This window comes from Hordeum vulgare, chromosome 7H, assembly GCF_904849725.1.
Source record: "Hordeum vulgare subsp. vulgare chromosome 7H, MorexV3_pseudomolecules_assembly, whole genome shotgun sequence".
Lineage (NCBI taxonomy): Eukaryota > Viridiplantae > Streptophyta > Magnoliopsida > Poales > Poaceae > Hordeum > Hordeum vulgare.
The window spans coordinates 419,128,370-419,200,458 of NC_058524.1; positions in this window are offsets into that span (position 1 = coordinate 419,128,370).

A 72,089-nucleotide genomic window follows, 5' to 3' on the forward strand; every position below is an offset into this window, starting at 1 on the left:
TTAACTTACTGAATTGTTGGATTTCTTGAGGGGACCCCTATCAGCTGGGTTAACATTGGCCACGAGGAACTTTAATTTTTCGGTGATGCAGGCCGACTCTACATAAACCGCGCCTCCTTCCTCACACTCCAGGGCTATCTTCCTGCTGCCTCCCACTATTATTTTGCCTTTGGGATCCGCCATCTTGAGTTTGAGGTAGATGTAGCAAGGGCGAGCCATGAAACGAGCATAACCGACCTCCCAAAGAGAGCATGATAAGGGTTTTTTATCTTTACCACCTCAAACAATAAGGGTTCACATATGCAATTATGCCCGTCCCTAAAAGAAACATTGAGCTTAATCCTTCCTACTCGGTATGCTCACTTTCCATGAATAATGCCATGAAAACCGTGGTAGAAGTTTTCAAACTGTTATCGTGAAGGTTCATCCGCCGAAAAGTGTCATAATATAAGATGTTGATGCTGCTTCCTCCATGCGTGAGGACCTTTGGGAGGGTGTTTCCACCAACCCGAGGTGCCACCACCAAGGCTAGATCTCCTGGGTTATCAACCCGGGGAGGGTGATACTCTGTACTACAAATGATTGGTTGCTCACACCAGTTGAGATATCTAGGGACTGTCGGATCGACCATATTGATTGCTCTCTGCTTGCGCTTCTTGTCTTGTTTGCAAGTATTGGTGGTGAATATGTGGTATTGACCATTGTTGAGCTGCTTAGGCTTGCTATGAAACCTTGGTTGATTGTTATGTTGCTGTTGCCCTGAGCGGAATGTTTCCCATTGCCAGTGTTACCTTGGTGTTGGAAACCTGATCGTGAGGTGCCTGGTTCATTGAAGCCTGATCCTGAGAATCCACCGGCCGGGCTACCCTGTGAGCCGGTTTGACCCTATTGACCCGTATGTCCTCCACCATTAGCCCCTGGTGACTTTGGAAGGTTGATTCCAGAACTCCTGCATAATATATCAATTCTCCCATGAGTGGGTAGATGGCTTTTCCGGGGTACTATGCTTTAGGCAACGCCCCTTGAGTGCTTCCCCTAATTGTGTGGCTTATTCCCATTGTAAGCTCATCCACAACGGTTATTTTGGCACCGGTTCTTGAACCCAGTATTGGTATTAGCCACAAATTTTGACCCGCCCTCAAGCTGCTTCCGTTTGTTATTTTGACCTCCAGGGTTTTCAGCTTCCCGAATGCCCTTGCCTCCTTCACCTCTTTTGTTCTTGCCATCTTTCTCCTTGTCCGAGCCGGGATCCATCGTGCCCCGTGACTCAGCATACCTTGTCAGAACATCCATTAAATCACCCATATCTCGAGTCTTCCGTTTTAGGCGACTAAGCTTCAGGACTAGCAGCTGGAGGTGGCATTTTTTCTCCAAAATCAGGATGGCTTGGGAGGCTGTAATAATGTTTGATGAGTGGACGATTTGTGCAACCTCGCGAGTCCAATGATGAGCTGAATCGCCCGTGTGCTGGACACAGTGTTGCAGATACACAATTTTCATCGGCCGTTTGCATGTTCCTTGAAAATTCTTAATGAACCGTTCCTTCAGCTCAGCCCAAGTGTTAATGGAGTTGGGTGGAAGGTCTTTCCGCCAGGTTCGAGCCGTCCCTTCCAACATCATCGTCAAATACTTTGCGCATGCCCCATCGTTGACGCCGAGCATATCCATGGCTAGCTCGTATCTTTCAATCCATGCTACCAGCTCGACATCTGCTGTATAATTTGGTTCCTCGTGAGGTCCTTTAAAGTCCCTAGGAATAGGCTCATGCAAAGATTCGGAGATAAACAAGGGATGACAATCATTGTGGTGCTGATTCTAGCCCATGTGTTGCTCACTAGGGTTCCACTACATGCGGTTTAGCCGCTCGCCTTGCCGTTGCTTCTGCCTCCGACTGTCGGGTGACTCTTGCTGCATCAACGAGGTATTGTGCATTTGGTACTCCCAACCGGGTTGGGGAAGCCTGGGGCTGATGTCGCTGCCCGCTACTGGAAACAGACATACACTCCTCATGTCGGTTGGCATACGGTGTAGAGTGCATCCGATCTTGACTGTACGAGTACTGCCTTTGTTGGACCACTGCTGTCTTCAACATCTCAATGGTGTTCCTAGCTTCGATCTCAACTTTGGAGTTCCCATGAATAGGGAGTGCCTCCAAATTAAGTGTTGCCGCGAGCATATTCTCAACGAGGTTGGAGAAGTGATCTTGCAGTGTACCAAAGCATCGTGGCGACAACAGAGCCAGCGGAGGCCGAGCCGGATCTTCCTGCCCGCGCGGTGGATTTTGCACAATGCCTGGTGTGTGTGGACTAGTAAAAAAATGAGTCAGCATGATGTTTGGGGTATCCAGGACTGGTGCCTCCTATGGTAGACCGCCTCAGAAGCGTCTTGCCAAAGTCCTAATCGCCAAGCATCAGCCTTCAAGCGCTCCAACTCATCACGAATACGAGCATGCAACTCCACCATCCGGGCGTTTTGGCGTTAATATCTTTCTCGACCTTGACCATCTCCACATGAAGCTTTACTAGTTCCTTGTTGCGCTCATCCTGGTTCTCCAGACTCACACGACCCTCCAAAGGCTTGGTCATCTCAGCCAATAAATCGTTCATGCCCTAAGCCGACGTTTTTTCTGACCGAACGATGTTGTCGGTGGATTTTTCTGCTGATGGACCCGGAGTCGCCATGGTTCTTGCCATGTAGACGGTGACCAATCGAGGTAGATCACAAGATTCCTTGGTGGCTTCTGTCTTCGAAAAGGCCCCAAGTCTCTCATCATAGAGGGGATAGGTTGATTCGGTGTCTTCCATTGACGACTCGCCATCAGAGTTGACGAGGGTGTCCTCGCCACCTGTCGACTCATTCGGGAGGCCGATTCCTTGAGTAAAACCGATGAAGACGTGGTGCCGGTCGGATTGACGCCACCCGAGCTGGGCGTACCGAGCCAACTCAACGATGTCGGTGCACATGTCCGACTCGGGTACTACTAGCCGATTTTGCCGATGAAGACATAGATCTTGCCGAAGGGGACCCGGTACCCAGACTCGATTGAGCCAGCCTTGAGGCCCCAGCTTGATTTGTCGATGTAGAGCTTGTCTCGGCAGCTCTGGGTCATTTGACCAACCACGTAGCTCTTGAACCCTGGAAGAGCTCCCTCCAAGAATTCAACCCCACATTGTGATAGCCCCATGATGGGACCAACTGTCGTGGTTTTGTCACGGGAGATGTTCTCATCGAAGAACTTAGGTGTGATGCCATCGTCGTTGTGTGGCGACTCGAAGGGGTTGATCGGGAATGAGAAACAGATTTACCCAGGTTCAGCCCTTCCAATGGAGGTAAAATCCTACGTCCTGCTTTGGTGTCTATATTGATGGTGATCTCGATTACAAGGGTGCCGAATAGCTAACCTAGCTTTCAAGAGTTTCTTGCCTGCCTTTTTTGGCTCGAGGGCTCCCCTTTATATATAGGTGGAGTCCTCGAGATTACAACAGAGTCCGGGTTAATTAAGTGCCCGTCATCAAATCTAACTCCTACTTCCCTTGCTCCTCAAGGAAAATAGAGACTCCCTTGTATCTTCATCCTTGAGCCGGCCATCCGTACGATGTCTTTAAGACGACCCGCATAACAAGCCAGCCTTCTCGGCCTTGTTCTTCTCATGATCCTCTTCTGTCTGGACCGTATTCATGGAGCCCGGGTTAAAACTTGGGCGGGTTATACCTGTGGGGTACATCCCGGACACCTACCTATCATGGCATTTCCGTAGCCATTCCAAGATATATTTCCATGTAAATTCCACTGTTACATCATATGACTAGTTCATTCATCATCATATTGCTTTCCGTGATCATATAGAGCTGACATAGCATTTGTGGCAAAGCCACCATTCATAATATTGTTGAATACATGTCACACTAGATCATTGCACATCCTCGTACACTTCTAGAGGCATTCATATTGAGTCACATCGAGCTTTCATGAGTTGTAAGTAAATAGAAGTGTGATGATAATCATTATTAGAGCATTGTCCAAGTGAGGAAAGGATGATGGAGGCTATGATTCCCCACAAGTCGGGAAGAGACTACAGACAAAAAATAAATATGGGGGAGGCCAAATGAGCCCACTAACAAAAATTTGAATGAGTTAAAAAGAGAGAAGGGACTTTGCTACTATCCTTTACCACACTTGTGCCTCAAAGTGGCACCATGTTCCTCATGTAGAATGTATCATGATATGTCACTTTCATATGCTAGTGTGATTCATATTATCATTGTTGTAAGCTTGGCATGCATATTTTGATGCAGGGCTAGCTCAAATGATTGAGGTCTTCATGAGCAAGCAAGTTGTCACACCCCACTTAGCTTCATTTGAGCTTTCATACACTTATAGATCTAGTGCATCATTTGCATGGCAATCCCTACTCCTTGCATTGACATTTACCGATGGGCATCTCCAAAGCCCGTCAGTATGCCTAGTTTATGTGAGACTATCTTCTCCACTTTCACCCCTTTTATATATACCACCATATTCTATTCCACCATATGTTATGCCCATGGCTCACACTCATGTATTGCGTGAAGAATAAAAAGTTGATTCACTTTGAAAAAGTATGATCAAATTGCCGCGCTTGAGCACCATGGTGCTTGCCATTTGTATTAATGTGGTGAAGACGGAGCCATGCCTTGCATTAAGATGAGATTGATGGGGGTAAACATTCTTTTAGAATCGTATATTTTGAAAGGTTAATGATTTTGCTGCGTGTGCTTATAATTATTACTATGTTATTCATCTTTTTAATGAGCGTACATGCAAAAGATTCCATATTGGATAGCATGCGCACATCAAAAATTCTATTTTTTATCATTTACCTACTCGAGGACAAGCATGAATTAAGCTTGGGGATTCTTGATATGTCTCCAACATATGTATAATTGTTTTCGTTCCATGCTCTTACATTATCATCTTAGGATACTTTTTGGGTCATAATGCACCAATTTATATTATTTTTGTGCTAGTTGTTCTTTTCTATGTGTTTTTGTTTTTCAGGTTTTCAGTACCAAACGAAGTGCAATTGCCACGAATTTTTTTTGGTGATTTTTTCTGGACCAAAAGAAGACCTGGAAGCTTCGGTGGGAGACCTCGAGCTGCACGAGACCCCACAAGGCAACAGGGCGCACCCAGGTGGTAGGCACGCCCTGATGCCTTATCGACTCCTTGTGCCCCCTCTTGCCCCAATTATCTAATATTCCAAAAACCCTAGGGGCATCCATGAAACACTTTTTTACGCAGCTGCAAGTCTCTGTTCCACGGTGATCCCATCCGGAGCTCCGTTCCAGCACTCGGCCGCAGGAGGGATCGATCACACAGGGCCTCTTCATCAACCTATGTGCCCTTGTGATGATGTGTGAGTAGTTTACCTCAGACCTACGGGTCCGTAGTCAGTACCTAGATGGAAATCTCTCTCTATCTCTTGATCTTCAATACAATGATCACCGCATCTTCGCTTTGATCTCTCCAATGTAATTCTTTTGTATGGTGTGTTTGTTGGGATCCGATGAATTGTGGGTTTATGTTCACATTATTCATGAAAAGTATTTGTGTCTTCTCTGATTTATTATTGGTATTATTTGCATCGTCATCATAGCTTCATAAATCTATCTGATCTATTGAATTGCTTTGGCCAAGTAGTTTGATCTTTCTTTAGTGGTAGATGTGCATTGAAGTGGGTTCAACCTGACGAAATTATATATCCTAGTGATAGAAGGGGACAAGTTGCGTCTTTGTGTTGCTTCCTTTAAGGATAAAATGATGGGGTTTATTCATATTGATTCAGTTTAATTTGTCTACATCATGCCATCGTTGCCCAAGCATTACGATGTTTTACTTAATACTCTAGATGCATGCTGGATAGCGGTCGATGGGTGGAGTACTAGTAGTAGGTGCAGTTAGGAGTCGGTCTATTTGCTTATGGATGTGATTCCTGTATACACATGATCATTGCGTGAAAATCGTATAACTATCTAATGTTCTATCTATGTCCCAACATCAAATTGTTTACCCATCATATGTTGCTTTCATGAGAGATGCCACTAGAGAACACTACGAACCCCGGGTCTATTCACTTATATATTCAGAAAACTTACATTTTCCTCGCTACCTTCTTTTATCTTTTATTTTAGTTATTATTCTCAACAATTATCTACACAACTCACTTTCTTGCAAATAACTAGAACAAGGGGATTGACAAACCTCTTTCCCGTGTTGGGTGGAAGTTGTTTGTTCTTTTGTGTGTAGCCGTTGAAGATGGTTGAGGATTGATATTCCTATTGGTTCAATAAACCTTGGTTTCTTAATCGAGGGAAATACTTATCCACGTTGTGCTGCGATAACCCGTTTCTCTTCATGGAAAACCCAACAGAGATCACAAGCATCAAACCACACCTGGAATATCACTCTCTAACAAAAGTTTAGGAGAACGGAAAAATAGTAACAAAAATAGTAATAGTAACAATAGTAGTTTTGTAGTGATTGTAACAACAACAACATCAATAGTAACTTAGCAAGATTTGGTATATATGAAAAGTGTAGGCATTTTGAAAGTTAATGGATATGCATATTGATTGGGTAACATTCATCATGTAACAGTTACATACTAGAGTGACACAAAGCTAGCTCCAATTCATCAATTTAATGTAGGCATGTATTCCGTATATAGTCATACGAGCTTATAATAAGAACTTGCATGACATATTTTCCCTACCCTCCCATGACAGCGGGTTCCATAAGGAAACTAAGGGATATTAAGGCCTCCTTTTAATAAAGAACCAAAACAAAGCATTAATACATAGTGAATACATGAACTCCTCAAACTACGACAATCACGAGAAATAAATCCCAATTATTTCCACCTTGTGGTATGCGTGTCATGACACGTAATAAGTGCATACAATTTCTAAGATAGGATCCAAAACACTCTCATATTCATGAAAACACAATAGGTTCATATCTAAAATCATGACACTCGGGCTCTAATGACAAGCATTAAGCATAGCAGTCATAACAACATCAATCTCAAAACATAGTGGATACTAGGGATCAAGCCCTATCAAAATAACTTGATTACATGATAAATATCATCCAATCACATCACCGTCTAGCAAGCCTACAAAGGAGTTACCCACTCCCGGTGGTGAGAATTATGATGTTCTTGATGGAGAAGGGTTGGTGACGAATCCGCCTCTCCGGAACCCCATACGTACTCCACATCAGCCCTCCCGAGGAAGAATGGGAGGTGGTGGTGGCTCCGTCTCGTAGAACACGATGAAAACTTTGGTATAATTTGTTTTCTCGAGAAATAGGAATTTATAGGACAAGAATAGGTTCCCCGAAGCCACGAGGTGGTCCCCAAGTCATCACGGCGCACCCACGGGGTGGGCATGCCCTGTTGGCTTGGCATCCACACATGGCCCCCTCCCATGGATCTTCGCTCCAATAGTTTTTATATATTCTAGAAAAATCTCCAAAAAGTTTTGACCAATTCTAAGACTTTTATTTCTGCATAAAAACAACATCATGGTATTTCTGCTGAAAACAACATCAGTCCGGATTAGATTCGTTCAAATCATGCAAATTAGAGTCCAAAACAAGAGCAGAAGTGTTTGGAAAGTAGAAACATTGGAGATGTATCAAATCCCCAAACTTAACTTATTCCTTGTCCTCAAGCAATTTAGTTGACAAACTGGAAGTGATAAAAAAAACTTTTACACACTCTTGTGTTCTCGTTGTTGTATATATACTTAGATAGTATGTGTTCAGGTTTTCAGCATAAATCATAAATAACCATATCAACGATAACACTTCAACGTCATATTCACTCATGGCAATACCATAACAAATTAGCGAGCAATAATAAAATATCTCACATGCCAACAATTTTTAAAACAATCATGATATGGTATATCGCTAGCCTTCTTTGAGACCGCAAAACATAAATGCAAATCACGTGTTAGGCAGAAGCAACGACTAAACATTGTAATTCAGTGTAGAAAATATCTAGTCATGCTCACATCCAGCATTAACTAGACTCAATGCATTAGAATGACAATAGTGCTCTCGGGTCTGGTGCTTTTTGTAAGAAGATGATGACTTGAATAAAATAAAATAACATGAACATAAATAACATAAGAGTAAACAGAAATGCCATTCGCACAGGGAAGCATTGACTTGTAGAGGTGTGAGAGCTCATGGTTTAAAACTAAGCAAATTGTAATTTTGGGTGGTGTGCTTTTTTTTGTCAACGTGACAACAGAGATTTTGTATCTTCCATGCTCAACACATTTTTGGCGGTTCCCAAGTGGAAATATAAAGTTTACTCCCATCCACCATACATACACAAGCCATGGTTGGCCGAATCCTCGGGCACCCTCCAACATCTCAACTATCCCGGAAGTTTGTATTATTATGCAAGAATGGGCATCCTTTTTACAAGCCTCTCTCGTGCAATGACATGTGAATAAATGCACATCTTAAGAATAACCCGCTTAGAATGGAAGATACTGACCGCCCCATCGATCCATGAGCGGTACTAGCACACAAATTTTTTTATTTGAATGTTTAGAGGTGGCACGTGCAAATTTACTTGGAAAAGCAGGGTAATACTTCATATAGGTAGGTATGGTAGACTCATTTGGCACAATTTGGGCCCGAGAACTTGGATGCAGAAGTAGTATTCCCGCTTAGTAGAGGTGAAGGCTAACAATAGAGTGAGAAGCGACCAGCTAGAGAGCGAAAACGGTCATAATCATGCATTGAGAATAATAATTAACATCAAACACTAGCATGAGTAGGATATGTGCACTCTCAATTTAAATATCATGAAGGCTGCATTGGGTTTGAATCAACTACATGTTTGCACATGGGCCAAGTCAAGACGATCGAATTACTCAGAGGAGGATATCATACTAACATACTACATCACAACTATTTTAATGCATGTTGACACATAAGATAAATCATTATCCACTCCTAGCTATTTATGCATGGCATGAGCAACTATAATCTCTAATTTTCATCACAAACATGTTTACTCATAATATGTCGATTCAAGATCGAACGAGCGAAACATATTTACAAAATTGGAAAACTAGAATAGTTCATATCAGCTTCCTTTACCACCATCACTTCATCAAATATCGTCATTATTGCCTTTCACTTACATGACGAATGATGTGAAAATAAGAATAGTGCAAGTGTGCCATAGACTAAGCTGGAATCTCCAAAACCGTTTATACAAAGGAGAAGACAAGATAATATTGGATCTTTGTTAGATCAACAATAATGCATATGAGAGCCACTCAACATTTTCATCGTGGTCTTCTCCTTTCAGTGAATCAACAAAAAGAAAAGAAATTCACAGAAACAAAGTGAAATATTTTTGGAGTTTTGGTCTTTTTGAAGAAAGCAAATAAACAAAAAAGAAAAACAAGAACTAGAAAAACTATTTACAAGGAAAGGTCCCAACAAGCAAAGAAATCTTTTTGGGTTTTATTTTAATAATACGAACTAATTAAACAAGAAAGAAAAAACAAAAAGTAGCACGCAATATTTTTGGATTTTCAAAGTTTTTCAAACACACAAGAAGATGGTTAAAACAAAACTAACATGGATATACAATGAAAGAGGATGAACACCGACAATTGAAATGAGATGTGTGAACATGAATGTAATGTCGTTGAGAAATACATACTCCTCGAGCTTAGTCTTTTGGCCTAGCTTTAGAATCACCATACGTAATAACCATGTGGTCCATGAGGGAAGTAGTTGGGTTGAGGCACTTGAGCGTCCCGAGCCTCGACCTCGGCCTCCGCCACAGCCAACTCGTTCGAGTAAGCGATTATATCCTATGGCATGACGACATATCCGTACCTGGCATGATGATCAAACAAAGATGGTGCGAGAACTCATTATCATCTTACATACACATCTAACATATCATCATCATATTAATCATATACCAAGTTAAAATCTCATAAAACGGAAAAACATCATAATAGTCATCATATGCATGCATCCTAATCGATCATGCCAAGTTAATATAAACCAGAAAAACTTGTCTCTCATAAGACCTAGTCTTCGCTCCTAGGTATAATGTCATAAAATAGAGTAACACCTATGTCTCCGTGATGAAGTACAGAGATCCAATGGTATCCAACTTGTGGCTTGTGATTCTTCTTTATTTCTCTCCATGCTTCAATGTGAAGCCTTTTTGATTTGTGGCCAGTCGAGTATGGAGCATCGAACTTAGTCCTCAGCGGGCTTTTAATTTGCATATGACCTTTGTCGTGCATCAATAGAGGAACTAAATCATTTGGTAGTTGCTGTTGAAGAACATAATAATAACCTAGTTAGCAATGTAATCAACACAATTTATGCAATAGTAGAGCATACTTAATTAGCAAACTCTTACCAAGATATTTTGGCAAATGTCATCCGCCCTCAATCTATGCACTAGTGGCATGTAAAATGTATAATTTGGGTCAGTTCCAAATTATACGGGAAGTTCTCCCTACCAACCAGGACACCAATAAAAAAGTAGAGAAGAACATCTTTCTCCTCCCATGTGAGATGTGATCCATACATGTAATGTGTCGTGTCAATTAATTTTCGCAATTCATTCGAAGAAAGAAATAAGCTGTAAATTCTGATTTAACATACTTAGTATATGGATGAACACCAACTATTTTTAAATATAGAATGCAAATTACTTGACAAATATGGTTTACAAACTTACACGAAGGTAAAACAGGAAGCATATCGACATCCACCCAAATGTCGATGTTACCTCGCATACTATCTTGAGGACGAAGATCGAAGATTATTTCCATATCCTCCTGAAATCCATATGCCTAGCAAAGATGTTCCCAATTTGGGCACCCTATTTCTGTGTTATAAACTGCATTCATTACTTTGATCGCAAATACGTGACTATGTATAGTCCTCAGGTTAGCTCTTCTCGTCTCCATACTCTCTTGGTCTTCGAAACCAAGCCTCTCCAACACATACCTTCTTGCATGGCAAGGGAGGAACTAGTCGAATTGTATAAAACCGAAATTACACGTTGAAGCAAAGAAATAGAAGTCATGCATGCTTAATTACGAAAAAACACTTGTCATCGTTGCGTACCATAGAAACTTCGAAGGTCTAGTCAAGCTTGATGCTGAAGAACATGTCATCTCACAGGTGAGGCCTGTCGCACAAACCCCGATACTCGCCGCAATATTCACACTCTTAATAATCATCATCACACATTTTCTGTTTTAATGTGGTAATTTAATTACAATCCATGGAACAAGTTTGTAAATGCGTAAACAACAACCGTGACACTATATCTAAAGAATTGAACATCTATATATAAACATAATTTCAAAACATCTATAACAGAGTACAAAATATATAACCATTTCTATAACCATCTATATATATTCGCATTCCATAGAAAATATGTAATCATATGTACTATATTCCATATAGAATCTAGAATCCACTCTAACCTCTTGGAAAAAATCCTTTGTTTTCCATGCCATGTAACCAACAAACTCAAAATCGTATGTTTTTCTATTCCTGATTTAGTTAAGAAGCAAGGTTCATATGGCGACAATATGGCAACAATTTCAAAACATATCTATGAACAATATTTCAAAACATCTATATGAACATCCAAGAACAATTTCAAAACATCTATATGAACATCTATGAACAATTTGAGAACATATATATATATGAACATCGATGAACAATTTCAAAACATCTAGACATATTAATTTCCTACGAGTATTTAAGTATAATAGTTTAATTATAGGGAGAATAACATAAATAATAAAAGGGGGACTATATTTGGTCGGAATGTTGATTCATTCCCCTTTCCGGCAATTTTAGGACACTCAATATGTCCTAGTTTTTAGCACAAGTTATGCCGAAATTCACGGAAATTTTCTGCATGACCTTTGCTAAGAATGGACAAATGGAGCGCCTGAAATTTGCCGGAACGGAAAAGAATCAACATTTCGGGAAAACATAGGTCACTCGGATATTCCGGAAAACAAAGGATATTCTTAATTCGCGTGACCATGGAAGAAACGACCAACATTAATGAATGGAGTACTTAACTAACACAAAACAATATGTGACAAATTAACACAAACTTAGCAAGCAAAATTAATACCAATAGCTATCAAAGACAAGAAATTAAAAAAACATATTTAACCTAGCACACTAGCTAACCTATTTCTTCTTCTCCTCCTCTCCTTCTTCCTTTTCTTCTATTCTTCTTCTTCTTCTTCTTCTTTTCTTCTCCGCTTCTTCTTCTCCTCTTTTTCTTCTACTTCTCCTCTTCTTCTACTTCTCCTCTTCTTCTATTTTTCCTCTTCTTCTCCTCTTCTCCTCTTCTTATTCTCCTTCTTATTATAATTTTCTTCTCCTCCTCTTCTTATTTTCCTTTTACATATTCTTATTTTCTTCTTCTCCTTTTTCTCTTCTTCTCCTCTTTCTCTTCTTCTCCTCCTCTTGTTCTTCCTTTTATTCTCTTCTTCTTCTTCTTCTTTTCTTCTCCGCTTCTTGTTCTCCTCTTTTTCTTCTACTTTCCTCTTCTTCTACTTCTCCCCTTCTTCTATTTTTCCTCTTCTTCTCCTCTCCTCCTTTTCTTATTCTCCTCCTTCTTCTTCTTTTCTTCTCCTCCTCTTCTTGTTTTCCTTTTTCCTATTCTTATTTTATTCTTTTTGTTCATCTTTCTTCTTCTTCTAACCCTAACCTAATTCTAAATATTACTAACCCTAATAATCTAGCACTAACCTAACAACAATAGCAATTAAATGACAAAAACAGAATTCTAAATATTTTTATTCTTCACCTCTTTCTCTTCTCCTCCTCTTCTTCTTCTTCCTTCTCCTCCTCCTCTTCTTCTACTTCTCCTCCTCTTCTTCTGCTTCTCCCCCCTATCTCTAGCTACACCACAACATGGGGAGGAGGGGGCGGGGGCGTCCGACGTGAGGGATAGAGGCATGGGGAGGTGGGGGCGTCCAACATGAGGCACAGAGGCATGGGGAGGAGGGGGCGGGGGGCTTACCGGAGCGGGAGGGGAGTGGGGTCGACTGGCGGTGCTTGGAGGGGGGGTCGAGGGCGCGCGCACTGACGGGCACGGAGGGCTCCGGCGGGCGGCGACGACAACACATGAGCGCGCGGGGGAGAGGGGGAGAGGAAAGGAGTGGAGGGACAGGGGGAGTTAGGGGATTTTGGAGCCGGTTAACTAAACGTAGCAGTAGCGTTGGATCCAATCGAGCACTATTGCTAACTTAGTAGTAGCGCTGGTTCTAACCGAGCGCTACTTCTAAATGACCTAGGACATATAGCAGTAGCGTTGGATTAGAACCCCCGCTACTGCTAAGTTAGCAGTAGCGCTGGAACCAATTCAGCGCTACTGCAAACTTTATTTTCTTTATTACTTTTCTTTACTTTCTTTTTATTATTTTACTTTATTATTATTATTCTTTTATTTTTATTCTTGTCCTTTCCTTTTCTGTTTACTTTTATTTTCTTTTGTATTGCTTTCTCCGTTTTGTTTTTTTGTTTTTCTCCCGACGGCTTGGCACGCATGCAGTCGACAAGGAGAACGTCTCCCTCCCATACAACGTGAATATTACCGGAACCATGTGTTGTTCTGGTAATCACTGTCCATGTCTTTGGCCTCCGTGTAGAACGTGTACTCGTTGATATCGTATGCCTCATAGGACACAAGTTTGGGCGCGGGGCCATGTGCTAAAACGTGTATGAGAAACCCGTCTGCACTGCCCACTTCCGGGGGATTAGCACGAAGCTGCTATTTGAGCCAACGCAAGAAAGTGGCGTTGTGCTCTACAGTAACTTTGTCGTTCGTCTTGCACATCCCCTCATCATGGTACTTATTTGTGATGATTTGTTTGTGAAGTGTCACATAATCATCTTCCACATCTAGGTGTTGTAGCACTACTAAGTTAGCCATGTCAAAGTCGTCCCGTCGATCCGAGTAGTCCACGTGCAATTCCCTCTGGCCGTTGTTGTGACCTTCTCCTCCGAGCCTCCCATGGTGCTTGTTGACGGGCAAACCAACAACATGGTCTTCTTTGCTTATATCATTCTTGCAAAAGGAGATCCACTCTTGGATCAGATACCCCTGGACGATGCCCCCCTCGGGATGGGACATGTTACGAACGAATCCTATGATGACCCCATTCATCCTCTCGACCGACATCATGTTGTGAAGGAATGTCGGCCCGAGGTCGATGATGTCGTCCATGATGTGGACACACAGATGCACCATGAGGTCAAAGAACGTGAGCGGGAAGTATATCTCAAGCTCACATAGTATGACAACGATCTCTTCTTGTAGCCTATGGGAAGAACTGTATTATGTAGATACTTCAAATGCTCATCGAGGCTTTTGTTTGTTCATTTGTTTTTGGCCTTCGTCTTTAGAAGTTCGAGCATGAAACTCAAGCGGGTAACCTCAGTATCACAACCGTCATATAATGGAGTCTTCGAGTTTACTTCAAGTTGCGCTAGCTTGGCCTCCTCTCTAGAAGCAACTCTGTCGCTAGTCATACTCTTGCGAAGGAGGTCTCGAACATGAGGGTCCTACACGACTGAACTTAGTAGCGCCGAAGTCTGCGGCGTGTCCGTCGCCTCTTCTCCGCCATGTCCGGACTCTGCTTCTTTGCCGTGTCCAGTATCTTCTCCATCACCATGTCCGGACTCTTCCCTGCTGCCGTGTCTGGACTATTCCCCGTCCCCTTGTTCGGACTCTTCACTGCCGCCGTTTCCGGTACCATCGTCTTTGTGTCGATTGGTCATCTCTTCGTCTTGTCCCATGTCATTATTCCCTGCCATGTGGACGTCATCATCATCATCTTCACTTATCCACCAAGTATAGCCATCCATGAAACCATTGATCGGCAAGTGGGCCTTCAAACTGCCACCATCAAAAGGGTCGTAAATTACTCCTTCTTTGCATTTTGTACACGAACATCTAATCCTAGTCCGTTTATTTGCATACATGTCCATCACCGCGGATTGCAAGTATTGCTCCACCTTCCTTCCACTCACCTTCATGACTGCACTGTATAACAAGCAAAAGGGTTATAAACAAAATGCATGCATGCATCAAAGTCATATAAAAATTTGACATGACCTTGCCTAAAAATAGGACATATCGAGTTTGCTCGAAATTCGCCGAAACGGAAACAAATCGACATTTCGGCAAAACATAAGCAACTCACGGGGCATGTCACTCACACAAATCCCTTCATATCGCAAAAACACATATTCCCATTATTGAAATGCACAACTTTTTACTCACCTATATCCCGAGAGAGATTGTGCACAGCTAAATAAATAGCTAGATCTAGTAGTGTTCCAAGGAGAGATGACTCTAGCTAACTAGTGGAGAGGGAGAGAGATGACCTAACTATCTAGTTCTATATGTATGGAAGGGGGAGAGGGGGTGTGTGTGGGTGAAAGGGGGAGAGGGGGTATGCATGGAGAGAGTTAGAAGAGGTCATTTATGGAGGAGAATTAGGGTGGAGGGGGCATTAATAGGGAGAGAAGAGAGGTAGAAGGAAGAGAGAAGCACGACAACAATGGTGGAGAAGTAACTTAGAGAGAGGAGAGAAGAAAGGAGGGGAGAGGGAGTGGGTGGGTGAAAGCTGCCCATAGCCACGCGTACGAGTAGCGCTTTTTCTGGAGCAACGCTACTGTTAAATGGGGCCCAATAGCAGTAGCGCTGATTCTCCAAGAGCGCTACTTCTATTCTACTTAGCAGTAGCGCTTTTCCCAAACGAACGCTGCTACTACTACTACCGTCGGTGGGCTCATCAGGCCACGTTTAGTAGTAGCGCTCTTTACATATCAAGCGCTACTCATAAGGCCATAACCAATAGCGCTTGACAGATCCAGCACTACTGCTAAGTAGAAGCAGCGCTTGCCATATTCCAGCGCTTCTACTAGGCTCCTACCTATAAGGTTTTGCCTACTAATGGTTGGTGATGAGTAGTATTTTGTACCAAGTGGGTGGACAGCGAGAATGATGGGCCTTCTTAAATATCATACGTGATATTCCCTAAGACCTTTTTTGGTTTGAAGGAATTTTGTACAAATTTCGTAGGATAGGATTTCTCCTTTACTACGTATTTTATAGAAAAATAAATGTTAGACTAAACCTAATAAAAAATAATCTCATGATGTGAATCAAAAAAGGCCTATTCCTATTCATAGAATTTGAGATGCATGACATTTCGTTTACTATGACTTTGCTATTTCTATGATTTTTCTACCCTATAAACTTAAGAAGGCCTAAATAGTTTGATAGTGTGTAATAAAAAAATCATATCTCATAAAAAATAATGAAGCACAATTAATTATGTTTTGACTTTGGAATTTCGAAGTGTACGACTATTCGTCCATGACTCCTCCTTTTTTATCATTTGACTTGCCTTTTAAATACATTGTTCCGATGTTCCTCAAATATTGGTTTTGGACACCAGTATGCATTGTCTATGTTGCTAGAACCAGAACTGACGTGTCAATAAATCAGCATACCATAGAACCAGATGTACGACGTGTTGGCACAGATTCACGTAGTTCCGTGAATCGTTGCAACACGTCGTGAGATTTCACAGGCTGGTGGTTTGGTTCAGAAAAATACATATTCGTACATTGGCTCCTCAAAGCTTAGTCAATCGATTGCAGCTCGTAGTGAGATTTCACATGCTGCTGACAGTGCAGAAAATACATGTTTTTTCTTTCGAAAAGGCAGAAAATACATGTTCGTATATGCAATTTGGCTCCTCGAATGCTCGAAGGTGGTTCGGCTCAGCCAACACGGGAATAGGTCGAAGTTTTACAAATCGCAGGAAAAACGTTCATTTTCCATTTGGCAGCACTTCATCAAAATTATGGGAGTAGCACTTCAAATTCGTATATTTTTTTCAAAAATAAACTTCTGACTTATTAATAATCAATCATGAAAGTACGAAGAACATCAAAGATAATGAAAATTGCAATCAGGTACATGAATAACCTAGATGAAAGCACGAGACCGTGTTAATGGCTTTGTGCGTCATCGTCTATCCTTCGCCAAAGCCGGTCTAACCTTATTATACTAGATAGTCAAAATATCATCATACTAATGACCCACATGACTAATGTATCAGAACGGCAACCATCGTTGATAAAGAGAGTTGGTAACTAGAAGGTCAAACATGTGAATACATGCACATGATTCAAACTAATTCATTGAAGACTAACACCGACAAAATCGTGCGAGATCGATGTATATAAACCATCACACGTCCCACCAACGGTGCTAGATGCACTATCAAGACTGACATCAACATGCACGAGACATTATTTCAACTAAGAGACACCGTGATCATCACACAAACCCAAGCAAGATGTCAAACTAAAAGAACAAGAAGAGGTTTCTCTCGCGGTGAGCACATGTCCTTTGCACCTCGAGAGTCCAAATGATGAGCACATGGCTACCTTGGATAGAACCAAAAATATTTCATATTTGCATATTTTGTGAGGTGATTACTTATAATAATTATGAAATAAATTATTTATGTTATTCAAAACAAAATTATTTCATCTATTTTTACTCCATACCTAAGAACAACTTTAATAGGGCGACCCACTTCATCCGTCCACGTCCGTTAGGGTCGCCGCAGACAAAAATGCCGGCCCAACGTCCCGACCCATTCCCAAAATCCGTCCACTTCGCTTCCGTGCGGACTCATTTCCGGTCGAAAATTGCGCCTGAAATGTGTCGACGCGGACACGACGCGGGCGCATCACGTGTCCCTTTGATGTCCATCGCGGTCTCACTTGTTAGCCGCCGAACCACCAGCTACGTCTCATTAAATTCCAACACCTACCTAGGGGCCCGCCTAAGAGTATGCGGACGGTCCGCGTGCCCGTCCTTTTTCATGGAAGCGTGCGACGGGGCTGGCCTCATCCACTTCAACCCCCGTAAACATCTGGCCACAAGGTGCTCCCTCGCTGACAACCAGGAACCCTAGCAAGCCCAAACCACCATGGGGTTTTCAATGGCAAGGGAAGTTGGCAGTTGTCCGCCCGTGCAAGTTCTTCCCACGGCTCGCCGGGGCAAGCTCCTCCGCCGCCGCTTGCTAGACGCAACTCCCCACTGGAGCAGCAACGCTTGTACATACCAGTCCACCAAGCGTGGTGGCACTTGCAGTACTGTGGAGTATCCGGATGTCAACCTCCCTCACGGCTGGCATATGGATATGCAGCGGATCCCTATGCCAATAGTGCCATGCTTGTCACGGGTGCATGCCGAGGAGGTTCGTCGGTGTCGCGAGGCCCTCACTCCGGAGCAGCAGCAGATGCGTGCCTACTCGCGAGACTCCCCTAACTGGGAGCGTTGGTTCGTGCTAGAGCACGTGGAGGAGCGCCGTCGGGGCGTCCATGTCGGCCGCGACGTTCATCCGCCGCCACGTGAGGTTCTGCCGCACAAGGAGGACGAAGATGCGGCGTACCAAGCCGCCCTCGAGCGCGCCGTGCAGCAAGTGCTGGAGGTGAGCCGGATCGAGGAGGAGGTCCAATGGGATGGGATAGAGCAAGCCCTCGCCTTGTCGGCAACACGTGTGTCTGTCCATGTCCCGTTGTTCGTCCCGCCTACGCCACCACTGTCGCTGCCCATCATCGAGGCCAAGGCGGAGCCGGAGCCCATGTCGACGCAAAAGCTCTCATCACCTCCATCCACTTGGCCGGAGGATCCCTACAAGTAGACCAGCAAGCTCCGCGAGTGGGTGAGCACGCCTCCGGTCCACTACGCCGCGACGCTGGAGGAGGAGGCAGCACACCTTGAGCGCTGGAAGGCGGACTGGCTCGTCGAGGAGGACGACGACAGCGAACGGCAAATGCTTTGAGAGCAACGGTTGCGCCGCACCGCGGAGGCACTACGACTTGAGGAGGACGAGGATGAGCGCGCCTAGCGAGCCGCAATGCCGGTGCCCCAGCAAACATCGGAGCAGGCTGCCCTGGCAGCGTACCAAGCGACGTTTGATATTCAGTAGAGAACAATAGCAGTTTAACGAAAGCAGGCTATGCATTAGAACATGAGCTATCTACAAGAGTAGAAAAATCTAATGCAAGCATGAGGAAGAAAGAATGGGTGATATAGCAATGATTAAGGGGGGTTGCTTGCTTTGTTGCTCTGCGCAAAGAGCTGGTCGTCGGGAGGTTAGTTGTATCCAGCAACAGCTTCAGCGTCTACCGAAGAGAAGAGAGGGAACAAACAATAAATAGCATCAAACAGGTGCATCACGATGCATGACATGGCAATTTGCAGTGCTAGGGATAATCTAACGCGGTACTACACTTACTCACGGAACGGGATAATATCTAACGATATCTCCCGGGTCTTTGGCTATTATTGGACATATGATTAGGAAGGGAAAATTCCATGTTCATCAGGCTAGGGGCAAGTGACACATAAACGAACAACGTATTCAGATTCGTCTCGTTTTTCTAATCAACTTTCATGTACAAATTAGTTTCACCCGCATTACGGATTATCTATATTAGTTTTTAAAGTTGTATTAATATTAAGAAATTAAATAGATTAAATTTGATTCGAAATTTCCATACATGACATGAGCTTGATGTCATTGCTCACATGAGGAGTCAACATGATCTTTGACTCGTGAGACTAGCGAGTGGGCCCCACTCTTAAACGAGATTAGTTAATTCTAATGTCAAATTATTTAGCAGGAAGGGTCCACTTGTCATACCCTTCTTAATTTAATTAACATAGTTAATTTAATTAGAGTAGGTTTAATTAACCCAATTAATTACTCTAATTAATTCAACATGTTAAATAGAGGTTAATTAGACTAAGTAATTTACCTACTAATTAATTACCTGCATAAATAATTTTATTAATTTATTAAACTATTATTTACATATTTTATTTATTCTCTTTTTTAACATGTTTTTAGTGGGGGCCCCACCTCTCATTTGGTGGGGAACTATTAACAGGGAGGGGGTTAGTGGGGGATTAATCTCCACTAACCATACCTGCACAGGGTGGATGCTATGGCCAAGTCGGCCATGTCGACGCTCCGGCAGGGGTGAAGAACCAGCTGAGGCCATGCCGATCATGGCCAGCGACACGACGACACGGGGCGGGGGAGGGGAGTGGAGGCTGGCCCGTGCGGAGCCAAGTGAGGTGGCAAGGTGTGTGGCACCGGCGGGTGGGTGGCGACATGGTGCGGCAGAAGGGGGCGCAGGCGCGTGGTTAGGGGCGTAGCGAGCGGCCGAGAGCTCGCTGGAGCATGGGCGGAGGGGGTGAGAGGTTAGGGAAGGAGGGGAGGTGAGGGGAGGGCCCCACCGGCATTTATAGAGGGATGCAGAGGCTCGGGGGGAGGAGCCGACGAGGACGACAGAGACGGGGATGAGGCGAGGAAGGGGTCCAGCGAGGTGGCGGCAAGGGCTCGCGGCGTGCTCGGGATGGCGTGGCCAGGGACGACGCGGTCGCCGCCAATGGCGGGCAGGGGGAGCCGTCGGGGGAGGGGGTCTCGGGGGGGAGAGTTAGGGAATGAGGAGTGGTGGGGTAGCTAGGGTTTTTTTTGGGGCTTCTATACCCTTGGGTCAGGTCGGGCCGGTGGGTGGCACATTTGTGCCGGCCACTTGGGCCAAAGCCTAGCGAGTTTTTTTAGTTTTAGTACTTAAAATATTTTTATAAAAATATGGGACTTGCTCTATAATTCTCAACATATTTTTGTAGAGGGACACAATTATTTTGTGGGGTTTTAAAATTTATTAGAAAATGGAAAAAATGTAACACGACATTTAACACTTGTTTTGGACCTAGTTTTATTTAGTTTGAGGTACCAAATAATCCGTAAAATGTTGGCTACAACCTCATAATTGCTTATGAAATATTTGCAACCCATTCATGATTTTGATTTACTAGTTTGCAAAACTTTTAAATCCACTTGTCAAATGAATTTGAATTACAAGAAAGTTGAATTGGAGTTTGACTCCAACGCAGATCATACTTGGATTGGCAAAATGAATCAGCTTAATCCCCATGCTACTCTAGCTTAATTACAAGGATTACTCTAGCATAATCTCGGGATGTCACAACTCTCCCCTACTACAAGAAATTTTTGTCCCAATAATTAAGAGGTAGAAGGAAAGAGCTCACGGTATTCGTCTTGAAGATGATCCTCGCGTTCCCAAGTGGTTTCATCTTCACAATGATTTTATCATTGCATTTTAAGGAACTTGGTGACCTTGTGATGAGTCCGACGTTTAGTCTGATCGAGAATGCAGACCGGATGCTCCTTATAAGATATGTCTTGTTGCAGCTCAAGCATACCATGATCCACTGCTCGGACATGATCTTTGAAGCAACGGCAGAGCTAAGGCACATGGAAGACATCATGAACCTTGGAAAGGTTCGCCGGTAGCACCAATTGATATGCCACTTTTCCCCGTCTTTCGAGAATAGTGAATGGACCAGTATAGTGAGGAGCTAGCTTGCCCTTGATCCCAAAACAGAGTGCACCTCTCATTGGTGTGACTCGAAGATAAGCCTTTGCACGAGGTTGATAGACCATATCGTGATGATGACGGTCATACTGACTTTTATAACGAGACTGGGCAGCCTTCAGGTCCTCATGAATAATTCATACTTGATCTTCACCATGTTGGATAATATCCGGACTGAAGAGTGATCGTTCTCCAATTTCTGACCAATTCAGAGGATTTCGACACCTTCATCCATACAACACTTCAAAGGGGGACATCTTCACACTAGCTTGATAGCTATTGTTGTAGGAGCACTAGGCACACGTTAGAGATTCCTCCCATTTCTTACCGAAAGAAATGACACAAGCTCGAAGCTTGTGTTTGAGAATTTTGTTGACTCGTCCAACTTGTCCTTGGGATTGAGGGTGAAATGTGGTGCTAAAGGAAGGATGAGTTCCCATGGCCTTCTAAAAACTTTCCCAGAATTTAGAAGTGAACAAGCTGCCACGGTCCGAGGTGATTACCAACGGAATACTGTGAAGTGAAACAATTCTAGGCATATATAGATCTGCGAGCTGAATAGGAGTAATTCTTTCTTTGATGGCGAGAAAATGTGCAAATTTGGATAGTCGGTCAATGATGACAAGAATAGCATCATTACCTGTCTGCGGCCTCGGAAAACCAGTGACAAAGTCCATTTCAATATGGCCCCATTTCCATTCAGGAATAGAGATAGGTTGTAGAGTTTGAGCGGGCATTTGATGTTTTGCTTTGATTCGTCGGCAAATATCACATTCTGTAACATAGCGTGCAATGTCTTGTTTCATATTTGGCAACCGGAATCTTTCATGGGTGTCTTGGTACATGTTGGTACTACCCAGATGAATTGACATCGGTGTAGCACGAGCTTCTTTCAACACCCTTCCAGTCATGCTCAGGTTTTCCTTCTTACTTGGAATGAATAGGCGACCCTTAAAGTACAAGACGCCATCATCAATAACAGTGAAGCAAGAGGGTTTACCTTCTGCCAGATAGTGTTTAGTTCTTTCGACATCATCGTCATAGAGTTGAATAGTTTTGATGCAGTCCACAAGATGTGGTTCAACAACCAGGTTACTCAGGGCACCGTAATTAACAACACACAGGTTCATCTTGTGAAACTCTTCGGGAGGGGGAACCATATAACCCCGAGGAACAATATGGAGGTTCAGCTTACTGAATTCATCTTAAAGACGGTCGTGAACCTTATTAACTTGGAGGTGGTTGCAGTATGACTTGCGGCTCAAGACATCAGCCATTACATTGGCCTTGTCAGCTGTATAAGAAATATCCAACTTGAAATATGTTATGCGCTCCATCCATCTCTGTTAAATATGAGAATAGTTCGAAAACTAAACCATACCTCAACCAAACCGACAAGAATAAACGTGGAAACCCAAACCAAACTAAACCGAGTTGATATTTATCCCAGCCCCACCAAAACAAAACTAACTTGAATTTGTACCCAAATTAATCTAAGACTGAGTGCTTACCTCTGGTTGAAACCAATTGCTGAAATGTTTTGAAAACCATTCGAGTAGTAATAACAACCATACTTGTATGGCATATCTTTTATATCTCAGTGGATCTGTCAGTGTTGCTGTTTCTCGCTCGAAAACCAAAATCATAGCTGAGCAGGCACGCTGTCCATGCCCAAACTTGTCGAGTGAGCAGCGGTTGCCGAACCTGGCTAGAGAGAAGTTGCCGCGGAGGCCGGGCCGGCGGGCAGCCATGGAGTGAAAGGATGTGGATGACACCTAGAGGGGTGTGAATAGGCGCTTTAAAATAATTACGGTTTAGGCTTGAACAAATGCAGAATAAAACTAAAGTTTAATTTGTCAAGCACAAAACATAAAACAACTAGGCTCACCTATGTGCACCAACTCCTTATGCTAAGCAAGATAAACAACTAAGTGATAGCAAGATATATGACAATAAACAATATGGCTATCACAATGTAAAGTGCATAAGTAAAGGGTTCGGGTAAGAGATAACTGAGGCACGCGGAGACGATGATGTATCCCGAAGTTCACACCCTTGCGGATGCTAATCTCTGTTGGAGCGGTGTGGAGGCAAACTTCTCCCCAAGATGCCACTAAGGCCACCGTAATCTCCTCACGCCCTTGCACAATGCAAGATGTCGTGATTCCACTAAGGGACCCTTGAGGGCGGTCACCGAACCCGTAGAAACAAGGTTGGGGAAATCTCCACAACTTAATTGGAGGCTCCCAACAACACCACGAAGCTTCACCACAATGGCATATGGCTTCGAGGTGACCACAAATGCTCGGGGCAATCTCCACAACTTAATTGGAGACCCCGACGCTTGCCCGAGCTTTACACCACAATGATTGAGCTCCGAGGCACCACCAAGCTTCTAGGGGTACCAAGTACCCAAGGGTAATAAGCTTCTCAAACTTCACTTCCACGTATCACCGTGGAGAACTCAAACCTATGCACCAAATACAATGGCAAGGACAGACGAAGTGGACAAGTCCCTCACACTCAAATTCCCCACAACAACAAAAGCTATGGAGAAATATGAGAGGAAGAACAAGGATCTCACAAAGAACTCCAAGATCAAGATCCAAGGGGTTCCCCTCACATAGAGGAGAAAGTGATTGGTGGAGATGTGGATCTAGATCTCCTCTCTCTTTTCCCTCAAGAACTAGCAAGAATCATTGGAGGGAATGAGAGTTAGAAAGCTCTAAGAGGGTCAACAATGGGGGAAGAACACAAGCTCAACGGATAGATAAGTCCCAGGGGGAAGAAGGCCCCCTTTATATAGTGGGGAAAGGAATCAGACTATTACCCCCACTTACAGCCCGCGCACAGCGGTACTACCGCTCGCGAGGCGTGGTACTACCGCTGCCTCTAGCGGTACTACCGCTCGCGAGGAGCGGTACTACCGCTGCCCCTAGCGGTACTACCGCTGGCAAGGAGCGGTACTACCGCTTGGTGCAAGCGGTACTACCGTTAGGCAAGGAGCGGTACTACCACACAACCACGGTAGTAAAGATATTACAGTCGGGCCTACCACCGCTTATAAAAGTATTCGCAAAAAGGCCCGACGAAGTACAACCACTCAGAGAGAGGTACTACCGCTGTGAAGCGGTAGTACCGCCCACCCCGAGCGGGTACTACCGCTCAGCGAGCGGTACTACCGCTAGGGAGCGGCACTACCGCTTGGCACAATCGGTACTACCTCTCGCTAGTGAAACATCCATAACTTTTGCATACGAGCTCTGAGTCGAGCAAACCCAGGCTTGTTGGATTCAGGACGACAAGAGCTATCAAACAACCAATGATATAGAGATGTGGATCTCTATGAATGAAGAACCGACAAAAACTCCAACATCGAAAACATCATAGAAGATGCATATGGACTCCATTTTCGATGAACTCGAGCTTGTGATGAAGATGACCATAAGCTCTAAAACTCTCCAAGAAAAATACCAAACAAGAACCAAGAAGTATGATGCAAGGATGCAAATGGTTTGATCTCTCAACGAGTGATACGATCAAGCTACTCACTTGAGCGCCCCCCTTGATAGTACGAAAATCTATCCTACAACAGAAAACCTATCAAGGGAAAACCTATACCTTGCACCTCGTCTTCTTGAGCTAGATGACGATGATCTTGGCTTCCTCGAGATAGACCACCTTTCTTGATTGCATTGGCTTGATGAAGACTAGTTGATTGCTCCCCATTCACACTATGGGTGAGATGCTCTTCAGCATATCTTCACAAGTCCATTGCCACCACAATGGACGACAAGCTTCAAGCATGATATCTTCGTGCTGATCCACTTGAACTTGCACACTGCAATCTTGATGATGATCACCACTTGACGTCATCCTCCATGGGTTGTATGAGATCTTCCTCTTGACGCAAGCCCATGGAAACACACCTAAACCCACACAGAACTCTCACGAAGACCACGGGTTAGTACACAAACACGTAATGGACAATGCTTACTATACCATGGGATCACTTGATCCCTCTCGGTACATCTTGTATGCTTTGTGTGTTGATCATCTTGATTTACTCTTTGTCTGACGATCTTGATGAACCTTGTGACTCTATGAAAATTCTTTGGACGATACCTTGAATACCACCTTGGTCATGATATAAACTCCTTGAACTCGACAGATGGACTTCAAGAAGTGCATATGGACAAAACTTATAAATATAACTTAAGCCAACCATTAGTCCATAGGGATTGTCATCAATTACCAAAACCACATATGGAGAAACATGCTCTAACATGGAGGCACGAAGGCCAATCTGAACAAGCGGCACGACGACAACGACCGCAGAGGCGTGGCCGGGGAGCCGCACGTGAGCAACGCTTGACGACAACGGCTCTGGAGGCCAGTTCAGCAAGCCACGTGGGGCGATGGTGGCCACGGAGGCAGGCCCAGAGAGCCACGTGCGAGCGGCACTCGACAACAGCGGACGGGGAGGCAGGGCCAAAGAGCTGTGCGCGAGCGGTGCTCGACAACAACGGCTGTGGAGGCCACTCTGGCAAGCTGCGGACGATGGTAGCTCTGGCGAAGGTGGGGCCGACAAGCCACGCACGAGCAGTTGCGGCAAAGGCGGGCGTGGTGGTCCAAGCGTGAGCAGCTCCGGCAAAGGTACGGCAGGCGAGCCACATGCGAGCGGCGGCATTGAGGTCCATTATGTGGAGAAGGATAGTCTCAAGAATTACGAACGGGAATGAACGTCAACAACCGGGCATGAACTGTTGGTCTAAACTTTTTGGAGTTGGACCTGTTCAGGCCTATAATCGACCATACCCAACCATTTTCTATAACAAACCAAAATCTTGTTAGAGTCAACCTATTAACACCTGAACCAAGCGATTCCGTCATCAGAAACCAAACTTGTACACCTGGTTAATCCAAAACGATTCTCACATTTAATCTCCGTTGTCAGAGGTTCAGATCCGGCTGAGTAAACACGTACTTCGGACTTTGTTGATCAGTGTAGATCTCACAATGGTTACCAAGAAGGTAATGCCACCACTCTTTCAGTGAACGTACTAATGCAACAAGTTTGCGGTCATGAACTGGATAATTCTCTTCATGAGCATGCAACTCACGAGAGGCATAAGCAATCACTTTGCGCTCTTGCATTAGGACACAACCTATTCCTTGACGAGAAGCATCACAATATATGATGAAATCCTTTTTAGTATTCGGAGGAGCAAGTACTGGAGCAGATGTCAGTTCATCCTTGAGTGCCTGGAAACTTTCCTCACATTTATCTTTCCACTCATACTTAACACCTTTGTGAAGCAGATTGCTTAAGGGCTTTGCAATCTTCGAGAAGTTCTCGATGAATCAACGACAATAGCTGTCGAGTCCAAGAAAACTTCTGACTTGCTTGACGTTCTTCGGAGGAGTCCAGTCAAGAATAGCGTGAACTCGTCCGGGGTTGACCGCAATACCATCCTTGGAGATCACATGACCAAGGTAAGTCACTTCGTTCAACCAGAATTCACACTTGGAATACTCTGCATAAAGTTGATGCTCCCGAAGCTTTTTCAGTACAATATGTAGATGTTCGGCATGCTCTTCTTTATTCTTTGAATATACGAGAATATCATCGAGATAAACCACGAAGAATTTGTCGAGGTAGTTGATGACCCACAAGTATAGGGGATCTATCGTAGTCCTTTTGATAAGTAAGAGTGTCGAACCCAACAAGGAGCATAAGGATGTGACAAGTGGTTTTCAGCAAGGTAATCTCTGCAAGCACTGAAATTATCGGTAACAAATAGTTGTGTGATAAGATGATTCGTAGCAAGTAGCAAGTAACAAGTAACAAAGGTGCAGCAAAGTGGCCCAATCCCTTTTGTATCAAGGGACAAGCTTGGAAAAACACTTATAGGAGGTGAAGCGCTCCCGAGGACACATGGGAATTTTTGTCAAGCTAGTTTTCATCATATCCATATGATTCGCGTTCTCTACTTTGATAGTTTGATATGTGGGTGGACCGGTGCTTGGGTGCTGCCCTTACTTGGACAAACCTCCCACTTATGATTAACCCCTCTCGGTAGCATCCGCAACTACGAAAGAAGAATTAAGACAAAGTCTAACCATAGCATTAAACTAGTGGATCCAAATCAGCCCCTTACGAAGCAACTCATAAACTAGGGTTTAAGCTTCTGTCACTCTAGCAACCCATCATCTACTTACTACTTCCCAATGCCTTCCTCTAGGCCCAAATAATGGTGAAGTGTTATGTAGTCGACGTTCACATAACACCACTAGAGGAGAGACAACATACAACACATCAAAATATCGAATGAATACCAAATTCACGTGACTACTTATAGCATGATTTATCCCATGTCCTCACGAACAACAGTAACTACTCACAAAGCATAATAATATTCATGACCAGAGAGGTATTGAATAGCATCACGGATCTGAACATATAATCTTCCACCGAGTAATCCAACTAGCATCAACTACAAAGAGTAATTAACACTACTAGCAACCTTACAAGTACCAATCGGAGTCGCGAGATGGAGATTGGTTACAAGAGATGAACTAGGGTTTGGAGATGAGATGGTGCTGATGAAGATGTTGATGGTGATGAGTCCCCTCCGATGAGAGGAGTGTTGGTGATGACGATGGCGACGACTTCCCCCTCCAGGAGGGAAGTTTCCCCGACAGGACGACCCTATCGAAGCTCTAGATTGGTTCTGCTCAAGTTCCGCCTCGTGGCGGCGGCGATTCCTCCCGAAAGCCTCCTCTTGATTTTTTCTGGAACGAAACCCTCCTTATAGCAAAAGAGGGGAGCCAGAGGGCCAACAGGGAGCCCACAAGCCCCCTAGGCGCGGCTAGGGGGTAGGCCACGCCTAGCAGGCTTGTGGCCTCCAGCTGGCTCCCCTCTTGTACTTCTTCGGTCCAGTATTTTTTATAAATTCCAAAATAAATCCTCATTGATTTTCACGGCTGTTGGAGTTGCGCAGAATAGGTATCTCAAACTTGCTCCTTTTTTAGGCCAGAATTCCAGCTGCCGGCATTCTCCCTCTTCATGTAAACCTTGCAAAATAAGAGAGAAAAGGCATATATATTGTACCGTGAAGTGTAAGAACAGCCCATAAAGCGATAAATATCAACATAAAAGCATGATACAAAATGGACGTATCAGTAGTCCATGAAGATATAATTCATCAACGGAGAGAAGGTTGTCGGGGCATTGATTAGGCCGAAGGACATGACAGTGTACTCGTATGGACCATTTCGAGTAACAAAGGCGGTTTTTGGGATATCCACTTCGTAAACACAGATCTGGTGGTATCCCAACCTCAAGTCGAGCTTAGAGAAGACCGAGGAACGTGTGAGTTGATCAAACAGATCATTTATCCAAGGAAGAGGATATTTGTTTTGTATATTTGCCTCATTGATAGGAGGGTAGTCTTGAACTAAATGATGTGTTCCATCCTTCTTCTTAACAAAGATAGAAGGTGCTCCCCAAGCAGAGGAACTTGGACGAATGAAACCCAAGCGACGCGAATTATCAATTTCTTGCATAAGTTCAAGGAATTCATGTGGCGACATTTTGTAAGGACGCTTGGTGATAGGAGTGGTACTGGGTACCAAGTCGATGACAAACTCGATAGCTCTAGCAGGGGCAATCCCTCGAAGTTCTTCTGGAAAGACATCATGGAATTCCTAGACAATTGGAATGTTTTTGATCCCTTTAAGAGGTGATGCATTTAAAGCATTTAGGGCATATAGTCGCGCTTCAGCATCTTGAACGAGATGAGCTTCACAGCTTATTAATTAATTTGGAGGATGGAGGAGGTGGACAGTTTTGATGGCACAAACGATTGAAGCCGTATGAGATTTCAACCAATCCATCCCCAGTATGAGGTCAATGTTAGAAGACTTCAGTAATATGGGAGCGGCAAGGAATTCCAATCCTTCAATTTCAACAGGAACATTGGGGCAGACCATGGAGATTCGACATTGGCCCGCGAGGTGTTTAACACTATCGAGACGTCCATCTCTTCGTATTTAATGCCATGCATGAATGCAAAAATTCCGACATGAAGGAATGTGATGCTCCTATATGAAACAATACAAAAGTTGGTACTGAGTTAACAAGAAGAGTACCCATCACAGTAGCAGGTTGGTCTTGAGCTTGACCCATTTCAATGTTGTTGGCGTGACCATGAACATAAGTAGGCTTGGCATTGTTGTTGTGATTCTGATTGTTGCCACTTCCAGTTGACGGAAGTGCCAGTTGATTCTGATTCTGTGTGCAGTCTCTAGCACGGTGACCTGGACGGCCACACTTGAAGCACAACCCGTCCTCGGTACGGGAAGGAGGATCTCGTGGTAGTAGAGCTGGAATCCTTGACTTCCTAGCTGGTGGAGGAGGCAGACGAGTTGCAACATATGACGGCCTTGGAGCAGGAGCAGGTGCATGGTACATGTTGTGGGGAATCCAGATCTTCCGCTTCTGTGCAGATGAGCCCAAGGATGAGCCCGTGACACGGTTGCGCTTGCTGCTATCCTTGTATTCCTGCAAACCAGTTTCAACCTGAATGGCCTTGTTCACCAAGGTGGCGAAATTAACATAGTCCCGAACAAGGACTGTGAGCTTGATGTCAGGGTGGAGGCCATCACAGATCTTATCCTGTCTGCGAGCATCAGTTGAAATGTCTTCTTCACAATTTCGGCATAAGTCTAGAAAATCCCGCTGATAAACGTCCATAGTTTTTTTGCGTTGTACAAGCCTGCGGTACTCGCGCTTCTTCCGGTCCATGATTCCCTTAGGAATGTAGCGGGCACGGAAAGCAGCTTGGAACTCCGTCCAAGTGATGATAGTTCCAGCAAGCTTAGAACACTTGCTAGTGTCCCACCATTGAGCAACATGACCCTTCACGAAGTAAGCAGCAAAGTTGACATAGCTCTCGAGGGGAACATTGGCAAACTCCAGCTCATAAGCAGTGTCACGGAACTAGTTATCAGCATCAAGAGGCTGAGTTGAGCTCCCGTAAATCACAGTGTTGAGGCTGCAAAAGTCTTGTAGTGTCACGCCTTGCTGATGGTTCAGATTCGGCCTTGGGAACTGGTCCATGAGCCCTTGCATAAACTAGCGGTTCAGTTCAAACTGTTGGATCATCCCAGCCATATATTCAAGGGGCGGGGGTGGTGGATTGTTTGCGGCACCACTGGGGCGGCCAGCTGGTCTCACCATCCTGCTAAAATCTAACGGGGGTAGTTTAGCATAATGTAATTGCACGGGTATGGAATCATTCATGAAGTAATAAAGCATAACAAAGGGAAAATGCGATAGATACTTCATAGTAGTCAAGTTCGACATACAGACCCATACATAAGTTCGATTACAGACCATCGACTACAAGTTCAAAATTTGGCAATAACCTGGACTCACTAGGCGGCACACACGCATGCGGTGCAGGGATACAACAACGAGACATATAGATAATGCTACATCATGTCGGAGACAATGACTCAAATCAAAATTAAAAATTTGGCGATAGCCTAGACTGACTAGATGGTACGCACGCACACGGTGGAGGGATACAGCAACGAGACATAGTGATAATGCTACATCAATGTCGGAGACAACGGCTAAACCCGGGTAGCTGACGATGACCCTGATAGAAGAACCTAGGGGCAGAATTCTGCATCCCATTGTGACTCATGTGCAGGTGCTACATCGAATCGGGGAGCAGAGGTCCAAGTGTAGGGGTACAACCTCCAACAGCAGGCCACTCAAGGCCTGGTGGTAGCTGTGTCCTGCGCGGGTGGAGGATGTACTAAGGATGGATCCTCGCAGTGACTGCTAGCAGCAACTGTGTCATCACATCATAAAGACGGGTACGCATGGCGTACAATTCAACAGTGTGAGCTCGGAAGGCATGATCGAGCGCCTCAGTGTACTGCACCAAAACGTGTGGGTCGTAGAAACGACTTGCGTAGGGGGTACAAATGGCAACGTAGGATCGGTTGTTGCGCTCCCAAACTAAGGCAGTGTAGGCAGTGAGATCACATCAAGTCTCATTCCCAGCATGAGCATACGGGATGTATGTGAATGCAGTCTCCTCTAGGCGAGGGTGCGCTCCATGGAGGTGGGTGATAGCGATATAGGCAGAATCATGGACAACCATATTGATCGTCACCCCAACTCCGTAGAAGGTGTGCAACTTGTCCATGGAGATGTCCTCCCAATTGTAGATGCAAACCTGAGCCTGGTACAACTCCTGGTTGAACTCGTGGATGTCCTCATACACAATGTACTCGGGGTACCAGCGATATCCACCATGGTCAAGAGGTCGACCAGAATGGTCGAGAACCCAGTCACGTCGACAACCTTAGTCACGCGTACAACCTATCTTGCATGAAGCATATGAAAAGAAGGTTCAAGGATGTCAAATGACAGTGTGTAATATATTATCAGAAGAAGAGTAGTAGATAATCCAGCTCTCCAGGTTGATGTGATTACGACAACCTAATGTTGGAGAAGAAAGATCAGAACCCATACTATAGAAGAGGAGTAAAAGATACTAATACCACCCGATTGAGATGTAGGCCCTAAGCCACACAACAATGTTACTAAAGTTTTTCAAGTACTAGACTCAACTCCGACCAAGGAGTTGAAAAGGGCGTACCTACCGGAAGTTGGATGTGATACCAACTTGGGACGCCCTCGATTTGATCGTACACTAATCATACACGCAAATGCGTATGACCAAGATCAAGGACTCAGAGGAAGATATCCCAACACAACTCTAGACACAAAAAAAGTATACAAGCTTCATATTACAAGCGAGGGGCCTCGTGGGCTCGAATACAAAAGCTCGGGAAACACATGAGTCAGCGGAGGCAATAATACCTGAGTAGAGACATAAAACAAGGTAATGCCTTAGAGAAGGCTAGCACAAAAGATACATAGATCGAAAGAGGAGGCCTCCTGTGTGGGAACCTCCTGAACTACTCTTGGTCGTCAGCAGCCCCCACGTAGTATTAGGCACCATAGGGATAGTAGTCATTGTCTGTGGGATACGCCATCTCCTAGGCTTCATCATCTCGTTTATTTTCACGGCTTCTGGAGTTGCGCAGAATAGATATCTCAAACTTGCTCCTTTTTTAGGCCAGAATTCCAGCTGCCGACATTCTCCCTCTTCATGTAAACCTTGCAAAATAAGAGAGAAAAGGCATAAGTATTGTACCGTGAAGTGTAATAACAGCCCATAAAGTGATAAATATCAACATAAAAGCATGATGCAAAATGGACGTATCAACTCCCCCAAGCTTATACCTCGCTCGTCCTCAAGCGAAAACCGAGATCAATAAATATGCCCACATGTTTAGAGAGTGAGAGAGGTCGACAAAACAAGATATGGACATTCACACATCATGATCATAATCAGAACAACAATATTATCATATCATCTCTTATGCTAAAGTGACAATTCCATCACAAAGTAAAGTATGGATCAAGAACTTTATTGAGGATTAACAACCAATAGACTTTAGTCATTGAAGCAATTGCAATTTATCATAACATCGGAAAGAGTCAAATAAGAGCTTGTAAAGCAAATCCACATACTCAATCGTCCTTTTGTCTTCTACAATTGCTACAACTCATGTGGTACTCATGAGATCAAAGTTTTAGTCAGACACAGAGAAAGATAGGGGCTTATAGTTTCGTCTCCCAACCATTTACCTCAAGGGTAGTGTCAACAATAATAACTCATGAATACTTACCTCCAAGTTGACATATGAATATAGATCTTTCCCTAGCATATGACGTTAGCCAGGAAAAAGACGAAATAAGGAATTGGTGTAGATCACCATGACTCTTTCAAGGGAAAATAGTAAAGGTACAAGATAGGTGATGACCCACAAGTATAAGGGATCAATCATAGTCCTTTCGATAAGTAAGAGTGTCGAACCCAACGAGGAGTGGAAGGCTCTGATAAATGGTTTTCAGCAAGGTAATAACTGCAAGCACTGAAAGTAGCGGTAACAAGTGATGGTGTAGTGAGGTGAAACGTAGCAGGTGAAAAGTAACAAGTAACAAGTAACAAGTAATAGCAACGGTGCAGCAAAGTGGCCCAATCCCTTTTGTAGCAAGGGACAAGCCTGAACGAAGTCTTATAGGAACTAAAGCGCTCCCGAGGACACATGGGAAATCTGTGAAGCTAATTGTCATCATGTTCACATGGTTCGCGTTTGTTACTTTGATAGTTTGATATGTGGGTGGACCGACGCTTGGGTACTGCCCTTACTTGGATGAGCATCCCACTTGTTATTAACCCCTCTCGCAAGCATCTGCAACTACAAAACAAGAATTAAGACAACGTCTAACCATAGCATTAAACTAGTGGATCCAAATCAGCCCCTTACGAAGCAACGCATAGACTAGGGTTTAAGCTTCTGTCACTCTAGCAACCCATCATCTACTTACTACTCCCCAATGCCTTCCTCTAGGCCCAAATATGGTGAAGTGTTATGTAGTCAACGTTCACATAACACCACTAGAGGAAAAGACACCATACAGAATATCAAAATACCGAACGAGTACCAAATTCACATGACTATTAATAGCAAGACTTATCCCATGTCCTCAGGAACAAAAGTAACTACTCACAAAGCATGGATATATTCATGACCAGAGAAGTAATGAATATCATAATGGATTTGAACATATAATCTTCCACCAAGTAAACCAACTAGCATCAACTACAAAGAGTAATGAACACTACTAGCAACCTTACGGGTACCAATCAGCATCGCGAGACGGCGATTGGTTACAAGAGATAGACTAGGGTTTGGATAGGAGATGGTGCTGATGAAGATGTCGTTGGAGATGACTCCCCTATGACGAGAGGAGTGTTGGTGATGATGATGGCGACGATTTCGCCCTCCGGGAGGGATGTTTCCCCAACAGGATCGTCCTGCCAGAGCTCTAGATTGGTTCTGCTCAAGTTCCGCCTCGTGGTGGCGGCGCCTCCTCGAAAAAGCTCCGCCTTGATTTTTTTCCGGACGAAACCCTTCATATAGAAGAAGATGGGGCCAGCGGGCCACCAGGGTGCCCACAAGCCCTGTAGCCACGGCCAGGGGGGCAGCGGCTACCAGGCTTGTAGGCCCGTGGCAGCTCCCCTCTGGCACTTTTTTCGCCCAGTATTTTTTATATATTCCCAAAAAATTCCACGTTGATTTTCAGGGCATTTGGAGTTGCGCAGAATAGAGGACTCAGACTTGCTCCTTTTCTAGTCCAGAATTCCAGCTCCCGGTATTCTCCCTCTTCAAATAAACCTTGCAAAATAAGAGAGAAAAGGCATAAGTATGGTACCACAAAGTATAATAACAGTCCATAAAGCGATAAATATCAACATGAAAGCATGATGCAAAATGGACGTATCAACTCCCCCAAGCTTAAACCTCGCTTGTCCTCAAGCGAAAACGAATATCCATAAACATGTCCACATGTTTAGGGATGAAGGTGTCGATAAAACAAAATACGGACAAGAGGGCATCATGATCACACAGCAATACATCATAAAGATTCTTATGGGAAAGTAACAATTCCTTCACAAAGCAAAGTATGAATAAAAAACCTTACCGAGAAGTAGCCAACAACAGTCCATAGTCATTGAAGCAATTGCAGTTTATCATAACATGAGAAAGAGTCAAATAAGAGCTTGTAAAGCAAATCCACATACTCAATCATCTCTTTTGTTTTCCACAATTGTTACAACTCACGTGGTACTCATGGTATCAAAGTTTCAGTTGGACACATAGAAAGATAGGGGCTTATAATTTTGCCTCCCAACCATTTACCTCAAGGGTAAAGTCAACAATAATAAAGCATAAGTACTCCTCTCCAAGTTGATATATGAATATAGATCTTTCCCTAGCATATGATGTTCTCCAAGATGAAGACGGAATAGGGAATTGGTGTTGATCACCATGACTTTCACAAGGACGAAAGTAAAGGTACAAGATAGGCCCTTCGTAGAGGGAAGCAGAGGTTGTCATGCGCTTTTAAGGTTTGGATATACAACCTCTTAGTGTAAAGGAACGTCACTTTATATTGCCCCCTGTGATAAGGTTCGTACAAAGCTTATTTTCCACACACTAATAAATCATACATACTTTAGATAGCAACTTTTTATTGCTTGCACCGATGATAACTTACTTGAAGGATCTTACGCAATCCATAGGTAGGTATGGTGGACTCTCATGGCAAAACTGGGTTGAAGGTTTATGGATGCACAAGTAGTATTTCTACTTAGTACGGAAGTTTTGGCTAATATGAGGTGGAAGCAATCGTCACATGCTAACGGATCTCTAGACATATAACATTGTTTGGAATCAAGAAAACACAATTCATTATGTTGTCTTCCTTGTCCAACAACTACTTCTAAGCATGTAATAGTTTGGTGAGTGCTGACAATTATAGAAAGTGTCTAAGATGATATATTTATATGTGAACCTCTCTTTCCTTATTACTTCTTATTAATTGCAACAATGACCGGGGTCTATGTTGGTCTATTCTCAACAAGTTTCAATCATCATACTTGTTATATGTGAAGCTATCACTTTCCATAAGATCATCTCATTATCTTTCATGCTATCGTTCTTTATTATATAGCTCGCAAGCTCGAATACGTCGGGGGAGACACAAGGCAAAAGACTCAAACTAAACACTAAAGACTTATCCCACTAAGAGAAGAAATAAAAACTGAAAAGGAAAGAACTAAAACAAAGGTAAAAGCAAAAGATATAAAGGTGATACGATACCAGGGCAACTCCCCCAAGCTTGGCACAAGCCAAGGGAGTTTCCCATACCAATGCTTAGTTGTATTCCTTTGGTGGTGATGGTGGTGGAGTCTTTCCCTTTGATTCCAAGAGAGCTATCAATCTTTGATTTATACCTTGGAGATCTGCGACATGATTCTCCAGCAAAACAACTTCACGAGAAAGGGAAATATTGCAAGCACGAGTTGTTTCACAAAACCTCAAGAGTTCAATCAAGGATGGAGACAGCATGTGGAGGAAGGGTTGGAGAAAATCCACTCCTTCAACATCTTCAATGTTGAACATAGGTTGAAATTCCTCCCTAGCTTGGGTTTTCTCCTTAGCTTTGTCCCTGGTTTCCGTGACTTCTACTCTTTTCAGATCAACATCTACTTCTTCATGAACTTGAGGGAGATTATTCTCCCCAAGAGATTCCTGAGACATCTTTGCTCTAAATCTGAGACACACAACAGGCTCGAAACGAAAACACAGGAAAATTATGCGATACGGAGATCAAATCCCTCGGGCGTATATATAATGATTTTTTTTCTGGACCAGAAGGAGTGCTCGGCAAGAAAATGGAGTCCGGGAGGCACATGAGGTGCCCACAAGCCCTGTAGCCGTGGCCTGGGGGAGGGCGCGGCTACCAAGCTTATGGCTGCCTCGTGCGCTCTCCGGACTGCTTGTTATTTTTCTATTTTTCCATAAATTCCAAAACGGAGAAAATTTCCTACAGGAAAAGTTTTGAAGTCCAATTACTTACCGAAACACATACCTCTTCGTTTTCAGAGTATGAAACAGGCTGATAAACATCCCTTATGTACTCCTCTGGAGTTATGATATTGATGATATTGGTCTCAACATTTATGGGAGTACCAAAGATATAATGCTTGATTCTTTGCCCATTTACCGCTCTTAGAAAAATACCTTCCGCGTTGTTGGTTTTGATGGCACTGGAACGATATACTTCCTCGACAATGTAGGGACCTTCCCATTTAGAGAGAAGCTTGCCTGCGAAGAATCTTAAGCGAGTATTGTATAGCAGGACATAATCACCTACATTGAACTCGCGTTTTTGTATTCTTTTATCGTGCCATCTCTTAACCTTTTCGTTGAACTATTTGGCATTCTCATATGCCTCGGCCCTCCATTCATCTAATGAGCTGATATCAAACAACCGCTTCTCACCGGCAAGTTTGAAATCGAAGTTGAGCTCTTTGATTGCCCAATAAGCTTTGTGTTCTAGCTCAAGAGGTAAATGACAGGCCTTACCGTAAACCATTTTATACGGTGACATGCCCATGGGATTCTTATAAGCAGTCCTATAAGCCCATAGTGCATCGTCAAGTTTGCTAGACCAATTCTTTCGAGATCTATTGACAGTCTTTTGTAGGATCAATTTGATCTCCCTATTACTCAACTCCACTTGACCACTAGAGTGAGGATGATAAGGAGATGCAACTCTATGGTTGACATCATACTTAGCGAGCATCTTGTGGAAAACACCATGAATGAAGTGTGAACCGCCATCAGTCATCAGATATCTAGGGACTCCAAATCTTGGGAAAATGACTTCTTTAAGCATCTTAATAGAGGTGTGGTGATCAGCATTTCTAGTGGGGATAGCTTCTACCCACTTAGTGACATAATCAACAGCAACTAAGATGTGAGTATACCCATTGGAACTCGGGAAAGGTCCCATATAATCAAAGCCCCACACATCAAATGGTTCAATGACAAGTGAATAGTTCATAGGCATTTACTGACGTTTACTGATGTTCCCTATTCTTTGGCATTCGTCACAAGACAAGACAAACTTACGGGCATCCTTGAAGAGAGTGGGCCAATAGAAACATGATTGCAATACCTTATGAGTAGTTCTATCTCCAGCATGGTGTCCTCCGTAGGCTTCGGAATGACACTTCTCCACGATCTGTCCATGTTCATGTTCAGGCACACAACGTCTAATAACACAATCTACTCCTTCCTTATAAAGGTGAGGATCATCCCAAAAGTAGTGTCTCAAATCAAACAAGAATTTCTTCTTTTGCTCGTAGGTGAAACTGGGTGGTATGTATTTGGCTACGATATAGTTTGTGTAATCAGCATACCACGATGCACTATGTGAAGTGTGGATGACATTCAATTTCTCATCGGGAAAGCTGTCAACAGTAGGTCGTGGGTCATCAAGGACATTCTCTAGCCTCGACAAGTTATCTGCTACAGGGTTATCAACACCCTTTTGGTCAACAACGTGCAAATCAAATTCTTGTAGCAGGAGAACCCATCTAATTAGCCTAGGCTTAGCGTCCTTCTTCTCCATAAGGTACTTAATAGCAGCATGATCAGAGTGAATAATGACTTTGGAGTCAACTATATAAGATCTGAACTTTTCACATGCTAACACGACTGCTAAAAATTCCTTCTCCGTAGTGTCATAGTTTCTTTGGGCACTGTCTAGAGTTTTACTAGCGTAGTGAATGACATTCGACTTCTTGTCAACTCTTTGTCCTAGAACAGCACCAACATCATAATCACTAGCATCGCACATGATTTCAAAGGGCAAGTTCCAATCAGGTGGTTGAACAATAGGTGTGGTTATCAATGCCTTCTTAAGTATTTCGAAAGCTTCCTCACATTCCTCATCAAAAACAAAAGGAACATCCTTCTGCAAGAGGTTGGTAAGAGGCCTAGAAATCTTAGAGAAGTGAACCTTCTATAGAAACCAGCATGACCTAGGAAACTTCGTATACCTCTGATATCTGTGGGGAAAGGCATTTTCTCAATTGCATCAACCTTAGCCTTATCAACTTCAATGCCTTTCTCAGAGGTTTTGTGTCCTAAGACCATGCCTTCATTAACCATGAAGTGGCACTTCTCCTAGTTCAAGACGAGGTTGGTATCTTTGCATCTCTATAAGACTCGATCAAGGTTGCTGAGGCAATCGTCAAAGGAAGAACCATAAACGGAGAAATCATCTATGAAAACCTCAACAATCTTTTCAAAAAAGTCAGAGAATATTGCCATCATACATCTTTGAAAGGTGGCAGGTGTATTGCATAAGCCAAAAGGCATACGTCTATAAGCAAAGGTACCGAAGGGGCAGGTGAAAGTGGTTTTCTCCTGATCATATTGTGCAATAGGTATTTGCGAGAAACCTGAATAACCGTCTAGAAAGCAGAAGTGTGTGTGTGTTTAGATAGCCTTTCTAGCATTTGGTCGATAAACGGCAAAGGATAATGGTCTTTCCTGGTTGCCTTGTTCAGTTTCCGGAAGTCTTTCACCATCCTATAGCCAGTAATAATCCTTTGTGGGATTAGTTCATTCTTATCATTAGGAACGACGGTGATACCTCCCTTCTTAGGTACGCAATGTACTGAACTTTCCCAATCACTATGAGCAACAGGATAAATGATTCCTGCTTCGAGAAGCTTTAATATTTCTTTTCTCACGACCTCTTTCATCCTAGGATGTAATCTCCATTGATGATCAGCAACTGGCTTAGAACCAGGATTGGTTTTAATCTTGTGTTGACATAGAGTGGGACTAATACCCTTAAGATCATCAAGAGTATATCCAATAGCAGCACGGTGCTTCCTCAAAGTTTTTAATAACTTCTTCTCTTCGTGATTCGAGAGATGAGCACTAATAATAACAGGATATATCTCCTTCTCATCAACATAAGCATACTTAAGTGTATCTGGTAACTGTTTTAGCTCGAACACAGGATCACCCTCTGGTGGGGGAGGATCCCCAAGCAGTTCAACACGCAGATTATTCTTAAGAATAGGATATTGTTCTAAAACCATTTTATCTATCTCATCTCTTTCATCCATATGCATATCATTTTCATGCTCAAGCAGATATTGCTCTAAAGGACCCGTAGGAGGCACGACAATAGTTGCAAGAGCAATGATTTCATCCCTACCAGATGACTCTTTTTCATGGGGTTGTCTTCCAAACTTGGAGAAGTTAAATTCATGAGACACACCCTCCAAACTAACAGTGAGAGTCTGTTTAATGCAATCAATATGAGCATTGACAGTGTTGAGAAAGTGTCTACCAAATATGATGGGACAAAAACTATCTTGTGCAGTAGCAAGGACGAGGAAATCAGTAGGATACTTCGTCTTACCACAAAGGACTTCTACGTCTCTCACAATTCCCACAGGGCAGAGAGTGTCTCTATTAGCTAGCGTAATAGTGACATCAATGGGTTCTAACTCAGCAGGTGCAATCTCACCTTTGATTTCATCATATAGGGACCGGGGTATTGCAGTAACACTAGCACCCATATCACATAAGCCATGATAACGGTGATCTCCTATCTTGACAGAAACAACAGGCAGGCCAACTACAGGTCCGTATTTGTCTTTCGCGGGAGGTTTAGCAATTCTAGCGGAGTCCTCACAGAATTTGATAACATGCCCGTCTATGTCTTCGGCTAAGAAATCTTTGATAATAGAAACACTAGGTTCAACTCTAATTTCCTCAGGGGGTGCAAGTGGTCAAATGTAACCCCTATGTATTACAGTTGGAGCTTTAGAATAATCCTTTTTCCTAGCAGGGTAAGGTGGTTTCTCAGTGTAGGCACAAGGAACAATAGGATCATTATAGGCAATGACTTTCTCTTCAACTAGATTGGGTTTAACTATGTTGACTTCTACGGGAGGATGATACTTAAACCACTTCTCTTTGGGAAGATCAATATGAGCACCAAAAGATTCACATAGAGAAGCTACTATCTCAGAGTCAAGTCCATACTTAGCGCAAAAATCTCTAGAAGTGTTTGTTTCAACAAAATATTTAACGCAATCAAACTGGAAATTCATACATGACTCCTTACTGATGACACACAAGTATAGGGTATTAATCGTAGTCCTTTCGATAAGTAAGAGTGTCGAACCCAACGAGGAGCAGAAGGCTCTGATAAACGGTTTTCAGCAAGGTAATAACTGCAAGCACTGAAAGTAGCGGTAACAAGTGATGGTGTAGTGAGGTGAAACGTAACAAGCGAAAAGTAACAAGTAACAAGTAGTAGCAATGGTGCAGCAAGTTGCCCAATCCCTTTTGTAGCAAGGGACAAGCCTGAACAAAGTCCTATAGGAGAAAAACGCTCCCGAGGACACACGGGAATTTCTGTCATGCTAGTTTCATCATGTTCATATGACTCGCGTTCGTTACTTTGATAGTTTGATATGTGGGTGGACCGGCGCTTGGGTACTGCCCTTACTTGGACAAGCATCCCACTTATGATTAACCCCTCTCGCAAGCATCCGCAACTACAAAAGAAGAATTAAGACAACGTCTAACCGTATCATTAAACTAGTGGATCCAAATCAGCCCCTTACGAAGCAACACATAGACTGGGGTTTAAGCTTCTGTCACTCCAGCAACCCATCATCTACTTACTACTCCCCAATGCCTTCCTCTAGGCCCAAGTATGGTGAAGTGTTATGTAGTCGACGTTCACATAACACACCTAGAGGAAAAGACAACATACAGCATATCAAAATACCGAACGAATATCAAATTCACATGACTATTATCAGCATGACTTATCCCATGTCCTCAGGAACAAAAGTAACTACTCACAAAGCATAATCATAATCATGATCAGAGGTGTAATGAATAGCATCAAGGATCTGAACATAAACTCTTCCACCAAGTAATCCAACTAGCATCAACTACAAAGAGTAATCAACACTACTAGTAACCTTACAAGTACCAATCGGAGTCGTGAGATGGAGATTGGTTACAAGAGATGAACTAGGGATTGGAGAGGAGATGGTGATGATGAAGATGTTGATGAAGATGCCTCCCCTCCGACGAGGGGAGTGTTGGTGATGACGATGGCGATGATTTCCCCCTCCGAGAGGGAAGTTTCCCCAGCAGGATCGTCCTGCCGGAGCTCTAGATTGGATCTGCTCAATTCCGCCTCGTGGCGGCGGGGAAACCACGAAAAAGTTCCCGATTGATTTTTTTCTAGAACGAAACCCTTCATATAGCAAAAGAGGGGGGCAAGTGGGCCGTCAGCGAGCCCACAAGCTTGCCATCCGCCACCAGGGGGGTGGCGGTGGCAGGGCTTGTGGTGCCCTGGTAGCCCCCCTCTGGTACTTCTTTAGCCAAGTATTTTTTATATAATCCCAAAACATTCCATGTAACTTTTCACGGCATTTGGAGATGTGCAGAATAGTGGACTAAGATTTGCTCCTTTTCCAGTCCAGAATCCCAGCTGCCTGAATTCTCCCTCTTCAAATAAACCTTGCAAAATAAGAGAGAAAAGGCATAAATTTGGTACCACAAAGTAATATAACAGCCCATAAAGCAATAAATATCAACATGAAAGCATGATGCAAAATGGACGTATCAACTCCCCCAAGCTTAGACCTCGCTTGTCCTAAAGAGAAAACCAAGTTCCATAAACATGTCCACATGTTGAGGGACGAAGGTGTTGATAAAACATAATACGGACATGGGGGAATCATGATCACACATAGAACAACAATACATCATAAAGATTCTTATGGGAAAGTAACAATTCCTTCACAAAGCAAAGCATGAAGCAAAACCCTTACTGAGAAGTAACCAACAACAGTCCAAAGTCATTGAGGCAATTGCAATTTATCACAACATCAGAAAGAGTCAAATAAGAGCTTGTAAGGCAAATCCACATACTCAATCATCTCTTTTGTTTTCCACAATTCTTACAACTCACGTGGTACTCATGGTGTCAAAGTTTCAGCTGGACACAGAGCAAGATAGGGGCTTACAGTTTTGCCTCCTAACTATTTACCTCAAGGGTAAAGTCAACAACAATAAAGCATAAGTACTCAACTCCAAGTTGATATATGAATATAGATCTTTCCCAAGCATGTGACGGTAGCCAAGACGAAGGCAAAAATAGGGAATTGGTGAAGATCACCATGACTCTTACAAGGGCAAAAAGTAAAGGTACAAGATAGGCCCTTCGCAGAGGGAAGCAGAGGTTGCCATGCGCTTTTGAGGTTTGAATGCATGTCCTCTTAGTGCGGAGGAACGTCACTTTATATTGCCTCATGTGATAAAGAACTTTATTATGCAGTTTGTCGCTTTTATGTCTTCCTTATCACAGGTTCGTACAAAGCTTATTTTCCACACACTAATAGATCATACATATTACAGAGAAATTTGCATTGCTCGCACCGATGACAACTTACTTGAGGGATCTTATTCAATCCATAGGTAGGTATGGTGGACACTCATGGCCAAACTGGGTTTAGGGTTTATGGATGCACAAGTAGTATCTCTACTTGGTGCGGGAGTTTTGGCTAATATGAGGTGGAAGCAATCGTCACATGCTAAGGGATCTATAATCATATAACATTGTTTGGAACCAAGCAAATACAATTCATTATGTTGTCTTCCTTGTCCAACATCTACTCCTAAGCATGTAATAGTATGGTGAGTGCTCACAATTGTAAAAAAGTGTCTAAGATGATATATTTATATGTGAACCTCTCTTTCCTTATTACTTCTTATTAATTGCAACAATGACTGAGGTCTATGTTGATTTATTCTCAATAAGTTTCAATCATCATACGTGTCATATGTGAAGTTATCACTTTCCATAAGATCGTCTCATGATCTTTCATGCTATCGTTCTTTTCATACTTTTGATCATGGCACAAAGCAAAGCCCTTGACTAAGATACTCTTTATCATATAGCTCGTAAGCTCGAATACATCGGGGGAGAGACAAAAGCAAAAGACTCAAACTAAATACTAAAGACTTATTCCTCTAAGAGAAGAAATAAAATTGAAAAGGAAAGAACTAAAACAAAGGTAAAAGCAAAAGATATAAAGGTGATACGATACCAGGTCAACTCCCCCAAGCTTGGCAGAAGCCAAGGGGATTGCCCATAACAATGCTTAGTTGTCTTCCTTTGGTGGTGGAGTTGTTGACTTTGATTCCAAGAGAGCTATCAATCTTTGATTTATACCTTTGAGATCTGTGACATGGTTTCCCAACAAAACAACTTCACGAGAAAGGGAAATATTGCGAGCACAAGTTGTTTCGCAAAATCTCAAGAGTTCAATCAAGGATGGAGACAGCACGTGGAGGAAGGGTTGGAGAAAATCTACTCCTTCTACATCTTCAATGTTGAACATAGGTTGAACTTCCTCCCTAGCTTGGGTTTTCTCCTTAGCTTGGTCCCTGGCTTCTGTGACTTCTACTCTTTTCAGATCAGCATCTACTTCCTCATGAACTTGGTGAAGATCATTCTCCCCATCAGATTCCTGAGACATCTTTGCTCTAAATCTACGGTAGACAAAAAGCTCGAAACGAAAGTACAGGAAAATTGCATGATACGGAGATCAAAACCTTCGGGCGAATATATATTGATTTTTTCTGGAAGAGAAGGAGTGCTCCACAAGAAAACGGAGTCCGAGATGCACACGAGGTGCCCACAAGCCCTCCATCCGCCACCAGGGGGGTAGGTGGCGGCTTCGAAGCTTGTGGCCACCTCGTGCGCTCTCCGGACTGCTTTTTATTTTTCCAATTTTCCAAAAATTCCAAAACGGAGGAATTTCCTATTGGAAAAGCATCGGAGTCCAATTTCTTACCGAAACAGATACCTCTTCATTTTCAGGGTCTGAAACAGGCTGATAAACATCCCTTATGTACTCCTCTGGAGTTATGACATTGATGATATTGGTCTCAACATTTATGGGAGTACGAGAGATGTAATGCTTGATTCCTTGCCCATTTACCACTCTAGGAAAATTTCCTTCCGTGTTATTGATTTTGATGGCACCGGAACGATATACTTCCTCGATAACATAAAGACCTTCCCATTTAGAGAGAAGCTTGCCTGCGAAGAATCTTAAACGAGAATTGTATAGCAGGACATAATCACCTACATTGAACTCGCGTTTCTGTATTCATTTATCGTGCCATCTCTTAACCTTTTCCTTGAACAACTTGGCATTCTCATATGCCTGGGCCCTCCATTCATCTAGGCCCAAGTATGGTGAAGTGTTATGTAGTCGACGTTCACATAACACCACTAGAGGAAAAGACAACATACATCATATCAAAATACCGAACGAATATCAAATTCACATGACTATTATCAGAATGACTTATCCCATGTCCTCGGGAACAAAAGTAACTACTCACAAAGCATAATCATAATCATGATCAGAGGTGTAATGAGTAGCATCAAGGATCTGAACATGGACTCTTCCACCAAGTAATCCATCTAGCATCAACTACAAAGAGTAATCAACACTACTAGTAACCTTACAAGTACCAATCGGAGTCGTGAGACGGAGATTGGTTACAAGAGATGAACTAGGGATTGGAGAGGAGATGGTGCTGATGAAGATGTTGATGAAGATGCCTCCCCTCTGACGAGAGGAGTGTTGGTGATGGCGATGGCGACGATTTCCCCCTCCTGGAGGGAAGTTTCCCCGGCAGGATCGTCCTGCCGGAGCTCTAGATTGGATCTGCTCAAGTTCCGCCTCGTGGCGTCGGCGAAACCACGAAAAAGCTCCCGATTGATTTTTTTTCTGGAACGAAACCATTCATATAGAAAAAGAGGGGGGCAAGTGGGCCGTCAGAGAGTTCACAAGCTTGCCATCCGCCAGCAGGGGGTGGAGGTGGCAGGGCTTGTCGCGCCCTGGTAGCGCCCCTCTGGTACTTCTTTAGCCCAGTATTTTTTATATAATCCCAAAAAATTCCACGTAACTTTTCAGGGCATTTGGAGATGTCGAGAATAGTGGACTAAGATTTTCTCCTTTTCCAGTCCAGAATCCCAGCTGCCTGAATTCTCCCTCTTCAAATAAACCTTGCAAAATAAGAGAGAAAAGGCATAAATATGCTACCACAAAGTAATATAACAGCCCACAAATCAATAAATATCAACATGAAAGCATGATGCAAAATGGACGTAACACTTACCTTCTTCAAGCTCCCAATCTTCAGAGTTACGTTTGATTCTTTCCAATAAATTCCACTTGTGGTCAATATCCTTCTTCATAAAAGAACGGGTACAAGAAGTGTCAAGCATGGTACGATCTTCATGAGAAAGCCGAGCATAAAAGTTTTGAGTGATAATTTCTCTCGAGAGCTCATGATTGGGGCATGAATATGGCATTGATTTAAGCCTCCCCCAAGCTTGAGCTATGCTTTCCCTATCACGAGGCCAAAAGTTATAAATATAATTCCGATCACGATGTACTAAATGCATAGGATAAAACTTTTGATGAAATTCCAATTTCAACCGATTGTAGTCCCATGATCCAGTATCATCACATAGCCTATACCATGTCAACGCCTTATCCTTCAAAAATAAAGGAAAGACTTTTTTCTTTACCTCATCCTCGGGCAAAAATACAAGCATAAATAAACCACAAACTTCATCTACATAGATTAGATGCAAGTCTAGATGTGATGATCCATCTCGTGTAAAAGGATTAGCCAGCAGTTTCTAAAGCATACCCGAAGTTATTTCATAAAAGATATTTTCAGTAGGTACCTTGGGTTGGGGAGCAACTCCTCGTACTTCCGTTCATGGTGAAGATACCCCGAACAAATTCCTCAAAGGAACAGTTTCCGTAGTGACAAGTGACAATAAATTTCAGCACAGTATATAAATGTTTCCTTTCCAAATTCCACTAACAAAGGCGCTTCACTCCCCGGCAACGGCGCCAGAAAAGAGTCTTGATGACCCACAAGTATAGGGGATCAATCGTAGTCCTTTCGATAAGTAAGAGTGTCGAACCCAACGAGGAGCAGAAGGCTCTGATAAACGGTTTTCAGCAAGGTAATAACTGCAAGCACTGAAAGTAGCGGTAACAAGTGATGGTGTAGTGAGGTGAAACATAGCAGGTGAAAAGTAACAAGTAACAAGTAATAGCAATGGTGCAGCAAAGTGGCCCAATCCCTTTTGTAGCAAGGGACAAGCCTGAACAAAGTCTCCCAATCCCTTTTGTAGCAAGTAATAGCAATGGTGTAGCAAAGTGGCCCAATCTCTTTTGTAGCAAGTAACAAGTAATAGGAAGTAAAGCGCTCCCGAGGACACATGGGAAATCTGTCAAGCTAATTGTCATCATGTTCACATGGTTCGCGTTCGTTACTTTGATAGTTTAATATGTGGGTGGACCGACGCTTGGGTACTACCCTTACTTGTACAAGAATCCCACTTATGATTAACCCCTCTCGCAAGCATCCGCAACTAAAAAATAAGAATTAAGACAACGTCTAACCATAGCATTAAACTAGTGGATCCAAATCAGCCCCTTACGAAGCAACGCATAGACTGGGGTTTAAGCTTCTGTCACTCTAGCAACCCATCATCTACTTACTACTCCCCAATTCCTTCCTCTAGGCCCAAATATGGTGAAGTGTTATATAGTCGACGTTCCAATAACACCACTAGAGGAAAAGACAACATACATCATATCAAAATACCGAACGAGTACCAAATTCACATGACTATTAATAGCAAGACTTATCCCATGTCCTCAGGAACAAAAGTAACTACTCACAAAGCATGGATATATTCATGACCAGAGAAGTAATGAATATAATAATGGATCTGAACATATAATCTTCCACCAAGTAAACCAACTAGCATCAACTACAAAGAGTAATCAACACTACTAGCAACCTTACGGGTACCAATCGGCATCGCGAGACGGCGATTGGTTACAAGAGATAGAGTAGGGTTTGGATAGGAGATGGTGCTGATGAAGATGTTGATGGAGATGACTCCCCTCCAACGAGAGGAGTGTTGGTGATGACGATGGCGACGATTTCCCCCTCCGGGAAGGAAGTTTCCCCAGCAGGATCGTCCTGCCGGAGCTCTAGATTGGTTCTGCTCAAGTTCCGCCTCGTGGCGGCGGCGCCTCCTAGAAAAAGCTCCGCCTTGATTTTTTTCCAGACGAAACTCTTCATATAGCAGAAGAGGGGGCCAGTGGGCCACCGGGGTGCCCACAAGCCCTGTAGCCGCGGCCAGGGGGGCAGGCCGCGGCTACCAGGCTTGTGGGCCGCTGGCAGCTCCCCTGTGGCACTTCTTTCGCCCAGTATTTTTTATATATTCCCAAAAAATTCCACATTGATTTTCAGGGCATTTGGAGTTGCGCAGAATAGAGGACTCAGACTTGCTCCTTTTCTAGTCCAGAATTCCAGCTGCCGGTATTCTCCCTCTTCAAATAAACCTTGCAAAATAAGAGAGAAAAGGCATAAGTATGGCACCACAAAGTATAATAACAGTCCATAAAGCGATAAATATCAACATGAAAGCGTGATGCAAAATGGACGTATCAATAGGCCCTTCGCAAAGGGAAGCAGAGGTTGTCATGCGCTTTTGAGGTTTGGATGTGGGACCTCGTAGTGTGAAGGAACGTCACTTTATAGTGCCTCCTGTGATAAAGAACTTTATTATGCAATCTGTCGCTTTTATGTCTTCCTCATCATAGGTTCGTACGAAGCTTATTTTCCACACACTAATAGACCATACATATTTAGGAGCAATTTTTATTGCTTGCACCGATGACAACTTACTTGAGGGATCTTATTCAATGCATAGGTAGGTATGGTGGACTCTCATGGCAAAACTGGGGTTGAAGGTTTATGGATGCACAAGTAGTATCTCTACTTAGTGCAGAAGTTTTGGATGATATGAGGTGGAAGAAAGTATCACATGCTAAGGTTTCTCTAGTCATATAATCATTGTTCGAAACCAAGCAAACATAATTCATTATGTTGTCTTCCTTGTCCAACATCTACTTCTAAGCATGTAATAGTTTAGTGAGTGTTCACAATCATAGATGGTGTCCAAGATGATATATTTATATGTGAACCTCTCCTTCTTTATCACTTCCTATTAATTTTAACAATGACCAAGGTCTACGTTTGTCCACCCTTAACAAGTTTCAATCAACATTCTTTTTATATGTGAAGCCATCACTTCCCATAAGATCATTACATGATCTTTCATGTTTTCGTTCTTTTATCATTCTCTTGATCATGGCATGAGGCAAGGCCCTTAACTAAAACTCTCTTCATTATAAGACTCACGAGCTCGAATACATCGGGGGGTGACACAAAGCAGAACTCAAGCCTAAAACACTAAGAACTTTATTCTACTAGAGAAACATAAAACCAAAAAGGATCGAACTAAGAAAAGGTAAAGACAAAAGATGTGATGGTGATACGATACCGGGGCAACTCCCCCAAGCTCTGCACAAGCCAAGGTGATTGCCCATACCCATGCTTAGTTGTCTTCCTTCGATGTGATGGTGGTGGAGTTGTTCCAACATGGGTTTGATCCTCCATTTTCCAAGGCATAGGTGCTCTGTCATGGAAAGATGACCGAGTCTACGGAATCCTCAAATCTGCAGCCAACCGCATTGATTTAAATCTATACTCATACTGACAGTTTTGGTTCTACAGGTCATAGATCTGTGCTTAGAGGTGATCAATTCTCTGATAGAGCCTGGAGAGGTGCTTCCCGATGTCATTGGCATTGATCTTGTGCTTGTTGGTGAACTCCGTGATCATCATGTGGTTGGCGTTGAGTCCACGCTCCACCATCCCTTGGCACTTGAAGACTTGTTGCTCCATTGCTTCGAGCCTCGCCTCCACGCTTCCGGTCTTCTTGGGCCCCTCAACATCACGGATGTGCAGCATCCCCTCACGTATCTCGATAGATTGAGGGTGTTGCAGCACTCCCGCGAGGTAGGGATTGATGACCTTCTCGAAGATCTTGTCCTTCGGAGCTTTTGGGTACGCCATAGCGATCTAGATCTCCAGCAGAAACAGGATCGAAACGAAAACAGAGGAAAAATGTGTGATACGAGGGTCACACCTTTCGGGAGAATATATAATGATTTTTTTCCGACCAGAAGGAGTACTCCGCAAGAAAACGGAGTCCGGGAGGCACACGAGGTGGTCACAAGCCCCCCAGGCACGACCAAGGGGGTGGCCCGCGCCTGCCAGGCTTGTCGCCTCCTCGTGCGCTTTCCGGATTGCTTTAAATTTTTCTATTTTTCTAAAAATTCCAAAACGAAGAAAAATTCCTACTGGAAAAGTTTTGGAGTCGGTTTACTTACCGAATCACACACCTCTTCGTTTTTGGAGTCTCAAACAGGTAGATAAATATCCCTTATGTACTCCTCCGGAGTTATGGTATTGATAATATTGCTTTCAACATTTATGGGGGTACTTGAGATATAATGCTTGATTCTTTGCCCATTTACCACTCTTGGAAAATTACCTTCCGTGTTGTTGATCTTGATGGCACCAGAACGATATACTTCCTCAACAATATAAGGACCTTCCCATTTAGAGAGAAGCTTGCCTGCAAAAAATCTTAAACGAGAATTATATAGCAAGACATAATCACCTACATTGAACTCACGTTTTTGTATCCTTTTGTCATGCCACCTCTTAACCTTTTCTTTGAACAACTTGGCATTTTCATATGCCTGAGCTCTTTGATCGCCCAATAAGCCTTATGCTCTAACTCAAGAGGTAAATGACATGCTTTGTCGTAAACCATTTTGTATGGAGACATGCCCATGGGATTCTTATAAGCAGTTCTATAAGCCCATAGTGCATCATTGAGCTTCTTAGACCAATTCTTTCTAGACCTATTGACAGTCTTTTGCAGAATTAGTTTAATCTCTCTATTACTTAGCTCTACTTGACCACTAGACTGAGGATGATAGGGAGATGCAATTCTATGGTTGACATCATACTTAGCAAGCGTTTTACGGAAAGCACCATGAATAAAATGTGAACCACCATCGGTCATTAGATATCTAGGGACTCCAAATCTAGGGAAAATAACTTCTTTAAGCATCCTGATAGAGGTGTTGTGATCAGCACTACTAGTTGGGATAGCTTCTACCCACTTAGTAACGTAATCAAGAGAAACTAGGCTATGCGTATACCCGTTGGATTTTGGAAAAGGTCCCATATAATCAAAACCCCAAACATCAAATGGTTCAATGACAAGTGAACAATTCATAGGCATTTCCTGACGTTTACTGATATTACCTATTCTTTGACATTCATCACAAGACAAAACAAACTTACGGGCATCCTTAAAGAGAGTGGGCCAATAGAAACCTAATTGCAATACCTTGTGTGCAGTTCTATCTACCGCATGGTGTCCTCCGTAAGCCTCGGAGTGACACTTCTGTAGGATTTGTCCCTGTTCATGTTCAAGTACACAACGTCTAATAACACCATCTACTCCTTCCTTATAAAGGTGAGGATCATCCCAAAAGTAATGTCTCAAATCAAAGAAGAATTTCTTCTTTTGCTGGTATGTGAAACTAGGTGGTATATATTTGGCAACGATATAATTTGCATAATCAGCATACCACGGTGCACTACGTGAAGTATTGATGACATTCAATTGCTCATCAGGAAAGCTATCATCAATAGGTTGTGGATACTCAAGAACATTCTCCAACCTAGACAAGTTATCTGCTACGGGGTTCTCAGCACCCTTCCTATCGACAACATGCAAATCAAATTCTTGTAGCAAGAGAACCCATCTGATAAGTCTAGGTTTAGCGTCTTTCTTTTCCATGAGGTACTTAATAGCAGCGTGATCGGTGTGAATAGTGACTTTGGAATCAACTATGTAAGATCTGAACTTTTCACATGCAAACACGACTGCTAAAAATTCCTTTTCAGTAGTAGCATAGTTTCTTTGGGCATTGTCTAGAGTTTTACGAGCATAGTGAATAACATTCAACTTCTTATCAATTCTTTGTCCTAGAACAGCACCAACAACATAATCACTAGCATCACACATGATTTCAAAAGGTAAGTTCTAATCAGGTGGTTGAACAATAGGTGCAGTTATCAAGGCCTTCTTAAGTATTTCGAAGGCTTCCTCACAATCATCGTCAAAAACAAAACGAATATCCTTTTGCAGGAGATTGGTAAGAGGCCTAGAAATCTGAGAAAAGTCATTAATGAACCTTCTATAGAAACCTGCATGACCAAGGAAACTTCTTATACCTTTGATATCTGTGGGGCATGGCATTTTCTCGATAGCATCAACCTTAGTCTTATCGACTTCAATACCTCTTTCAGAAATTTTATGTTCTAAGACGATGCCTTCATTAACCATAAAGTGGCACTTCTCCTAATTCAAGACAAGGTTGGTATCTTTACATCTCTACAAGACTCGATCAAGGTTGCTGAGGCAATCATCAAAAGAAGACCCGTAAACGGAGAAGTCATCCATGAAAACCTCAACAATCTTTTCACAAAAGTCAGAGAATATAGCCATCATACATCTTTGAAAGGTAGCAGGTGCATTACATAAGCCAAAAGGCATACGTCTGTAAGCAAAGGTACCGAAAGGGCAGGTGAAAGTGGTTTTCTCCTGATCAGATTGTGAAACAGGTGTTTGGGAGAAACCGGAATAACCATCTAGAAAGCAGAAGTGTGTGAGTTTAGACAGTCTTTCTAGTATTTGGTCCATAAAAGGCAAAGGGTAATGATCTTTCCTAGTAGCTTTATTCAATTTCCTAAAATCGGTCACCATCCCATAGCCAGTAATAATCCTCCGTGGGATCAATTCATCTTTATCATTAGGGACAACGGTAATACCTCCCTTCTTAGGGACACAATGCACCAGACTCACCCAATCACTATGAGCAACAGGATAGATAATACCTGCTTCGAGGAGCTTTAGTATTCCTTTTCTTACTACCTCTTCCATCTTAGGATTTAATCTCCGTTGATGATCGGCAACTGGTTTGGAATCAGGATCAGTTTTAATCTTGTGCTCGCATAGAGTGGGACTAATGCCCTTAAGATCATCAAGAGTATATCCAATAGCAAAACGGTGCTTTCTCTGAGTTTTTAGTAACTTCTTTTCTTCATGCTCTGAGAGGTTGGCACTAATTATAACAGGATATATCTCTTTTATATCGAGATAAGCATACTTAAGACTATCACGCAACTGTTTAAGCTCGAATACAGGATCACCCTTTGGTGGGAGTGGTTCTCCAAGCAGTTCAACACGCAAATTATTCTTAAGGATAGGATATTGTTCAAAGATAACTCTATCTATCTCCTCCCTTTCATCCATATGCATATCATTTTCATGCTCAAGCAAGTATTGCTCTAGAGGATCAGTAGGAGGCACGACAATAGAATCTAGGGCAATAATTTCATCGTTACTAGGCAACTATTTTTCATGAGCTAGTCTACCGAACTTGGAGAAATTGAACTCATGTGACACACCTTCAAAGCCAACAGTGACAGTTTGCTTCTCACGGTCAATATGAGCATTGTTGGTATTGAGGAAGGGTCTGCCAAATATGATGGGACAAAAGCTATCTTGTGTGGTAGGAAAAACGCGAAAATCAGCAGGATACTTCGTTTTACCACATAAGACTTCAACATCTCTAACAATTCCCAAAGGGCAGATGGTATCTCTATTGGCGAGCTGAATAGTGACATCAATAGGTTCCATCTCAACAGGTGCAATCTCGTCTTTAATATCATCATATAGAGATTGAGGTATTGCACTAACACTAGCACCCACGTCACATAAACCATGATAACAATGATCTCCTATCTTAAAAGAAACAACAGGCGTGCCAACAACAAGCCTATGTTTCTCTCTAGCATGTGGTTTAGCAAGTCTAGCAGCATCTTTACAGAAGTGAATATCAGGGCCATCAACATTGTCGGACAGGAGATCTTTGATAATAGCAATTTTAGGTTCAACTCTAATTTTCTCAGGGGTGTAGGTGTTCTAATGTAGCCCCTACGTATCACAGTTGAAGCTTTAGAATGATCCTTTATTCTAACACGGAAAGGTGGTTTCTCGATGTAAGCACTAGGAACAATAGGATCATTATAGGCGATGACTTTCTCTTCAATTGGATTGGGTTTAACTACATTGACTTCTAAGGGAGGATGATATTTAAACCACTTCTCTTTAGGGATATCGATATGAGCAGCAAATGACTCACACAATGAAGCTACTATCTCAGAGTCAAGTCCATATTTAGCGCTAAAATCACAAAAAGTATTTGTTTCAACAAAGGATTTAATGCTATCGAACTTAAGATTTATACCTGGCTCCTTACCTTCATCAAACTCCCAATCTTCAGAGTTGTGTTTAATTCTTTCCAATAAATTCCATTTGAAGTCAATATCTCTCTTCATAAAAGAACCGGTACAAGAAGTGTCAAGCATGGTGCGATTATCATAAGAAAGCCGAGCATAGAAGTTCTGAATGATAATTTCTCTCGAGAGCTCATGGTTGGGGCATGAATATAACATTGATTTAAGCCTCCCCCAAGCTTGAGCGATGCTTTCTATGTCACGATGCCAAAAATTGTAAATATAATTCCGATGACGATGTACTAGATGCATAGGATAATTTTTTTTATGAAATTCCAATTTCAACTGGTTGTAGTTCCATGATCCAGTATCATCACATAGCCTATACCATGTCAATGCTTTATCCCTCAAAGATAAGGAAAATACATTCTTCTTGACCTCATCCTCGGGCAAACCTGCAAGCTTAAATAAAACACAAACTTCATCTACATAGATTAGATGCAAGTCGGGATGTGATGTTCCATCTCCTGTAAAAGGATTAGTCAGCAGTTTCTCAAGCATACCCGAGGGAAATTCATAGAACATATTTTCAGTAGGTGCATCAGGTTGAGGAGTAACTCCTTGTGCTTCCGTTCGAGGTGAAGATACCCCGAACAAGCTCCTCAAAGGATTAGTTTCCATAGTGACAAGTGACAATAAATTTCAGCACACTATATAAATGTTTCCCTACCAAATTCTATTTACCAAAGGCGCTTCACTCCCCGGTAACGGCGCCAGAAAAGAGTCTTCATGACCCGCAAGTATAGGGGATCTATCGTAGTCCTTTAGATAAGTAAGAGTGTCGAACCCAACGAGGAGCAGAAGGATCTGACAAATGGTTTTCGGCAAGGTAATCTCTGCAAGCACTGAAATTATCGGTAACAGATAGTTGTGTGATAAGATGATTCGTAACAAGTAGCAAGTAACAAGTAACAGAGGTGCAGAAAAGTGGCCCAATCCCTTTTTGTATCAAGGGACAAGCCTGGACAAACTCTTATAGGAGGTGAAGCGCTCCCGAGGACACATGGGAATTTCTGTCAAGCTAGTTTTCATCATATTCATATGATTCGTGTTCGCTACTTTGATAGTTTGATATGTGGGTGGACCGGTGCTTGGGTGATTCCCTTGTACAAACCTCCCACTTATGGTTAACCCCTCTCGGAAGCATCCTCTACTACGAAAGAAGAATTAAGACAAAGTCTAACCATAGCATTAAACTAGTGGATCCAAATCAGCCCCTTACGAAGCAACGCATAAACTAGGGTTTAAGCTTCTGTCACTCTAGCAACCCATCATCTACTTACTACTTCCCAATGCCTTCCTCTAGGCCCAAATAATGGTGAAGTGTTATGTAGTTGACGTTCACATAACACCACTAGAGGAGAGACAACATACAACACATCAAAATATCGAACGAATACCAAATTCACATGACTGCTTAAAGCATGACTTATCCCATGTCCTCGGGAACAAAAGTAACTACTCACAAAGCATAATAATATTCATGACCAGAGAGGTATTGAATAGCATCAAGGATCTGAACATATAATCTTCCACCGAGTAATCCAACTAGCATCAACTACAAAGAGTAATTAACACTACTAGCAACCTTACAAGTACCAATCTGAGTCGCGAGATGGAGATTGGTTACAAGAGATGAACTAGGGTTTGGAGATGAGATGGTGCTGATGAAGATGTTGATGGTGACGAGTCCCCTCCGATGAGAGGAGTGTTGGTGATGACCATGGCAACGATTTCCCCCTCTCGGAGGGAAGTTTCCCCGGCAGGACGACCCTGCCAAAGCTCTAGATTGGTTCTGCTCAAGTTCCGCCTCGTGGTGGCGGCGATTCCTCCCGAAAGCCTCCTCTTGATTTTTTCTGGAACGAAACCCTCCTTATAGGTATCTCAAACTTGCTCCTTTTTCACGCCCGAATTCCAGCTGCCGGCATTCTCCCTCTTCATGTAAACCTTGCAAAATAAGAGAGAAAAGGCATAAGTATTGTACCGTGAAGTGTAATAACAACCCATAAAGTGATAAATATCAACATAAAAGCATGATGCAAAATGGACGTATCAGTAGTCCTTGAAGATATAATTCATCAACCGAGAGAAGGTTGTCGGGGCATTGATTAAGTCGAAGGACATGACAGTGTACTCGTATGAACCATTTCGAGTAACAAAGGCGGTTTTTGGGATATCCTCTTCGTGAACACACATCTGGTGGTATCCCAACCTCAAGTCGAGCTTAGGGAAGAGGATATTTGTTTTGTATAGTGGCCTGATTGATAGGAGGGTAGTCTTGAACTAAATGATGTGTTCCATCCTTCTTCTTAACAAAGATAGAAGGTGCTCCCCAAGCTGAGGAACTTGGACGAATGAAACCCAAGCGAAGCGAATTATCAATTTCTTGCTTAAGTTCAAGGAGTTCATGTGGCGGCATTTTCTATGGACGCTTGGCGATAGGAGTAGTACCGGGTACCAAGTCGATGACAAACTCGATAGCTCTAGCCGAGGGAATCCCTGGAAGTTCTTCTGGAAAGACATCATGGAATTCCTAGACAATTGGAATGTTTTCAATACCTTTAAGAGGTGATGCATTTAAAGCATTTAGGGCATATAGTCGCGCTTCAGCATCTCGAACGAGATGAGCTTGATAGCTTATTAATTCATTTGAAGGATGGAGGAGGTGGACGGTTTTGATGGCACAAACGATTGAAGCCGTATGAGATTTCAACCAATCCATCCCTAGTATGAGGTCAATGTTAGAAGACTTCAGTAATATGGGAGCGGCAAGGATTTCCAATCCTTCAATTTCAACAAGAACATTTGGGCAAACCATGGAGATTTGACATTGGCCCGCGGGGTGTTTAACACTATCGAGACATCCATCTCTTCGTATTTAATGCCATGCATGAATGCAAAAATTCCGACATGAAGGAATGTGATGCTCCTATATGAAACAATACAAAAGCTGGTACCGAGTTAACGAGAAGTGTACCCATCACGGTAGCAGGTTGGTCTTGAGATTGACCCATTTCAACGTTGTTGGCGTGACCACGAACATAAGTAGGCTTGACATTGTTGTTGTGATTCTGATTGTTGCCACTTCCAGTTGAGGAAAGTGCCAGCTGATTCTGATTCTGTGTGCAGTCTCTAGCACGGTGACCTGGACGGCCACACTTGAAGCACAACCCGTCCTTGGGACGGGAAGGAGGATCTCGTGGTGGTAGAGCTGGAATCCTTGATTGCCTAGGTGGTGGAGGAGGCAGACGAGTTGCAGAATATGACTGTCACGCCCAAGATGCGACCCTATCCTCAATTTGGCACGAGGGCCTCGTTAGGGATAGAAGCGCATCTCGTCGTGTCGCAAGAATGGATATCGTTACAAGTACATGTACTGAAAAGAAGAGTTATATAGAATTGGCTTACACTCGCCACAAGCTACATCAGAGTCACATCAGTACCTTACATAATCATCAAGAGTAAGAGCAGGGTCCGACTACGGACGAAAATAAACGACAAAAGAAGAACGACGTCCATCCTTGCTATCCCAGGCTGCCGGCCTGGAACCCATCCTAGATCGACGAAGAAGAAGAAGAGGAAGAAGCAACTCCAAATGAACAGTCAACGCGCTCGCGTCAAGTAATCTTTACCTATACCTGCAACTGGTGTTATAGTAATCTGTGAGCCACAGGGGACTCAGCAATCTCATTTCCAAAGGTATCAAGACTAGCAAGGCTTAATGGGTGAGGTATGGTTAAGTGGTGAGGTTGCGGCAGCGTCTAAGCATGTATTTGGTGGCTAACTTACGAGTACAAGAAACAAGAGGGGGAAGATCTACGCATAACGGACGTGTACTACTGGTGATCAAAAGAATGATCCTGAACACCTACCTACGTCAGACATGACCCCACCGTGTCCTCGATCGGAGAAGGAACTCACGAACGAGACAGTCACGGTTACGCACACAGTTGGCATGTCTTAATTAAGTTAACTTCAAGTTATCTAGAACCAGTGTTAAACAAAGTTTCCACGTTGCCACATAACCGCGGGCACGGCTTTCCGAAAGATTTAACCCTGCAGGGGTGCTCCAACTAGTCCATCACAAATTACCACAAGCCGCATAGAAATCCTCAATCACGAAGCTCGCGATCTCGTCGGATTCCCTAGTGGAAAACCTCAACTCTGAGATTACCCAAAGCATCACCGGAATCCCGATGCACAAGATATCTCGTCAAAGGTAAAACTAATCCAGCAAGGCCGCCCGACGTGTCGACGATCCCGATAGGAGTCGCGTACCTCGTTCTCAGGACACGACGGATGAGCGATGGTTACCACGCCAAACGCCGAGTTGCCCCGGGTAGCGTTAATAAGCTGCTCTGTTTTGGACCAACACTCATGAGGAGCACTGGCCCGGGGTTGATTAATTATCCTCGGGGTCCGGAAAGTCCCTATGCAATTTTATTAGGTGATTAGGCAAATGTAGTACCAATGTTGGGCCTTGCCAGACCAGCTTTAATCTAAAACGAATTATCAAGGGGGTCCCCATAACGACCCCGATCGTGTTAGGAGCGCTCAATTATGGAACATAACACCGGTAACCGAAACTAAGGGGGCAAAGGTGGAACAAAACACCAGGCTAGAAAGGCCGAGCCTTCCACCTTTCACCAAGTATATAGGTGCATTAAATTAAATGGCATTAAATATTGTGATATAACAAGGAACCCATGCTTTTGCATGGAAGCATCTGCACCTGCAACTAGCAACGCTACCAACAGGGTTAAGCAAGCAGTAACATAGCCAATCAGTGGTTTGCTAGGGTGAACAGGTTGATGGTTTCATGGCATGGTAGAGAGACTGATATTTAACAGGTGGTAGGCAACGAGACGTAAATGATAGCAACGGTAAAACTAGCATGGAAATGATAGTAATGGTATCTGGGGAAATGATCATCTTGCCTGAGATCCCGCTTGGAAGAAGAATGCCTCCGTGAAGCAGACGAACCGACGTAGTCGAACGGGTCCTCACATCCGACACGCTTGCGGAACTCTATCGAGACGGGGAAACCGGAAACAAGCATCAACACACGAATTCACCACACGATGCACAACACATATGATGCATGAGCTACTGGATACATGCAAGGCACGACATGACAATTCACGCAATCAAACACTACACATTAAGTGAAGTTCAATATGCACGAGTTGCATATTGACGAAACTCCACGTAAATTATTTAGTTCACTCCCGGTTATCTACACGGCAATCTTAATGTTGTCAAACATGCAAGAGGTGAAGCGGAAATTAAACTACCTACCTAGGCATTTTAAGTGAGGTCGGAAATGACATATAGCACCTCCGAAACGACCTCACATGTTAATTTACAATTCTGCCCAGATCTGAATTAATGCATTTTATTGGTTGTTAAACAGCGAAACAAATAGGTTCACGTGATTCTACGCGTCAAGGCAAGCATCCTACACGTAAAGAACATCTCCAACGGAGCTACGGATCAAAAGTTACAAGCACCGCAAGATATGATGGCATGAATGCAAAATGTATGCAACGGCGGCTACGAGCACATCAACACAAACAACCAGCAAGAGGAAATGAATCTACACAAGATTCTAAGCAAGTCTCATGTAGGACACGATCAAAACGGGGCTACGATTCGAAAACTACGAGCAAAACAAGAAATGACTGCAATCTGCCTAAAACAGCTACATAGCAACTTCTACGCCTCACAACTTCGGCTACACAACTCCGATAAGCTCAAGCAAAGCATGGCACGGAAGAGGGCAAGACACCCTACAACAAACAACTAACAACAACTAACATGGCAGCAAGGAGCACTAGGAAAAGAAGACACAAAATGGCACCTCACGCACTATTTCAGACTTAGTGAAAATAACACCTCCTGAAAGTGCACTTTTCAGCCTGAAGCAATATTGATAGCAGCAAAACCTATAGCTACAGGACTCCAAACGGCATGAAACTTAACAGCATGTTAGAGAAACATAAGGGGTACAACTAACTCCATTGGACCAACCTCAAAAGAGCTACAGATCACAAGATACAAGCAAGACAAGACAGCAACAAAATAATAACAGAATCCAGACTTAGAAATATTTCAGCTCCTCTGAAACAGCACTATTCAAGCAAATCGAGGGCAGTCAAACAACACCTAAACATGCATTTCTATTGCAACCAAAAATACCAGAGGCTATACAAAACATCCAAGATCAAATCACTAGTTGACAACTAACTCAAACGAGGCCCGAAATAAAACCTACGGATTAAACAAAAGGGCTTCACGTCAAAATATCTCGCGAACTAACTTCCTTAAAAGCTAAAACTAATTGCACAGAAAAATCCATGAGATTTTTCTACCCCGGAAACATATATAATATGTGGGGTTCGCAACACAAAATAACGCTACACAATAATGCGAGATAATACCTCTAAACGGGAAAATAAACTACCGGCAAAACCCTACACGGAAAAATACGAGTGACCGCTCTAAAATACGCAGAAATATGGTCCCTAAAACATGGACATTAAATCTATGGCATACGGGCAATACAAACACGCGAGGAAAATAAATGCGGGCACCTACTTATGAAGGCAGCACGTAAAACGAGGCATTAGGCACTCTAAACAGCGTTAAATAAATATGCATGTTCGATAAACGTGTTCTACTCGCGAAGCTACCCCAAAACGATATATAACACGCGTCGTTCCGACTTACGGTTTAGAAACTACGGACGTTCTAAGATATACCTAATTTCTGGAATAAAACAATTCCGATAAACCACCTAAAATACTAACAGGCCGAATTGTCTATTGAGCCCAACAAGGGCATGGCGCAAGATAGCAATATTGCAACGGGGCGGGGGATAGCTTACCTTGGGCCAGCTCGGGCCGGCCTGGGGCGATTGGATCGGGCCGACCGGAGTCGGTGGCCGACTGGGCCAGCGAGCGGGCAGGGAGACGGCCCACGGGGAGGCCGCGTGGCCAGGCAGCCGGGCTGTCGGGCGAGGCCCACCTCGGTCGGTCAACGCGGAGGGCGTTGCCTCCCGTCGGCAACCTCCCGATCCCGCCTGGATCGGGGAGGCCGGGACGGCGAGGAACGGCGACCGAGGCGAGGGGTACCGGCGCGGGGCGACCTGCAGACGCCTCACCGGAGTCGCGAGGGTTCGCCGACGTGCGGCTCAGCGGCAAGAGCAGGCGACGGCGGCCGAAGAAACCAGGGAGGATCCGGCCTCGGGAGGAGATCCCGCGGGGCCCTCACGAGCTGCAGGCTACGACGGCGCGGAGGACACAGGCGCTGGGGCGCTAGGCTCGCGGGCGGCGCGGAGCTCCGGCCGGTGGCGGCTCCGGCGACCAGCGGGAGGAGCTCGGCAGACAGGGCGGCCATGGGAGGAACGCAAGGGGGCTCGGGGTCGGGCCCAGATGGGCTTCGGCGGGCCCGACCCGGGCTCGGGCGGGCCCGGCGGCTGGAGGTGGGAGACAGGGACGAGAGCGGGGAAATTAGGGTTTCGGGTGCGGAAAACGAGGCAAGATTAGGGGGAGGGTGTCTAAATGAGAAGGTGGGGTATTTATAAAGAAAAGGGGGCTCGGTTAACCGGAATCGCGATCCGGATCCAACCGCGGGGTCGGATTCGGACGACTCCGAACGCGGGTAAGGGTACGCGGCCGTGTAGAGGGGTTTACCGGAGACGAGGGGGAAAACGGGCGGTGCGGCACGGTTTTAAAAATACCGACAGACGTCCGACGAATAACCGAAGACGGTGCCGCTGCGGGCGACCGTTCGGGTACCAGACGGTCTCCGATCGCGACGAAATTGGACAGGCGGCCTAGCTAGATTAAAATAAGACCGCACGTCAAATCTCGACCCGATCAGAGAAAGTTTTAAACGCGCTTTTAAAACAGGGTTTCGACGGTGCCGCGGGCGCGTGCGTGTGCGGTCAGGGCTCGGAACGGACAACGACGAGAACCGGCGACTACTAACGAATGCAAGTTTTGAAAACGGGCGGCAACGGAGATGCTGATGCCATGTTGATGATGCGATGATGATGCGGCAACTGAAATACCCACACGACGAAAACGGAAAGAAAAAGGGAAGCTTCTGGAACGTCGGTCTCAGGCTGTCACAATGACGGACTTGGAGCAGGAGCAGGTGCATGGTACATGTTGTGGGGAATCCAGATCTTCCGCTTCTGTGCACATGAGCCCAAGGATGAGCCCGTGTCACGGTTGCGCTTGCTACTATCGTTGTATTCCTGCAAACCAGTTTCAACCTGAACGGCCTTGTTCACCACGGTGGCGAAATTAGCATAGTCGTGAACAAGGAGTGTGGGCTTGATGTCAGGGTGGAGGCCATGATAGATCTTATCCTGTCTGCGAGCATCAGTTGAAATGTCTTCTACAGAATTGTGGGATAAGTCCAGAAAATCTTGCTGATAAACGTCCACAGTTTTGCTGCCCTGTACAAGGTTGCGGAACTCGTGCTTCTTCCGGTCCATGATTCCCTTAGGAATGTAGCGGACACGGAAAGCAGCTTGGAACTCCGTCCAGGTGATGATAGTTCCAGCAAGCTTAGAACACTTGTGACTGTCCCACCATTGAACAACAGGACCCTTCACGAAGTAAGCAACAAAGTTGACATAACTCTCGAGGGGAACATTGGCAAACTCCAGCTCATAAGCAGTGTCACGGAACCAGTCATCGGCATCAAGAGGCTGAGTTGAGCTCCTGTAAATCACAGTGTTGAGGCTGCAAAAGTCTTGTAGTGTCACGCCTTGCTGATGGTTTAAATTCGGCCTTGGGAACTGGTCCATGAGCCCTTGCATAAACTAGTGGTTCAGTTCAAACTGTTGGATCATCCCGGCCATATATTCAAGGGGCGGGGGTGGTGGATTGTTTGCGGCACCACTCGGGCGGCCAGCTGGTCTCACCATACTGCTAAAATCTAACGGGGGTAGTTTAGCATAATGTAATTGCACAGGTATGGAATCATTCATGAAGTAATAAAGCATAACAATGGGAAAATGCGATAGATACTTCATAGTAGTCAAGTTCGACATACAGACCCATACATAAGTTCGATTACAGACCATCGACTACAAGTTCAAAATTTGGCAATAACCTGGACTCACTAGGCGGCACACACGCACACGGTGGAGGGATACAACAACGAGATATATCGATAATGCTACATCATGTCGGAGACAATGACTCAAATCAAAATTAAAAATTTGGCGATAACCTAGACTCACTAGATGGTACGTACGCACGCGGTGGAGGGATACAACAACGAGACATAGTGATAAGGCTACATCAATGTCGGAGACAACGGCTAAACCCGGGTAGCTGACGATGACCCTGATAGAAGAACCTAGGGGCAGAATTCTGCATCCCATTGTGACTCATGTGCAGGTACTACATCGAATCGGGGAGCAGAGGTCCAAGTGTAGGGGTACAACCTCCAATAGCAGGCCACTCAAGGCTTGGTGGTAGATCTATCCTGCGCGGGTGGAGGATGTACTGAGGATGGATCCTCGCAGTGACTGCTATCAGCAACTGTGTCATCACGTCATAAAGACGGGTACGCATTGCGTACAACTCAACAGTGTGAGCTCAGAAGGCATGATCGAGCGCCTCAGTGAACTGCACCAAAACGTGTGGGTCATAGAAATGACTTGCGTAGTGGGTACAGATGGCAACATAGGATCAGTCGTTGTGCTCCCGAACTAAGGTAGTGTAGGCAGTGAGATCACATCCAGTCTCATTCCCAGCAGGAGCATACGGGATGTATGTGAATGCAGTCTCCTCTAGGCGAGGGTGCGCTCCATGGAGGTGGGTGATAGCGATATAGACAAAATCATCGACAACCATATTGATAGTCACCCCAACTCCGTAGAAGGTGTGCAACTTGTCCATGGAGATGTCCTCCCGATTGTAGATGCAAACCTCATCCTGGTACAGCTCCTGGTTGAACTCGTGGAAGTCCTCATACACAGTGTACTCGGGGTACCAGCGATATCCCAGCCTGGTCAAGAGGTCTACCAGAATGGCCGAGAACCGAGTCACATCGACAACCTTAGTCACGCGTACAACCTATCTTGCATGACGCATCTGAAAAGAAGGTTCAAGGATGTCAAATGACAGTGTGTAATATATTATCAGAAGAAGAGTAGTAGATAATCCATCTCTCCAGGTTGATGTGATTACGACAACCTAATGTTGGAGAAGAAAGATCAGAACCCAGCCGATAGAAGAGGAGTAAAAGATACTAATACCACCCGATTGATATGTAGGCCCTAAGCCACACAACAATGTTACTAAACTTTTTCAAGTACTAAACTCAACTTCGACCAAGGAGTTGAAAAGGGGGCTACCTACCGGAAGTTGGCAGTGATACCAACTTGGGACGCCCTCGATTTGATCGTACACTAATCATACACGCAAATGCGTATGACCAAGATCAAGGACTCACGGGAAGATATCACAACACAACTCTAGACACAAACAAAAGTATACAAGCTTCATATTACAAGCGAGGGGCCTCGAGGGCTCGAATACAAAAGCTCGGGAAACACATGAGTCAGCGGAAGCAATAATACCTGAGTAGAGACATAAAACGAGGTAATGCCTTAGAGAAGGCTAGCACAAAAGATACATAGATCGAAAGAGGAGGCCTCTTGTGTGGGAACCTCCTGAACTACTCTTGGTCGTCAGCAACCCCCATGTAGTATTAGGGACCATAGGGATAGTAGTCATTGTCTCTGGGATACGCCATCTCCTAGGCTTCATCATCTCGTCGTGGCAATCATATTAAGGGGGAAAGGGGGAGCAAAGAAACGGTTAGTACTCATCCAAAGTACTCGCAAGTCTGACATCAGAACTATGCTAAGTATACATCAGTATCAAAGGAATGGGGTTATATATGGAATGACTACGGCGATGTGAGAATAGAGAGAAGGGACTAGTCCTATCGAAGACTAGCATCTTGAGGTGTCTTGCAGCATTTGAAGAGAGTAGAACAAGTAACACAAATATATAGCCATATCGTTGCAACAAATTTTTAATGAAGTCACGCCCACAGATTCTTCCTCGACTCCCTGCGAGGAAGCAATATCGGAGCAAACATTCTAGTTAAGTAATTGTTGTAGTCATATTAGATCACGACACCATTCTAGTCGTCCTGTAACCGTGGACACGACTATTCAAATAGCTAATTTTCATCAATGCACGGGTGCACCAAGTTACCCAACACGCTTGATAAACTCTGGTCGTATACACTTTCCCGAGTCATGCCCGACCTCGAAACATCAACATGTTGCAGCCCTACCTAGGTTCGAAAGAGAGGCCAACCCACCGGTCTAAATCCTAAGCACATAGGGGTCACAGGCCCATCACCCTTTGCACTCCTCCATGATGCAAGGGCGACCGAGGTCAGTCCTGGCACCTCTTATATAGGAACGATGCTTACGCAGACAAGTCGGGCGCGTGCCGCTCCATTGGTTACGTGTGAAGAGCTTCGACTGATACTACAATGTCAAGTACCCATAACTTCTCCCACGTGAAGGTTAGTGTGAAAAGGTCTACGATCAACTCAGATCAAATACCGAAATCCCATTAGCATTTTAATTAACATTGCAGCGATGATCACCAATCCACCATATGTGGTCCCGTCGCCCAGCCTCGAGGATGTGTAGCATGGGCCAAGAATGCCCAGCCACGCCTCGTCGCATCCACGCGGGTATCCACCCGCAACACACCTATCATGTACGGAGTAGTAAGGTCAAGTAACTGTTTGGTGTAACATCAGAGGGATCTGAGGTATCAACCTCGATGGATTCCGAATGACGTAGCCATCAAGGTCACTAGGGAGGAATCACCCTCGATGATCCACGCTTGAGGGGGTTGTACAACACAGTCGTTATCAAAAGTGGTGAGGGAGGAATCACCCTGTGTGAACCACGCCGGTTAACTACACCATAGAGCTAACATCAGGAGTATGTGACGAGGTGTCACCCTCGGTACTCGATAGTAGCTCTGCAACATTGTACAACAAGGGGGTGTGAGTGATGTGACGGGTATTGGCTCGTCGATCAGTAGATGGAGACTTTGATGATAAAGTGGGGCAACCAGAACTACGGAGTCAATGAGGTTCACTCATCCACCTATATTAAGCATCTGATATTCACTAGAGTACCGTAGAAGTTTAACAAAAATAAGCTATGCATCAGAATAGGAGTTATCTACAAGAGTAGCAAAAATTATTCAAGCATGAGGGAGAAAGAATGGGCGATATAGGAATAATCAAGGGGGGTTGCTTGCCTTGTTGCTCTGCGGCAAAGGGCCGGTCGTCACAAGGGTAGTCATACTCGACAGCAGCGTTAGCGTCAGGGTCTACCGGAGAGAACAAGGGGAAGAAACAACAAATAACAAGAAACGGGTGTATCACGATGCATGACATGGCAATATCCAGTGCTAGGGATAATCTAACACACTACTACACGTTACTCACGGAGCGGGATAATATCTGACAATATTTTCGAGTCTTTGGCTATTAACGGACAAATGATTCGACGGGGAAAGTTCCATATTCATCATGCCACGGGCATGTAACACATGAACGGAGAGCGCATTTGAATTCATCTCGTTTTTCTCATCAACTTTCATGTACAAATTATTTTCATCCGGATTATGGATTATTTTATATTATTTTTAAAAAAAATTATTAATATTAAGAAATTAAATAGATTAAATTTAATCCAGAAATTTCTATTTATGACATCATCATGATGTCATTGCTCACATCAGTAGTCAACACGGCCTTATGCTCGTCAAACTTACCACTAGGACCCACTTTCATAGTCGTAGTGTTAAACTAGATTAATTAATTCTAATATCAAATTAATTAGCAGTTGGGGTCCACATGTCATACCCTCCTTAATTTAATTAACATAATTAATTTAAATAGATTAGGTTTAATTATCCCAATTAATTACTCTAATTAATTTGAGAGGTTCAACAGAGGTTAATTAGGATAATTAATTAACTCAGTGATTAATTAATTTTCTAAGTAAATTTATTTATTAACTAAACTATCATTTACATATTTAATTTTTTTTTCTTTTTAACACTTTTTTAGTGGGGGCCACGTGTCATTTGGTGGGAAATTGTTAACAATGAGGGGGTTAGTGGGGGATTAATCCCCACTAACCAAATCGGGAGGGGGTGGATGCTATGGCCGTGCCGGCCATGTCCAAGCTCCGACTGGGGGGAGAACAAGTTGAGGCGAGGCCGGTCATGGCCAGCAGCACGGCGGCACACGGTGGAAGGGGGAGGGGAGTGGAGGCCGGCCGATGTGGGGCCAAGTGGCACGGCGAGGTGCAAAGCATCGGCGGGGTGGCTGGTGACATGGCGCGACAGGAGGGGTGCAGGGCGGCGCGGGCGCGTGGTTAGGGGCACGGCGAGCACGGGCGTCAAGCGGCCGGGGGCTCGCCGGAGCGTGGTCGGAGGGATTGAAAGGTAAGGGGAAGGATGGGAGGCCGGGGGAGGGCTTCACTCGCGTTTGTAGAGGGATGCGGAGGATCGAGGGGTGGGGAGGCACCGGCGAGGATGACAGGGTCGGGGAGGAGGCGAGGAAGGGGGCCGACGACGGGGTCCGGCGAGGGCCGGCTGAGCGTCGGGGATTGCGTGTCAAGGGGCCACCGCGCGCGGCGTGGGCGGGCAGTGGGAGCCTCCGGGGGAGGGGGTCTTGGGGGAGAGGGAGGGAATGTGGAGTGGTAGCGGTAACTATTGGGTAACATAGTAGTAATTCAATAAAATTCCTATGTCACACCAAGATCTATCTAGGAGAAACCATCAACAAAGAAGGGGTAGAGCATCTTCATACCTTTGAAGATCGCTAAGCGGAAGCGTTACTATGAACGCGGGTGATGGAGTCATACTCGTAGTGATTCAGATCGTGGAAGATTCTGATCCAAGCGCCGAATAACAACGCCTCCGCGTCCAACACACGTGCAGCCCGGTGACGGCTCCTTCACCTTGATCCAGCAAGGAGAGAGGAGAAGTTGTGGGAGAGCTCCAACAGCACGATGGCGTGGTGACGATGGAGCTGCGTGGTACTCTCATACGTCCATTTTGCATCATGCTTTCATGTTGATGTTTATTGCTTTTTGGGCTGTTATTTCACTTCACGGTACAATACTTATGCCTTTTCTCTCTTATTTTGCAAGGTTTACATGAAGAGGGAGATTGCCGGCAGCTCGAATTCTGACCTGAAATTGGAGCAAGTTTGAGATACCTATTCTGCGCAACTCCAAACACCGTAAAAATCAACGAGGATTTTTTTTTTGGGAATTATAAAAAATACTGGGCCGAAGAAGTGCCACAAGGGCGCCAGCGAGTGGCCACAAGCGTGCTAGGCGCGGCCACCCCCTGGCCGCGCCTAGGGGGCTTGTGGGCACCCAGCTGGCCCTCTGCCCCCCCTCTTCTGCTATATGAAGATTTTTTTCCGGAAATAAATCAAGAGGAGGCTTTTTCGTGGATTCGTCGCCGCCACGAGGCGGAACTTGAGCAGAACCAATCTAGAGCTCCGGTAGGACGATCCTGTGGGGAAACTTCCCTCCCGGAAGGGGAAATCGTTGCCATCGTCATCACCAAGACTCCTCTCATTGGAGGGGACTCATCACCATCAACATCTTCATCAGCACCATCTCATCTCCAAACCCTAGTTCATCGCTTGTAACCAATCTCCGTCTCGCGACTCCGATTGGTACTTGTAAGGTTGCTAGTAGTGTTAATTACTCTTTGTAGTTGATGCTAGTTGGATTACTTGGTGGAAGAGTTTATGTTCAGATCCTTGATGCTACTCATTACCTCTCTGGTCATGAATATGATTATGCTTTGTGAGTAGTTACTTTTGTTCCTAAGGACATGGGATAAGTCATGCTAATAGTAGTCATGTGAATTTGGTATTCGTTCGATATTTTGGTGTGTTGAATGTTGTTTTTCCTCTAGTGGTGTTATGTGAACGTCGACTACATAACACTTCACCATTATTTGGGCCTAGAGGAAGGCATTGGAAAGTAGTAAGTAGATGATGGGTTGCTAGAGTGACAGAAGCTTAAACCCTAGTTTATGCGTTGCTTCGTAAGGGGCTGATTTGGATCCACTAGTTTAATGCTATGGTTAGACTTTGTCTTAATTCTTCTTTCGTAGTTGCAGATGCTTGCGAGAGGGGTTAATCATAAGTGGGATTCTTTTCAAAGTAAGGGCAATACCCAAGCGCTAGTCCACCCACATATAAAACTATCAAAGTAACGAACGCGAATCATATGAACATGATGAAAACTAGCATCACAGAAATTCCCGTGTGTCCTCGGGAGCGTTTTTTCTCCAATAAGACTTTGTCCAGGCTTGTCCCTTGCTACAAAAGGGATTGGGCCACTTTGCTGCACCGTTGCTACTTTTGTTACTTGTTGTTCGCTACGAATCATCTCACCACACAATCACTTGTTACCGATAATTTCAGTGCTTGCAGATACTTCCTTGCTGAAAACCACTTGTCAGATCCTTCTGCTCCTCGTTGGGTTCGACACTCTTACTTATCGAAAGAACTACGATAGATCCCCTATACTAGTGGGTCATCAAGACTCTTTTTTGGCGTCGTTGCCGGGGAGTGAAGCGCCTTTGGTAAGTGGAACTTGGTAAGGAAACATTCATATAGTGTGCTGAAGTTTATTGTCACTTGTCATTATGGAAACTAATCCATTGAGGGGCTTGTTCGGGGTATCTTCACCTCGAACGGAAGCACAAATAGTTGCTCCTCAACCTGCTGCACCTACTGAAAATATTTGCTTTGAATTTCCTTCGGGTATGTTTGAGAAACTGATGGCTAATCCTTTTACAGGAGATGGAACATCACATTCAGACTTGCATCTAATCTATGTAGATGAAGTTTGAGGTTTATTTAAGCTTGCAGGTTTACCCGAGGATGAGATCAAGAAGAAGGTCTTTCCTTTATCTTTGAAGGATAAGGCGTTGACATGGTATAGGCTATGTGATGATACTTGATCATGGAACTACAATCGGTTGAAATTGTAATTTCATCAAAAGCTTTATCCTATGCATTTAGTACATCGTGATCGGAATTATATTTATAATTTTTGGCCTCGTGACAGAGAAAGCATCGCTCAAGCTTGGGGGAGGCTTAAATCAATGTTATATTCATGCCTCAACCATGAGCTCTCGAGAGAAATTATCATTCAGAACTTCTATGCTCGGCTTTCTCATGATGATCGCACCATGCTTGACACTTCTTGTATCGGTTCTTTTATGAAGAGAGATATTGACTTCAGATGGATTTTATTGGAGAGAATTAAATGCAACTCTGAAGATTGGGAGCTTGAAGAAGGTAAGGAGTCAGGTATGAATTACAAGTTTGATTGCGTTAAATCCTTTGTTGAAACAAATACCTTTAGTGATTTTAGCGCTAAGTATGGACTTGACTCTGAGATAGTAGCTTCACTGTGTGAATCATTTGCTGCTCATATTGATCTCCCCAAAGAGAAGTGGTTTAAATATCATCCTCCTTTAGAAGTCAATGTAGTTAAACCCACTCCAGTTAAAGAGAGAGTCATTGCCTATAATGATCCTATTGTTCTGAGTGCTTACATTGAGAAACCACCTTTCCCACTTAGGATAAAGGATCATTCTAAAGCTTCAACTGTGATACGTAGAGGCTACATTAGAACACCTACACCCCTTGAGCAAATTAGAGTTGAACCTAGCATGGCTATTATCAAAGATCTTCTGTCTGACGATGTTGAGGGACATGATATTCACTTCTGTGAAGATGCTGCTAGAATTGCTAAACCTCACGCTAGAGACAAACATAGGCCTGTTGTTGGCACGCCTGTTGTTTCTGTTAAGAAAGGAGATCATTGCTATCATGGTTTATGTGACATGGGTGCTAGTGTTAGTGCAATACCTCAATCCTTATATGATGAAATTAAAGACGATATTGCACCTGTTGAGATAGAGCCTATTGATGTCACTATTCAGCTTGCCAATAGAGATACTATCTGCCCTGTGGGAATTGTTAGGGATGTTGAAGTCTTGCGTGGTAAAACGAAGTATCCTGCTGATTTCCTCATTCTTGCTACCGCACAAGATAGCTTTTGTCCCATCATATTTGGCAGACCTTTTCTCAATAACGTCAATGCTCATATTGACCGTGAGAAGCAAACTTTCATTGTTGGCTTTGAAGGTGTGTCACATGAGTTCAATTTCTCCAAGTTTAGTAGACAACCTCATGAAAAAGAGTTGCCTAGTAAGGATGAAACTATGGCCTTAGCTTCTATTGTCGTGCCTCCTACTGATCCCTTAGAGCAATACTTGCTTGATCATGAAAATGATATGCATATGGATGAAAGGGATGAGATAGATAGAGTTGTCTTAGAACAATATCATATCCTTAAGAATAACCTGCACGTTGAACTGCTTAGGGATCCACCC